At 34.2% G+C, this 61,319-nt stretch overlaps 5 protein-coding genes, 1 long non-coding RNA gene and 1 pseudogene across 6 annotated transcripts; 2 read left to right on the forward strand and 5 right to left on the reverse strand.

Moving 5' to 3' along the window:
- Nucleotides 1-732: 732 nt before the first annotated feature.
- Nucleotides 733-3,244, reverse strand: LOC133182068 (uncharacterized). Its single transcript, XM_061316783.1, has 2 exons — nt 3,143-3,244; nt 733-2,785 (listed from the first exon to the last, which is right to left on the reverse strand). The coding sequence occupies exon 2, from the start codon at nt 2,777-2,779 to the stop codon at nt 1,304-1,306; it is 1,476 nt and encodes a 491-aa protein (XP_061172767.1). The 5' UTR covers nt 2,780-2,785; nt 3,143-3,244; the 3' UTR covers nt 733-1,303.
- A 9,158-nt stretch (nt 3,245-12,402) lies between these two features.
- On the forward strand, nt 12,403-13,919 carry LOC133183481 (uncharacterized). Its single transcript, XR_009720652.1, has 3 exons — nt 12,403-12,552; nt 13,458-13,545; nt 13,811-13,919. It is a non-coding gene; the product is annotated as an uncharacterized LOC133183481 (long non-coding RNA).
- A 6,488-nt stretch (nt 13,920-20,407) lies between these two features.
- Nucleotides 20,408-33,688, reverse strand: LOC133182556 (uncharacterized). Its single transcript, XM_061317404.1, has 4 exons — nt 33,177-33,688; nt 32,795-32,925; nt 32,448-32,678; nt 20,408-20,604 (listed from the first exon to the last, which is right to left on the reverse strand). The coding sequence occupies exons 1-4, from the start codon at nt 33,686-33,688 to the stop codon at nt 20,408-20,410; spliced, it is 1,071 nt and encodes a 356-aa protein (XP_061173388.1).
- A 1,388-nt stretch (nt 33,689-35,076) lies between these two features.
- LOC133182557 (uncharacterized) lies at nt 35,077-38,124 on the forward strand (annotated as a pseudogene).
- Nucleotides 38,125-38,643: 519 nt separating this feature from the next.
- Nucleotides 38,644-40,945, reverse strand: LOC133182558 (putative nuclease HARBI1). The gene is made up of 5 exons (XM_061317405.1): nt 40,531-40,945; nt 39,652-39,764; nt 39,250-39,361; nt 38,928-39,117; nt 38,644-38,839 (listed from the first exon to the last, which is right to left on the reverse strand). Exons 1-5 carry the CDS (start codon nt 40,943-40,945, stop codon nt 38,644-38,646), a joined length of 1,026 nt encoding a protein of 341 aa, XP_061173389.1.
- Nucleotides 40,946-40,995: 50 nt separating this feature from the next.
- Nucleotides 40,996-43,010, reverse strand: LOC133182560 (uncharacterized). The gene is made up of 6 exons (XM_061317406.1): nt 42,999-43,010; nt 42,784-42,961; nt 42,488-42,639; nt 42,186-42,371; nt 41,925-42,029; nt 40,996-41,148 (listed from the first exon to the last, which is right to left on the reverse strand). Exons 1-6 carry the CDS (start codon nt 43,008-43,010, stop codon nt 40,996-40,998), a joined length of 786 nt encoding a protein of 261 aa, XP_061173390.1.
- A 59-nt stretch (nt 43,011-43,069) lies between these two features.
- Nucleotides 43,070-44,691, reverse strand: LOC133182561 (uncharacterized). The gene is made up of 6 exons (XM_061317407.1): nt 44,667-44,691; nt 44,414-44,503; nt 44,067-44,316; nt 43,708-43,935; nt 43,333-43,615; nt 43,070-43,213 (listed from the first exon to the last, which is right to left on the reverse strand). Exons 1-6 carry the CDS (start codon nt 44,689-44,691, stop codon nt 43,070-43,072), a joined length of 1,020 nt encoding a protein of 339 aa, XP_061173391.1.
- Nucleotides 44,692-61,319: the final 16,628 nt, after the last annotated feature.

Consider the following 61,319-nt stretch of genomic DNA (forward strand, 5'->3'; position numbering starts at 1 on the left):
CAGCATCCAAAAAAAAGTTTTTCCTTAGGCCATCTTTAAAAAATTGTTTGGTTGCCCTCTCCCACCTGACTGGCTGAAAAAGGCCCGACTCAAAACTTTTTGTAACCTCCAGGAAGCAATTATTTTTTTTATGCATTCCGGAAAATATATTTTGAAAATTCAGGATTGATGTTGAAATTTTCTTAGAAAAAAAATTCCCCACCTACTTACCGACCCAAATTTTTCATCCTGGGTTGGGAGAGGGCAAGCAAACATTATTTTAAAGTTAGCCTTAAATATAATTACATTTTTACCTGATCCTTGATTCCCAAATTAAAATGAGATACATATACATATATGTAGGTTATTCAGTATTAAATTAGATATCTTAGACTGCAAGCCCAGCCAAGTTTATAACTGAGCCACACACGAGAAGGTGGTTCTGTAATGTGATGAGTATAAAGATGTTAACATTTCCTTATCTGGAGTTTTATCTTTTAATTGACAAAGACCTTTGAAAATGTAATTTAAAATATTCAGAAGTAAATTTATTAAATTCAACTTCCATTATCAAATAACAATCACATAAGTGTGTTTGATCTGCATGTCACCATGGTCACTGCAGAAGAATTTGGTACATTTTTTTTTTTTTTTTTTTTTTTTTTTTAACATAGGAATAAATGCACAGAAAATCTTTTGATGTGCTAATGTCACAATATACAATGCATTTGAACATATTGAATACTTATACAGGTATATATAAAAAAAAGTCTAATTATCTAAATGAACCAGAGGCCCATGGGATTTGGTAGTCACCTATCATTATTTCACACAGTTCTTATTAAAGTAAGGTTTGACATAAAAAACAAAATCAATGAAATATTTTTTTGTTTTTTTATCCATTTCCACACATTATTATATTTACATTTGCATGTTGGTGGGGGTACAGCACTTGTGTCACACACACACACATCTAGTTTACAATAATGCAAACAATAACATGAATAAGACATACTGCTTAATGTTACTAGCAAAATGAATACTATTGAATATTGCATTAATCTTCTTTTTTTTTACCAAACATGCTATAATTTACCAAAACTGGTTGAAATTGGTTCAATAAATCAGAGGAGAAGCTGAAAATATATTAAGGTTTATGACCAACAACAGTCAGATGACGGGCAAAAAGAGGTAGCAAAGGGTCGACTGAGTCACTCAGGTGACCTAATAAAAATGCACAGCTACATATCTCACAACTGACTAGAACAGATTTCTCTGTTACAATCTTAAATTCTACAAAACATTACAGATTCAATCATCCTGTTTATTTCAGCAAAGGGGGGTATAAATTAGTTATAGCAGTACATATAACAATCATTTGTTCTACAAGGTGTGCCTCAGTCAAAGGAAGTACGTTCTGTAAAATTTTAAAGTTTTTAATTTGTTCCATTTTCATTTCTACAACAATTCTAGGGGCTGCAATTTGTTGTGTCTTGAAAAATTCTTTCTGAGTCATTTGTGCATTTGAAGCAATAAAAGGGGGCATATTTAAACCAATGTGACCTGGTAGTAAGTCACCTATTGTGAAACCTTTATCAGCTAATATAATATCGCCACTCTCAAGAAGTGGTAAAAAGAGGTGACCATCTTTCTGAACAATATGTCTGTCTGATGCACGACCTCCCCAAACACGTGATATAAATGAAACAAGACCATTTGGTGCAACACCAATCAAAACCTTAAAAGTATTGTGATTTTTATATTCGCTCCAAGTCAAGTATTGTGCAGTAAGACTACTAGGTTTTTCGCAAAAAAATTCTGTAGCATCAATTACTATTCTGACATCTGGCATATCAACAAAACTTGAAGGCAAATTTGCTAATATTTGTTCTCTAGACGGCCAAGGAATAAGCCCTTTCATATGATCATACATAAAATTAATCCATGTGTTAAGAGTTCTTGATACTGACATTATTGAAATTCCAAAAAGATCTGCCAAAATTTCTAGTAATAAACCTAAACGAAGTCTTAAACAAACTAAATAAAACTCATCAATTGGACGTAATTTTCTTTTCCTTCCTGGTTTGGAAGTAAATTCATTAATATATCTTCTGTCCTCTATTTCTGTAGTTCTCTTTTGACCTTCCCAGTATGTCAATTTATCTGCCCCATGTTGTAATAACAAGTTAAAAATTAATGAAAATGTTGCAAAATTTGGAAATCCTGTGTAATAACGAGTCTTGTCGTCATTGTTCTCCAAATCTTCAGGCACAAGTTTTGGTAAATGTGTTTGAGTTCCACTTTCTTCCTGTTCACAGGTATTTGTACTGTTAGTCTGTGTAGAGATATCTGTATGAACAACAGAAGACTGGGTTGAAACATCCTGAGTTTTACTTGGAATGCTCTGAATAATAGTACTCACATCAAAATTAGCATTGGAACTTTTATCGGAGTTTTCACTGTTATTATTTTCATCCAAATTTTTCCGAAATAGGGGACGACGTGAAGAGATTTCCTTTTTTGCTTTGGAAAGATCCATATGAACAGGAACTGCACTTTTTGTACAGGAGTTTCCCTCAAAATGAAGGTTACAAAGTCTTGTATTCGAGGTAATCGGAGCATTTGGCCGAACGAGTTTTATTCTCTGAATCCAAATCGAGCGTCGCTTTATATCCTCTTTACTAGAACCTCCTGGCAAACAATGAAGTGAAATTTTGGTGCCATTTTCAAGAATTTGTCCTTGACTGTTTGAACAAAGAACACAGTATCTCTTCCCTCCACTACATATTTTGTTTTCCATGATGACCTGCAAAATTTTAAAAACCTGTAACTTTGGAAACTTAGTACTTATACCCCCCCCCCCCCCCCCCCGTTCACGAGAATGGACTTGTAATGTAACTCATTAAATAATCACACCCTTAAAAAGTCTCATTGCCAAAGAAAACAGTGTCGAAAGTTTGATAATATCTTTAAACACTTTATTGCTGACATTTATAGATACAATTTTGCCAGATCATCTCGAGATATATATATCGATGCAATTTGCAATGTCATTCTGAAAATGAATACCGTTTGTATGCTGTTAAAATAAGTAAGCGTACATTTTTGGAATGGAATGAAAAGTTTAAGTAATAAAAATTACAAGAATATAGATAACACTTACCTGTGCGTTAGGGAAAAGTCGGAAAACTAGCAGAGATCGCCAACGTTTTGTTTTTGTTATGATCAGAAGTGAAACCGGAACTACCTAACTAGAAATCGACGGTATCGCCATCTGGTGATTCAAGGGCATTCACTCGGGATAGCGGTAGTGAGCGATTACTTAGCACTTTTTGATTCTAACAGTTCATTAAAAGTTATCTTTTTCAAAACTTGTATTGTCAATATCATCATGATCATCTTTTACACATTTGCTTCCCTTATTTTATTGCATACCTTATTGATAAATAATTTGTTTTTCACATATGTTTTAAGGTATGAGATAAGGAAATTAATCTTCACATATGATTCCAACTCTCTCCAGATATCACATGTACACCACAAAGTCTTCTTATTGATGTATGTAAGTGTAAATTAAATGAATGAGTTAGTTTTAATCAATTTTTTGTTGTTGATATATCCGTCTTATTTTAAACAAATAGAAATAAGTGGTTACTATTAATATAATTTTAGCTGAGCCGATGTCGATAAAGCGTCCAAAAAAAAGATTTGTTTTTAGCTGGTTTGATCTGGGAAGGGGGGATTTCCACACAAGCCCATGGGGGTGCAGAAAAAGTTCCTGGATGAGAACTTGTCTTTGTCCAATTATTTTGCATTGCATATGTAAGGAAGAATGCTTCAAAAATTCCTCCATGTAATTAGTTTATTTTTAAGTGTACTTGTTGTTTTTATGAAATTGAACTCATCCACGATGCGCAGTAGAATGTTTGTAAGTATTTTTTCCACATTTTTAGAGACCGATGTCTGGGTCATAGGTTTGAACTATACCATCCGCCAGATCTACTCATCCCATATACTTGTACAGGATTACAACATTGGGCAATCGTTTAGTTACACCTCTACTATTTTGATTTTCCTCCAAACTATAATTACGTTACAAAATATAAAAAAAAGTAAAGGTTGAAAAAAGAAACAAAATCTTTTCAAATTTACCAAAATTATTAATCTAAATTCAAAAAGAACAAAAGCAAATTTTATATAAGAAATTGCCTAGATATATACAATATTAATTTATTTACATTGGGGTTCCGTAGGAGATTTCATAGTTATGTTGTGTCTGTTGCCGTATTTCACTGCCTTCTATTCTTCCTTCTGAACCTTTGTCTGGCGAAATGATCTATGCATACCTTATCTTGATACAAATTTTGAAACATTATTAGATTTTGTTTTAATAATTACTAGTAAAATTTATTCTATAATAATTAATATAACTAATCATGTAATTACAGTAATAATTACTTGTAAAATTAATTCAAGTTTTATTTTTCAAGGATCAATTTTTGGCGCATGAATTTAATCAGACTATTTCCGATTGTTTTCTTTTAAAAATCTTTAGATTGACATGGCCACATTTTTTTGGGAGGGGGGGGAGGGGTCAAAAGCTGATTCAGATTCATATATTTTCATTTTTACATATTTATTAAAGACTTAAATTTTGCACCTTGCATTTATTACGGCGTAGAATTGCTAACGCCTGGGGAAAAGCTCTACGGCGTGCGCCTTACGCCCAGCAACACATATGTCCTTTGGATGATCCTTATCGACCTTAAAATATGACAAGGTTTAGGCTTAACAAAGTTTATTGTCTCGTGTCCCGAGCATAAGTGAGTATATTACAACATGATAAAGATTGATTAATTTACAAAGTATTATAATTAATTAATAGTAAAATACAAAATATAAAATATTAATTTGTATTAAATTACCAAGTAACTTAAAGTGATAATAAAGGAACAATACAGTCGTCCGCCATTAAACATTGACGGCCATGTTGAAAACTTACTTCCGGTTACATTTCTGGTACTAAAATATTACAAAGCGTTATGGCGTCCGATACATTCAACATAAGTGAAATAGAATAAAATGTTACAGAAGGAAAATAAAGCACAATTTTAATCGTATACTTAACTTTAATAATGCGGTGAAGTATGATATTTATTTTCCGACTTAATTTATTTAACTTTTAAAGGAATGAATACCTAATAATATGATGTTCTTTAATTATTCTTTTTTCAACAAATAATTAGATCCTAACTTTAATTTCACAATTAATAAATCAACTGTTAATTTAGAATAAAACTGAATTCTTAATTGAAATGCTAAATATTAGTTATAAATATAAAATAAGTAAATGTTTCAATACTGACGTTAAAATTTGACAAGGTTGAGGCTTAACAAAGTTTATTGTCTCGTGTCCCGAGCGTAAGTGACGGGAGAGAGACGGGAGAACAAACTTAAACCTCGCACCTGTCCTTTGAGAGGTCACTCAAGGGGGCTAATTATATTTAATTACAATTGTCATTAATGAAATTTAATTGATATCTCTAACGGAGCCTCACAAGGATAGCGTCCCTTATTACCTAGAGTTTGATTCAACTTGCCGAAGAGTTTCTCACTTTTTCTGGCATCTATTGTTAAGAGTTAATCCCGAAGTGATAGTAAATTATATTTTCCTGATCTTGTTTCTTGACTTATTTCAGGAATCAAAGTTTTAATTTCCTCAATTGTAGCATTGCTTCTAGCTTGCCATCTAACTCGTATATTGTTCATGGTTTGAATAACCTTGTTAAAATTTGAACAGTTCACACAATCACTTGTCGAATCTAGCTGAACTGTTTTTGGCAGATCAACTGCAAACGTATGTAACCAGACATCATTGGAAAACTGTACCTTGGATTTCTGTTGAAAAATGACACCATAGTTCAGTCTGACTTTGTTTGCAACATCCACAGGTATGACCAAATGAGCAAGGATGATGCAGAAGAATAAGAACAACCGCATTCTGATCATATGACTGATTCTAAAATACAAAATAAAGGATTCTAAGTTGTACGTTTTAATTTGTGTGTTGGCCACCACACTTAGCACTATTAAACGAGAATTTTCTCAAGAACAAACATCAGAGAAGCCTAAATTGAGAGGATAAATTTGGATCTTATTCCCAGAATGCAATTGTTGTACTCTTACTTGCATTAATTTTGCTTCTTAGAGTAGGTCGTTTTGCGCTTACGCTTTTTACCTGACTTTGTTTTTGTTGCATGGTACTCACGTACAAGTCCAGGTCCAACGTCGTCTTCCGGTAACCAACTTGTTGGATAATTACCTTCCCATTTGACTAAATACTGACGCTTACCTTGTACATACCTTGATTTGATAATCTTTTCAATCGGAAACCAATTATTGCTAGGATCATTCGACACCGCGGATTGATTATCGCGCGCATTTTGAATGTTTTGAGGTGCATCGGTATCCGATATTTCTGTGTTTTGAGTTTGGTTTCGTACTTGCGTGTCTTTTTCAGTGTTTGCATTTTTAGACCTACCTGTTTCTTGATTTGGGTTTTCTATAGGTTGTAATCGCCGATCTTGTGGATCGTGATACGGCTTCAGTCGGTTTGCATGTATAGAAGCTTTCAGAAGTTTGTCGAACAGTGTCGTAAGCAGTATGTGTTTTTTCCGTTGATTTTGACGATGTAGTAAGGTCCTTCCCACTTTGCATGGAGCTTTTTGGAATACCCAACTGGCGTCTTTTCAACTTTGACAAGTACTTGTTGATATATACGAAATGATGGGTCTTTGGATTTTGCGTTGTTTGCAGCTGTTGTCTGCTCTCGTTTTTGAGAAACGTTGTGCTTTGCTGTTTTCTCAACCACCTTTAGTTCTCCGATAAGTTCATCAAAATGTTGTTTTCCCTCATTACCCATGATTTCAGTAGGAATGACTTGTGTGTCGAAAGGAAGATTCATTTCCCTACCAAATAAGAGCTTAAAGGGCGAGAACTGCGTTGATTCTGTACATGGAGAACTTCTAAGAGACATTAACACACTTGGTAAAAGCTTTAGCCAGTTATTTTGATCTTTGTCGATGTAAGCACGAAGACATTGTGAGATGACTGAGTTGTACTCTCTACTGGTGAGTTGGACTGCGGATAGTATGGACTAGTGGCTATCTTTTTGATTTTGAAAAATTCGCATAAAGCACTTACCAGTTTTGACATGAAGTTCTTCCCTCTATCGGACACAAGGGTCATTGGCGCTCCGTATCTGGCAAAAACTTCAGAATAAAGGAGTCTGGCTACCTCGGAGGCTTCTTGCGTCTTGGTCGGAAAGACTTCAATCCATTTGGAAAGACTGTCTATGACCACTAGTGCATGCTGGTACCCTTCAGTTGTTTTGTTAAAGGACATGAAATCAATGTGCCATGTCTCCAATCTGTCCGAAATCGGTAGTGTTTGAAGAGGTGCGTTTGGTTGGTTGATTGGCCTTTTGATTCGTTGACAGACATCGCATGAGGAAATGTAATCAGAAATGTCTCGATACATACCATTCCAAAAGTATTTTTGCTGTAAAGCCCGATGAGTTCTAGTTATTCCTAAGTGACATCCTCCTGCTAAGTTGTCATGGTAGGCTCTCAGGGCAGCAGTGCGTAGTGTCTCGGGTAACCAGAGTTGTTTTATTGCTTTTTCATTTTCAGTCTTACCTTTTGTCCGTGATTCATAAAGGTGATAGAGAACTTTATTTTCTAAGACAAAATAGTTTTCCATATATAGGATAGATTTTGATAGTTTTTCGTCATCGGGTAACTTTTGAGTTTCCAAGTATTTAATAAGATGTTGCATTTTTGTCTCACCTTCTCGTTGTAGTTGACCAATATCATCTATGTCGGGTACATTTGGGTCTGGTTCTGTCTCTAGTAGGTTTACAGATGGATTGTCGTCGTATGTAAACACGGCTCGGTAAGTGTCATTGAAAGTTGGCGCTTTTCTTTCGGCAATACTTACAAGTGGTTACGGGTCCTTATTCCCGGTTTTCTCCTCAGAATCTTGGTATGGTCGTCTGGACATAGCATCAGCATTTCCATTAGTGTCTCCAGGTCGATATAGGACTTCGAAATCGTACTCCTGTAGTCTCAATGCCCAACGTCCAAGTCTTCCCGTGAGATCTTTCTGAGTTTGCAGCCATTTGAGAGCTCTGTGGTCTGTTATGACCTTGAAATGATTATTCGCTAGATAGACGCGGAAATGTCTGATACCTTCTATGACAGGTAAGCATTCTCTATCTGTTATCCACCATTTCCGTTCGTCTTTGTTTAGCGATCGTCCACCATATGCTACTGGGTGTTCCTTACCATTCTGTACGTGTGCAAGAATAAATCCTAAAGCTGAGGATGAAGCATCACAAGTCAAGATGAACGGTTCGGACATGTTTGGGTACGCTAGGAACAGTGCCGTAGACAGTGAAGTTTTCAGAGTGTCAAATGCTTTCTGGCATTCAGTTGTCCAGTCAAAGGTAACATTTTTTCTGTAGAAGCTGATTAAGAGGGGTCGCAATAATCGAGTAAGAATGAACAAACTTACGGTAGTAATTACAGAGTCCCATAAAACTTTTAATTTCATTTTGATTTTTGGGAACGGGATAATTCTGCACTAATGAAACTTTTGAAGGATCTGCCATGATACCGTCTTTGGAAAACCTGTGTCCAAGGTAAGATACCTGTTCAACGGCGAATTGGCACTTGGATGGCTTGCGTGTAAGTCCGGCGTCCATCAATCTCTGAAAAGCTTGCTTTAGGTGATGCAAATGAGCTTCAAAGTTCTTACTGTAAATCAGGATGTCATCCACATACACTAATGCATGTTTCCAATGAAGACCTCTTAGTACTTGCATCATGACCATTTGGAACGTAATAGGGGCGTTGCGAAGTCCGAAAGGCATGCGTGTCTACTCGTATATTCCTGTGTGCGTGATAAAAGCGGCTTTATGTTTTGACGACGGGTCCATCGGAATCTGCCAAAATCCACTGGCAAAATCAAGTACAGAGAAAATTTTTGCATCTGCTTCTCCAATAGCATCTACAACATCGTCTAATCTCGGAAGCGGAAATGAAGTCGGTCTTGTAACTTTATTTAACCTCCGATAATCTATCGCAAAGCGATACTCACCATTTTTCTTCGGAACTAAAACAACGCGAGAATACCAATCGGAATCTGAGTGCTCAATAATATTATTTTGAAGCATTTCATCTATTTGACGCTCAATTTCTTTCTTCATCGCGGGTGATGTGCGATAATTGGGTCCGCGAACCGGAAGTGCATCTCCTGTGTCAATATGATGTGGATAAGTTGTACTTTTGCCTATCTGTGAGAGAGAGATCAGATGAGAAAACTGATTTGTTTTGATTTAGAAATTCTTTTGGTTGTTCTTTTTGATTAGATGTAAAGTCGCAGTTTGCCAAATCAAAATCAATGTTTTCAGAATTATCAGTACTAATGTTCGCGACCATAGGTTTTTCAGCAAGAGTTTTTGAGTCTAAGCCTATAACTGATTCTTGATGCACTTCTGAAACCGTAGCGATGACTGATGTCGACGGCAGAGAGCGTTTGCTTTTAGTTGGGTTCATTATTTCCATAACTGCGCGACCGTTGCGAACTTTACCTAAAGAACGCGCTCCAAGCAATTGTCGATTTGAAAGGGCAGATGTAGGTTCTAATAGAACTGGCTTACCTGAAGTTTGTCTTGAGACTGATACATCCAAGCGTATTGAACTTTCTGACTGAATAACAATAGCATTAGTCTAACTAACCCTAAATTTGTATGTAACATACACACTAAAGGTTTGTTACCTAGAATTGTCATGGTCTCTGATGCAAAATCTATTTCTACCTTGTTCTTAACAAGAAAATCTCTACCAATAATAAGTGAATGGTGCAGATTGTCAAAAATTAGGAAGGTGTTAGTAAAGGTTGTATCACTAAATGTTAATGGAAGAGTGATTTCCCCTTTCACACTATGACATTAACATCCGAAATTTCTAACTTGGTAAGCAACTTCGAGTGAATACAACTAACGTCAGCACCTGTGTCTACCAAAGCATTTGTCTTAACATTCCCTACATGAACACTGACTGTACTCTTATGTAAAAATGTTTTGAGACTAAGAACTGTTGGATTTTCCTTTTTTGACAATTTAGCACTTTTTTGAGAATTAGACTTGTTTTTGAATAATTTGGATTTTGGAATAGAAAGCGTTTGCTTAATTTCAGAAAGAGTCTTATCCCTAGCACTTACAGCAGCCTTTATCAATTCTTTGTCTCTGTATCCACCTATAGATGATCTATAGACAGGCTCGAATCCCTATTTACGATTACCTGATCTACACATTCTCTGAAAATGACCTAGCCTGGAACATTTTCTACACCTTTGATTTAGAGCTGGACAGTTCCTCCTACCCCTACAATCCATTCCACATCTAGAACACTGATAGTATGACCTAGATTGATTGGGGTTTGAGGCTCTAACCAGAATTGGTCTAGATTGAGAAAAAGTTCTTTGATTTTGACCCAAAGTCCTTTCTACGTGGGTAACATTCGCGGAAGCTAAAGCTGACTGATGTAATTTTTCAGACATTTCATCAAATTTTGCATGCAAGGATTCTACTTGAATACTGTCATTGGAAAAACAATTTTTCTCTGCTAAAACTGCAAGCCTACGAACCTGATCAACTGTCTCAGACTCTCGCATGGTTACATTTTGTTTAATGTTACTCGATAACCCATTTAACAAAGCACCTACTTGTAGATTTTCAGGCCAATTGACCTTCTGAGCCTGTTTTTGAAACCTGGTAATATACCGCTCAGCTGATTCAGCTGGCAGTTGTTGTATTTTAAACAGTGAAACGTCATATGCATTGTTCTGAACTCTAAATCTGTTTAAAAATGCTGTTGCTACATCTTCAAACTCTCTATTCTTAATTCTAGCATCTCAATTATCGTACCACAGTGAAGCGGCGCCTGACAAGTGCAATGGAAAGCCAGCCGCTTGTCTATCTTCGTTTAAATTCATGAAGATAGAGTACTGGCGATATTTTGCCAGCCAGGCGACAGCATCTTCGTCGCCACCTCCAATCTTTTCAAATGAATATGAAGACTTACCTCGTCTTCAATCCGGTCTTCCAAGTTGAAGACTTCTTCGTCTTCCAAGAACGTTGTTCTTAACGAGGTTGGATTCTGATATTTAAAGTCTTAAACTTTTTTGTCAAGTATATTTTTAGTTTCTACACACATAGCTTAATTAAAAATCAAAACAAAAAATGGGGGTCAATATTCTTCTTTTAGCGCTACAGTACATTATATATGACCTTTTTGCACTGAAATTTATGTCTTAATCAAAAATCACATCTTCGACGTTTTTCCCCCAATGTTTTTATCCAAATAAATCATGGGGCAAAATAAACTATTAGTCCATTTAAAAAAAGACTCATTAAAATTGTGACTAAGTAAAAGTTTCAAATTGCTTCGCATAATCAATTATTTGACCTTTCTGCACTCTCAAAACGTGATTTTTCTGGCATAAAAAATTTAACAAGCAAGAAAATTATTTTAAAGTCTTAAACTTTTGCTGAATTTAAGCAGATTGATCAAAGTTATCTTATATATTAAGAAAAGAAAAACAAAAGTGGGGGTCTATGATATAAATTTTTAGATATTACTAAAAATGTGTTAATTTTATGTTAAAATTGGCTCAATTTTTTCCTGGACTTTCAGAATATATTTACTATATTTGTCACAAAATAATTAAAGAATTCAAAAGAAATAATTTGATAGATATTTCAGAACCAGAATAAAACATTTCACAGCAAAGAACAGCTCTGTTTGCAACCAGCATGGAAAAATAGGAATCTAAACTTAACAGTACTGAATATATTTCAAAAGGAAAAAATTGATCATTTTCTTCTAAAGAACCTTCCGCCACAAAATATAGTCCCTGACTTAATCCTATTTGAATGGCAATTAATCGCGGTTTTTTCTTTGAATATAGTTTAATTTGCATTGTAGAATCCAGATTTAATGTTAGAACTTAAAAATGATGCAGAATTTTAGAAATAAAGGTTCAGACCAAAATCTGCTCAAAAGCTCAGGATCGAACCTCCTTAAGGATATGTGAACCTGACGATTTTGAACCTACCGCGCAACTCGAACTGCTGAAGATCAGGTCAATGTCGTGATCATACGTAGAGCGTTTGGTTTTGCTATTAAACTATTCTAAAGGATCGTAAACACCGAATTCCTTGTGAAATAAAGTCAAATTAAATTAATATTGCATGTTTTTCATAAATTTTTGCTTTTTGCTTGTTCTTCCGACCTCGGAGCATTTACGACATACCCTTGCCGTTTTGCGACACCATGTCGGTAGAAAGGGACGCAACGATACATTTGCACGGAAAACACAGTATATATTCCAGTAAAGGGTTATATTTAGGCAAGAAATATAGAGATTGATGCTGTTAGGTTTCGTGCAACAACTTCCCAAGCGATGTCACCTCTGAATACAGTATCATGATGCACTACATGGTTTCAGGTTAGTAAAAATAAACAGCAGAATAAACATGCACCAAACACTGAAACAGAATGATAACTTCACACCTTATATACGTATTCTTTGGTTGTAATTAATATCATTATAGCACCATCGACATTCATTTTCTTACTAACTGGGATTTACATCATTCACGTCAGTTTAAACTTTTTAATTTAAGCTTTAATTTAAAATTGCAGAAAATCTGCCAAATTTTCCTATACAGTTACATATATATAGATATCTCGCTCATAAATTCAAAAAGATGGGAAAAATAAACATCTAGCATGACATCAGTGACCTCTGAGTATAATATTTGGTGCCAAATATTTTGTACCTGTGTTTTTCAGACTTGGAAATATACAAGTTGCATAAAATATTTAAAGTCTTTTAATTCTTAGTGGGGTCAAAATTTTCCTTCATTTATTAATATGGAATTATAATATAGTCTGAAGTGACATTTCTAAGATAAACATTGTAATTGCTTTTTGTTTACTAGAGTCAAACTATCAAATTACACTTCACTAGCCAAGTGACAAACTTAATGATAAACAATTCAGTATGATGTATGTCTGTGCAATACAAGATATTACTTATTAAAAAATGATGGGTTATGTACTTAGCCTAAGAAATGAAGTAATGTGGGGAAAAAAGACTTGATCAAAAAGTGTTCATAATTTTTTTTAAGACAACAAATTGACCAATTCTTATTCAAAAGAACAGGACTCCTTTTCTTGAGTGAGCTTGAACACTGTGGTGACTTTACACATTCATTCATTAGTCTTTGTTGTTGGTTATGGATGCTTATGTGCTGCATAATTCTTAATCTTTTAGAATTTTGGAATTGTATGAAAATTTTAATAAATAATAATTAGCACTTATTATTATTATATCAATTTCATATAAAGGAAGGAAGATGTTTTAGAGAGAGATAATTCCCAAAACAATGTGAGATTACAGATTATGGAAGATTGCTGGGCATTATGACAAACAAAGGTCTGATTAAACATTAAATATCCTTTTGCCATTCAATCATTTGCAAACAATTTAACTTCAAGACCTATATGGCTTTGGATCTCTACTAAAATAAATTTTAGCAAATGAATAATTATACTGCTTTAAATGATGTAACTGTTCTATGAAATTATTTACTTACTACCGGTAATAACTAATTGACATTGATTGTACATATTCAAAGAATATCTATAAAATTTACTTGTAAATTGAATATATATTTGTGACTGATTTGTAATTTGTACAGGTATCAAGGAGGAATATGAACAATGTAGGTCAGCAGTCAAAATCTCTCACCTTATTCAACTCTTAACAGCATGTTCCTATGGATCCAGATGCATTAAAAGATTTCTATTGTGTTGCAACCAATGGAATAGGTAGGAATGAATTAATTTTATTAAAATAAAAAAAAGGGTTCACTATGCATTCAATTCTGATGGGGGGGGGGGTTAATATATTTTGTGGCCTTCAATAAGGACAAAATATTTATTTCCCAGCTCACCAAAGACAAATTATGACAGCAAGATTATTATTTTATTTTCACTGGAATAAATTAGACAAAAGAAAAAAATATTCACAGTGGAGAAGAATTTTTTTATTTTATTAACATCTAGGTCAGATTATTTCCAAAATCTGCCCTCAAAATCAAAAGGTCCTCCTTTAACTTGCTAGCATGATAATAGAATTTTTAAAAATATAACTTTTTGAAGCCTCATTAGACTAGTCATACTTCATAAATAACTGGAAAGGTGTTAAATTATTAAAATGTTATATAGTAATGTAGTAAATTTTAAATAGGTATTATATACAGTTGAACTTTGATATCTCGAACACTGATATCTTGAATACCATGGATATGTCGAAGTGATTTGGAAGTCCCAACTACTTATCCTTAAAGTATTTACCCCTTATATCTTGAATGCTCGGATATTTCGAAGTTTTTTCTCAGTCCCATCTAGTTTGAGATAATGAGGTTTGACTGTATTTACAATTTTACTTGTATACTATATATTGTATATATATATATATATATACACCCATAAGATAAAAAACCTATGCTGTATCCACGGGTATGTGCTTTATCAATAATACGTCTTCCAGTTTCGACACAATCCCTAGGCCTCGCTTCAAGATGTAAACTTATCGAAACTTCTAATTGTTAAAGTTCTGTGTTATCAAATGAATGCTGATGAGCAAAAATGTTCATTAAATATGAGAAAAAAACTAATATCACTTCAATGAAATGTCAAAATTTATCAATGTACTGGCTACAGCGATAAAGGATGTTACACCCCCCCCCCCCCCACACCCACACACACACATAATTGCTCTCATAGGAAATGTTAGATCTAGCAGTTAAGTTGTAGTTGGAATATATTGGCAAGCCTCGCGAATATACACCATTCAACTCATTGGATAAAGCAAATATCAAATCACACAATATAGATATCCTCTATAGTCTATATATCCATGTCCACTTATCATTTGAAGGTTAACACTAAAATGGATTTTATTTTCCAGGCTAAGAATCACACTGTTTTGCCTCTGTCACCAAAGACTGAAATGTTTACTTCAAAAGACCTTCACCTGCAGTTATTAATAATTCAACAAAGTTCGTGGCCCAAAAAAGCTTGCAGTTGAAAAGGAAAGGAAAGATAAAAAAGATTCACTATGTCATAGAAGCTAGCTTTACTAGAACTGTGTAGAAACTTTTGTCAAGGTTAAAGAAATCATTTTGTATAAACAGAACTAACAGTTATTGCTCGAACTTTTTAACAGGGATAATTTAAACTGGTGATTGTTATCTTTATATGTTGTACATTTTGATACTATTTCCAATTAGATTATGCAAAAATATGTCATTTGTATCAGATAATGCTTATAAGTGTTAATGTGAGTTTAAACAGAGGAAATTCGGACTGCAATTTTTGGGGAATTAGATTATGAAAATACACTACTTTTATATAGGATTTAGATCCTTTTGTCCTATATTCTAATACATTGTACATTCAATGGTTAAAAGTTCCTTGTATAGATATTTAATGGGAATTTATTGTTCATTTTTTCTGCCATCATTCAGAATAAAAAAAGTAATGTTTAAAGGAAAATAGGAAATCGGGATGATAATTATCTTAATTATTAAAGACCGATTCATAATTTTCTTTATATGCATGATTTTTAGTTTTATTTCAAGATAGTAATATATTTAAAATCAAATAAAATAATTTTTTTGTTTGATTTTTCATACATCAGCACAGATAAATGTGCTTTAGGAATCAGTTTTTAAGAAAAGTTAGAGAAAATTCAGGTTACCATATTTTTTTTTCCGATTCATGTACATACCAATTTTTTTCCTCTGTTACATAGCATTATATCACTTCTTTAAAATGAAGTTGAAAAATAAAATATTCATTTATACCAAGTGTGATTTTATAACCTTTTTTGTAGTCAAGGGCAAGGAAATATAGTCAAATTTAAAGAGGGCAGAGGAAATTCAGACTGTGATAGTGAGCTATATAAATATGATAGCTATGAAAAAAAAAGCTTAGATCACTAAAGTTGTCCACAGACCTTTTAAATATTTGTAAAAATCTACTTCTGCTTATATTTTGTTTCCATTTTATAGCCTTTTTCACAGATAATCGTGTATCAGAAGTAATTTTTTGAAAGTGATCAGAGAAAATTTGGATTACCATATCTTTTTTTCTGACTCATGTACATACCATTTTTTCCCCTTTATTACTTAGTTCTATAACACTACTTCAAAATGGAATTTAGAAATTAAGATTTTATTTATAGCCAATGTGATTTTATATCCTTTTTTATAGTCAAGGTCAAGGAAAAATAGTCAAATTTTAAGAGTGCAGAGGAAATTCAGACTGTGATTGTGAGCTATTTAAATATGATAGCTATGAAAAAAAGCTTAGATCAATAAAAGGTGTCCACAGACCTTTTATATATTTGCAAATAACTACTTCTTCTTATATTTTGTTTCCATTTTATTGCCTTTATTACAGATAATCATGCATCAGAAGTAATTTTTTAAAAGAGGTCAGAGAAAATTCAGATTACCATATCTTTTTTTCTGACTCATGTAAATACCAATTTTTTTCCTCTGTTACATAGCTCTATAACACTACTTTAAAATGGAATTTAGAAATTAAGTTTTTAATTATAGCCAATGTGATTTTATATCCTTTTTTGAAGTCAAGGTCAAGGAAAAATAGTCAATTTTTAAGAGGACAGAGGAAATTCAGACTGTGATTGTCTGCTCTCTGAATATGACACCTATAAAAAAAGCTTTACTACATTATGCTCATTCATAAGTCTTTAAGATAACTGCAAAAAATTAAATTCTAATCATAATTTATGAGATTTTTTTAATCTTTAATTAATTACAGTAGACCTTTCTTCATAGCTTTAATCTTTTTAAACAAGGGCAAGTTCAGAGGCTGTTGCCATGGAAACCAACTCATGTACATATATCAGAATTGCTGTTATTTGAACAAGGGACTTGTCCTCTATGCAACGGTACCTATTTTTTAACTTTCCAATTACTTTTATTTCAGGTTCACATATCCTTAAGTAATAATTGTGTGGTCTTGGCATGTGACTCCGAGTGAGAGGAGCCGGATCTTTTTCTCCACCACGTATTACGGCGTAGAATTGCTAACGCCTGGGGAAAAGCTCTACGGCGTGCGCCTTACGCCCAGCAACACCTATGTCCTTGGGTTTATTGTCTCGAGTCCCGAGCGCAAGTGAGTATATTACAACATGATAAAGATTGATTAATTTACAAAGTATTATAATTAATTAACAGTAAAATATAAAATATTAATTTGTATTAAATTACCAAGTAACTTAAAGTGATAATAAAGAAACAATACAGTGGTCCGCCATTAAACATTGACGGCCATGTTGAAAACTTACTTCCGGTTACATTTCCGGTACTAAAATATTACAAAGAGTTATGGCGTCCGATACATTCAACATAAGTGAAATAGAATAAAATGTTACAGAAGGAAAATAAAGCACAATTTTAATCGTATACTTAACTTTAATAATGCGATGAAGTATGATATTTATTTTCCGACTTAAATAACTTTTAAAGCAATGAATACCTAATAATATGATGTTCTTTAATTATTCTTTTTACAATAAATAATTAGATCCTAACTTTAATTTCACAATTAATAAATCAACTGTTAATTTAGAATAAAACTGAATTCTTAATTAAAATGCTAAATATTAGTTATAAATATGAAATAAGTAAATGTTTCAATACTGACGTTAAAATATGACAAGGTTGAGGCTTAACAAAGTTTATTGTCTCGTGTCTCGAGCGTAAGTGACGGGAGAGAGACGGGAGAACAAACTTAAACCTCGAACCTGTCCTTTGAGAGGTCACTCAAGGGGGCTAATTATATTTAATTACAATTGTCATTAATGAAATTAATTGATATCCCTAACGGAGCCTCACAAGGATAGCGTCCCTTATTACCTAGAGTTTGATTCAACTTGCCGAAGAGTTTCTCACTTTTTCTGGCATCTATTGTTAAGAGTTAATCCCGAAGTGATAGTAAATTAACTCAAATATCTACGTACTGAGAGATGAATAGATAGACAGGCAAATGTTTATATTAAAAATTAACTTTACCATTTGATAATTGCCGATATGTGATAATGTATTATTCTAAAATAAATTGTTACATATTTTTGGACAAGAAATAAAGGGAACCTGTGTGTGAATGTTAATCCGACATACTAATTTATTTATTTAAAAGGCACTCTTATAATTCTGAAAAATACCTATTCTCAAAATCATGAACTTTTAAATAAAACTTGCCTGTAATTTAGATAGAAAAATAAAATAATGAAGATAAAAATATTGATAATTATTGATTATATAAAATTATTTCAAATATAAAAACATTAAAATGTGCACCGTCACACATTTCTCAATCACAGTTGAGGTTAGGTATGTCTGATTTTGGTGAAGGTGGTCGCAGTGTTGGACTTTCAAATTAGTTGTCAACAAAAACATGGTGATTCTTTCCATATATTGGAGCTACAAGCTCATCAACGACCTCAAACCGTTGGGATGCGTCAAATCTCTTGTTTGTGCCTTTCCTATTTTTAAAACGAAATATCAGCATTTTTATCAAATATGGATACACAACATGGGCTTATGATAGTCATTTTAGAATATATGAACCCTGAATTAAGTTTTCGTTCATATTAATTTTTTAATACGATTATTTCTGCAGAGTATCTAATTTTAATTAACAATTCCATATACATGTACATGTCTGGTTTTATAAGATTTTGAAATCGGTAGTGACACTTACGACCTAATACTATTTGTTGTATCTTTCAGCGATACCTGATATGATAAATACTAAAATATCGTTATCTGCAAATTATCTGCTCGCATTGTTTATTTTAATGACTTAATTATACCGAAAGTGGTTTTTATCATGCATAAAAATTTTCCACAAAATAATTTGATTTGAATTATTTCGAACAAAATATTTATGTCTGTACATTCAATCCAAAGTGATAAGAAAAATGCAAATAAATAGATAAGTATTTTTGTCTACTCCCATATGTAATTTATATACATGTTTTATTTATGTTATTTGCAATAATATTTGAATGCAAGGGTGATACGGTTAAACAAGGATTTTTCCGGGAAATATTAAAACAGTTCGAATTTTAGTGTCACTTGGGCGCTTGAACTGAAAGCAACCCAGGCTGTTAAGTGATATTGACTATTGTATACAGTGTTATTTTCGCCCTTTCACACTTGCAGACAATTTTGCCCCGTTTTAAATTCGCTCAGTCACAATTCTGTTTAAGAAATTATAAAGTGTTTTTTTTAATTCGCCCCGTTTTAAATTCGCCTACCTCTGAGTAGGGCGAAAATAAAACGGGGGCGAAAATTTCCCTTTATATAGTAAATCATCTGAATATCCAAAAGGGGGGGGGGTAAGATTTTACTATTAACTAAACTATTTCTTACCATTTTTTTAAATTTATAATGATATAACAGCTGTAATTTTTCTACATACATCTTAAACGTGGATAACTAGCATTTCGTCTAACCCCCACCGTGCGGTACACAACACACACACACAGACCTTTATACGTGTATACTTAAACAGCTGTTAAATATAATGAGGCAAAAAAATGTACAAATTTTTCCAGAATGATATACAGGTGGAATTGAAAATTATTTCTTATATTTTTGAGTTACATTTTGGGAAATATATATGTGTGTACTTGTGGGGGGGGGGGGGAGGGGTATTGTATTTTCTTAAAAATGGAAGAGTCAAGAGGTCATTGAATGTCTTTGGTTTGTGTGACTAGCCATTATATCAGTGAATAAGAATATAGAAAAATGCATTCCACAGAAATAATTACCTGCATAAAGTTTTACATGATATGTGTAACCAGTATCAGACTCTGCAAGAACAAATAACTTGGCTTCCCATCGGTGTGTTTTTTTTTTGGCGGGAAGATACTGGATAATGTGATTGCGGCCTTTAAACCCCACCATACTCTCATCAACAGTAACTCTCTTTAAATGTACTGTTCACAAGGTCCAGGACAGGCCGAAATTTGTGGGAGGGATCATGATCTCTCCTTCCGCGTTGAACTGCTAGATTGTTGTCATTACAGTGGAGATACTGGAGAAGGAGCTGAAACCTGTTTCTTGTCATTATCGTTTTAAAATTTGGTGTTTGAAACAACCAAGAAGAAAAATTTTCATGCCAATATGATTCAATGGTGGGCCTCCGTATAATGCCCATACCCATATACAGACCTATAAATGCCGCTTACTTCATGTGGCCTTAGGTAGTCCTGAGGGTTGTCGATTGCTGACCATATCCTTGGGGATTGAAGAATTTAGTGCCTCTTTGACATCAGAGGATAGAAGAGGTTCTTCGCCATCATCAGAAAATGATAAATTCTCAAAATCTTCACTGTCGGAATTGTTGTCCATATTGGAGTTTTTTTCTGAGAGATCTAACTTAAAGACTGTGACGTCATTTTTACCCCAAATTGACGTTCACGTCATCGACAATTTCCCACCAAAAAGACCACCAAAACATCTATACAACAGATTCTTTTATTTCATATTTTTAATTGCATTGTACATTTAAAATATCGTTTATTATTTATATAAATAAAATTCAATTTTCGTTGGTAATTGCAGTTTAGTAACTTTTAATTCAAAGAGGGGGGGGGGTCTTTAGGTACGTATGGAACAACTTAAGTTAAAAGAAAGAGCACGACCAGTAGGAAAGGGGGAGGGGTTGTCATCAAACATTCTGGCAAAATAAAATAAGCGGGGTGGGGGGGGGGGCTTCGACACATCGGTCTTGTTTTCCTGCATTTTTCTTTTATAACTTAAGTTAATCTCTAGAGGTTGTAATTTATTAAAAATCTTTCTTTTTTTTTAAAAAATTGCAATCAATATATCTAGCCAAAATTTTCTTCCCTTATCGTGTTTGTGCAAGTAAACACAAGTAACATTTGTAGGTAAACTAAATCTAATATGTAAATGAAACATATTTAATTAAAAAGGGATATCGATTTTTAAAATTAAACGTTATACGAATACGTATTCATTTGAATATTACGTCTAGTTTTTGTAAATCATACATTTATTACTATTAAATTTATACAGTGCTTTATAAATTTCTTAAATTTGCCCTATCCAATGCATTTTACACGAATCATACTTAAATCCAGTAATATATATATATATATATATATATATATATATATATATATATATATATATATATATATATATATATATATATATATATATATATATATAAAAGATATGTGTCAAAAATTGTACAATTTGTTATATACCAGAGAGAGAGAGAGAGAGAGAGAGAGAGAGACCGTGCATAACTAAAACGATTTACAGGAAAAACAATTTTAATCAGAAATGTTTATTCATTATCTAATATTTCCAGTATATTTTCTGCCATTAAGATCATTTAGCAATTCTAGACTTAAATCAAAATCTCTGTCATTCATAGAACGAATATTTATTATAAACTGACCTTTGAAAACAAAAACTCTGACGGGTTTGTAGGGGAGTGTTCTCGGGTCAGATAATTCATATTTGATTTAATACCCTTGCAGGACAAAATATTTTTTCAGAGACAGATTTTAAAAAAATTATATTATTTCTTTCTTCCCGCAATAACTTGACACACTTTAAAAAAAAAGAAGAAAAATCTGCCTAAACTCGAAAACTTTGTAGAGGGAGGGTAAGTATGAACAGTCAATTTCAGATGATTATTTTTTTTTTCCAGTAGAGAAGAGATTATTTATTTGCAAAATCGTCAACGGCATATTGCTTCAATCCAGAATCTTATATTTACATTTGCTGTGTTTTTCCACTAAGCCAACTGTGCAATTGATCTGAAAGTCATTTTTGTGTATACTCACGCGTAGAAATATACACAGTGAAACTAGCGCAAAAGTGACGTCACAATGAGGATACGGAGACGTAAAAAATGTAACGATAAAGGGCAGCAAGAAATTCAAATATTGAGTATATTATTGGTGCTTTTAAACTTGTAAATTGTAAATATAAGGAAAGTTTTTAAATTTAGTGTGAATTATTGGTGTGTAAATCACACAGACTTGCACGTAGGCATATTTTTCATGAAGCGCTAGCGCGCTTCATGAAATATGCCTACGTGACAAGTCTGTGTGATTTACATACCAATAACTCGAACAAAACTTAAAAACATTCCTTAAATATCCCCCCAGGAATCAAATGATTGCCCCCTTAGTATCACGAAACGGAATCTTAAATTTCATGTGTTGTGTTAAATCTTTTTAAGGTGATGTACTGATCATAATTTGCAAGGTATAATTTTAAGTGCTTACAAAGAATCCGTGCCTTCTCTTTGAAAATATTCACTATGATATTCGTTTTTTTAAAGTCAGTTTGTGACTCTCTTCATTAATTTGTTTAAAGTGAATCTATAGTAAAAGTACAATGAATTTAACGTTATAATTTTCCACTGAAAAGTTTCTCCTATTGTGATGTTTTTGACGTCAGCATTGTGAGTTTGACGTCGTCTATGTATCATGGTTGTCCTTCAATGTTTGTCTGTCCACGGAAGATACAATTTTTTATCACTTAAAACAAGTAAATGCTTAAAATAAAAATTAATTAACTTAAACCTTATAGAGATCAAAACTTAATATTAACAAGAAATATATGGAGATAACGAACAGTATTCAAGCTCAAAAATCCATTAAACGATACAAAATAGGAGCAGAGCAAACACGGACCTCCAAAACATCAGAGGTGGGATCATTTGCCATGGAGGAGTGAACATCCCCTGCCGACCGGTCACATCCGCCGTGTGCCCCTTGTCATGATCGGGAAATAACGGAAAAATCCGCCGACAATTCAGTGTGTAAATAATGGCCTAACAATTAGTATGAAAAACGTCAGTCAGCATTTGACTGAATGATAACTTGTATTTGCTGACAAGGTCATTGTATCGACAATAGAACTTACGAAATGATGACTTTATACGAGCCTGCTGATATTCTTGTTTCATCAACTTGTTTGTCAATAATTTACCTCTTTTTAGAAATTGTACATACGGAGAGCATGCTCTTGCGTATCGAATCAACTGACCGTATGTAGGTGATGATTGATTGATTGGTTGTATGTTGTTTTACGTCCCATTCGAGAATTTTTCACTCATATAGAAACATCACCATATACCGGTGAAGGGCTTCAAATTTTGACCTTTACTCGGCACTCAGGGCCATTGAGCAGTGAGGGATCTTTATCGTGCCAAACGCCTGCCGTGACACGGGGCCTCGGTTTTTAAGGTCTCGTCCGAAGGACCCGCAACTTTCACTTCAAAGTGCCGAGCGCATGGCGAAGAAACAGTTGCTACCCATTTTATCGACTTGGGTCTGTCGCGGCCGAGATTCGAACTCACGACCTCCCGATCACGGAGCGAGCGCTCTACCGACTGAGCTACCGTGAACGGTTGTAGGTGATGAAGGTATATTGCTGCATAAGAAAAGGAAGTTGACGATTGAAAAGTTAGTCATCACGTTTATCATAAAGCTTGGTTGTTAGATTACCATTAAGTCTTTTTCAAGTAAAATATCCAAATATGAAACAGATGTGTCAGACTCTGTGGTATCTTTTATCTCAAGCTCACCGGGATATATCGTATCGACATAAGAATGGAAATAACCATATCCTCAGGGATATTTAAACACATGTCATATGTACAGTCTTCAGATACCCAGTTTTGGTATAAAACCAATAGTTCATACAAAAAATTGAAAGAATGTAAGGATTCTGTTACAGATATTTTTGAAGATTCCTTTTCCGATCATATGTCTTCTATTTCAAAATGTTCTGTGAAAAACTGTAAAACCTTTGACATTTCGATAACTAACACTTCTTTCACCAGTAATCTTACTGGAAAGAGCTTCTATACCAAAACTTGGGAAAACCTGAACTGCAAATCTTCTAATGTTGTCTACGGAATAGAATGTTATCTTTCTTGACTTGTTTATGATGGTGAAACCAAGGGATTACTTAATAAAAGAATATCAGGTCATAGATTTCAAATAAATTATGGGGGTCAGCAGCTTTTATACAAGCATTTTAATTTACCTGATCATTCTATTTTGTCAATGAAAGTTAGAATTCTAGAAAAGATTTACCATCACACAAATAGTCCATCATTGAGTACACCTTTCCGTAGACAACGATAAGAATTTTGGATTAGAAAACTAGGGACAGCCTTTCCCTAAGGATGTTATGACAATGTCGATAGTGTTGGAAAACTTTCCAGTCCACAGTGTAACAATGTAAATGTGATGGGACTTTTTAACCATAAACAGAGACGTTATCGTGGTCATGGGAATCGGTCTTACAATAAACCTTTAATACACGATGTCTCTTTTGATTCATTACTACCTTACGTAAATCAACAGTTAGGTCTACATCATATTCGCACAGGCACTTGGGGTCTGGACCCCCCCCCCTTTTCCATTTTTTTTTTCTTTTTAAATATGGAGTCGATTCACCTTTTTCCTATTTTTGTATTCTAATATGCACTATATGTTATCAATAATGTAACTCTTTTGTCTCTATATGCTGTTTTTAAATATACCGTTTTCGACTGATACATAAGAAGAGAGAAGGCTTGCAACTCTTTTCTCATCGTCTGCCTCACCTCGCTTAAACTTCGCCTGATTTTTTATCGAAAGAATAAGAAAACATGGAATATGCATACATCAATAAATTCGTTATACATTCTTCTTTCTTTTCAATTTTCCATTTAATTTTTATGTGCCCCCGATTTGTAAATATTTCGATTAAATCATCCGCATCTAGGGTAAATTTTGTTGATGTGCACCAGCTGGGACGGAAGTGCAATAACGGTAACTCTAACTTTATAAATGTTCTGCATTAAAAAAAATTCCAGGCTTTGTAATAACAATATTGTGGAATTTGGTTGTCTAGGTCGTCTATTTAAAGTATAATCTTCATCCATTAAAATTTGCTAGTTAAAGTTATCTTGTTATTCACAGAACTTACCGTTACATGTTATATGAAGAGAAAATTCGGGATGTATTCCTTCTCGCATTTAATGTTCCGAATTACATTACATGTAATGATGATACCCGAAAATACCGGGCACTTCCGTCCCAGCTGGTGCACATCAACAAAATTTACCCTAGATGCGGATGATTTAATCGAAATATTTACAAATCGGGGGCACATAAAAATTAAATGGAAAATTGAAAAGAAAGAAGAATGTATAACGAATTTATTGATGTATGCATATTCCATGTTTTCTTATTCTTTCGATAAAAAATCAGGCGAAGTTTAAGCGAGGTGAGGCAGACGATGAGAAAAGAGTTGCAAGCCTTCTCTCTTCTTATGTATCAGTCGAAAACGGTATATTTAAAAACAGCATATAGAGACAAAAGAGTTACATTATTGATAACATATAGTGCATATTAGAATACAAAAATAGGAAAAAGGTGAATCGACTCCATATTTAAAAAGAAAAAAAAAATGGAAAAGGGAGGGGGGTCCAGACCCCAAGTGCCTGTGCATATTCGCACCAAACTTTGTCCCTTTGAAACTTTTAAATAGTCTTCTTGAAAAGGTCAAGGAAAGTCCATTTTTTGATTCCTCGACACCAGAATATAGGCTCGGATCTGTGATTATGGATATTGCAAATCATAGGCCTTTTAAACCCCCACGTTTTACTGAAGAAATTACAGCTAAAACAATCCGTTTTTTCCTTAAACTTCAATATGCCAACAAAGGAATTGACGCGGTTAATATAAGTAATATTCTTAATCACAAAAGGGTCCAGTCTTGTATTCCACCATATTTCAAGTTAAAGGCTACACCTTGTATTTCCTACAAATATACATCGACAATTGCTTAATTCCAAACTTTTTAATTACAAGAAAACTTTAAAGGGCCTGGATATGGAATATCTGAAACCTAATCCTCCGTCGTGGTCATGTTCTTCACCCTATAACTATAGTTCAGCTGGACACGTTATTACTGGTGACGTAAATATAGTTAATAATGAGGACCTTAGATCACTAATTTTAAAAGGTCCTAAATATAGGGAACCCCGATCCTTCAACTGGCGTCGGAATTTCATATTATAGATCTGTAGAGGATTACGCCAGGCGATGGGTCAGACATGAAAAACAAGACCTTGACACTTTGTCAGAATGGATTAAATGTATCAGATGTATGTTAAAATCGCGCATTAAAAGATTGAGGGGCAATATGAGAACCATCTATCCTTCTGTATTCAATAATCCAAAAGTAAAAAAAGAATAAGATAGATTACATGATCAGTCCGTACTGGTCCCTGCTGACAAAGCAGGTAACAACATTGTTTTTGTTTGTAAAGCTCATTATATTAAATGTATTTTAAATGAACTTCTTATATTTAATTCTACAAGTGGTAATCCAACTTATACTCATACATGTAGTTCCCTTTCTAAGGAATAAATTCTTCAAAATCATATGTCAGCTCTGAATATTTTTAATATTCCAAACAACCAAAATGAATTTGAATTACCATATCTATGGACTCCGAAACTTCATAAAAATCCTTACAAACAAAGATACATAGTGGGTTCCAGTAAATGTTCAACCAAGCCTCTTTCTTTACTCCTCACTAAGATATTAACAGTAGTGAAGGAGAAACTTCAAGAGTACTGTGCAACAATATATTCGAGAAGTGGTGTAAAACAGATGTGGATACTTAAAAATTCCAAGGAACTTTTCCAAATTTTTGAAAATTTGTCGGACTACCCCCCCCCCCCACCCCCGGATTTGTAGAATTAGTAAATGTATACATGTATATTGAAGCAGATTAAAATTCCAATATGGATATAAAGATTTGATTGCTTATACTTTAATATGTGTATAGAAAATTCTTTTATATAGAATATTTATCACACTATAATAATGATTTTATGAGTTTGTACACGCCAAACGTCATAACTTTTCACATAGTATCATTTAGTAAATCCCCCCCAACAAAATTAAAAAAAAAAAGGGATCGTCCGGGATTTGAACTCAGGACCTCTCACTTGCTAAGCAAGAATCATACCCCAAGACCACAGAGGCACTTGATTATACATAAAATTAAATGCAAACATTAGGTCACATGTAATGTTTATATTCACGTTCGATATTGTCAAAATTTTACACAATACATGGTGTCTAATTTAGCCTTTACTAAAAGTTCTAATAGATGTAATTAGAATATAAAATCCGTTGACAACCTGTATTATATGTAATAACTTTCCATATGCCCCTGTGCTAAAAATAGTGCCAAGCGACTTTTAATACAATTAAAAAAATGGGGCAGGACACGTAGAGAAGGGCCATAGGGAGTTATAGAATAAAATTTCATTGCAAAATCTTCTTGAGATATCGCCCGGAAACAAAAGTGTTACACACACACAGAATGTATGAATTTACGACCTTGAACTTTGATCTTTTGCCCTCAAAATCAATAGGGTTCTTCTTTAGGCCATAGGGAGTTGCTGTGCAAAATATCATTTCGAAAGCTCAAAGGGTTCTCGAGATATCGCGCGGAAACGAAAGTGTTACAGACAGACAGAAATACAGACGGACGGACGGACAGACAGACCCAAATTAATATCCCCCACTTTCAGTGAAAGCGGGGGACAAGTATTTTTGATGGGACATATATGACCCCTGTGGCAGTCAGTGGGCAGAGCCCATACCCCTCTGGCAGTAAGAAGGTTAACATACATGTAATTTATAATATATCTTCATTATATGCATCACGATTCGTGATCAGAAGGTCGTGTGTTCGAATCACGGCCGAGACTGACCCAAGTCGATAAAAAATAGGTAGCAACTGTTCCTTCGCCAGGCGCTCGGCACTTTGAAGTGAAATTTGCGGGTCTATTGGATAAGACTTAAAAACCGAGGCTTTGTGTCACGGTAGGCGTTGGCACGATAAAGAACCCTCACTGCTCAATGGCCCAGAGTGCCGAGTAAAGGTCTAAATCTGCAGCCTTTCACCGGTATATGGTGATGTCTCTATATGAGGGAAAAATTCTAGAAACGGGACGTAAATCAACATACAATCAATCAATCATTACATGCATCCTGCGAGATTTAATAAATGTAGCTATTGTGTCAGTTGGAACTTAGTCGGGGCCCCATCCCCGATAGCTGCCTTTTTTGTTGAGCTCTAGGAAAAATTCCCCTGCTATATATAGAATAATTTTGGGATTAAAATTATTTAAACATAAATACACACACACAAACACACTGAAAATGTTGTCAAATGTGTTGTCGAGAAATACACATATTGAAAACGGCAAAAACACGACATTATTGATATAAACTAATTGAATGATTAGATTAAACAAGATTTTATTAATGCGATTTTTCTTATCGATTTGATAAAATTCAATTGACTAGAATTTGTTGTAAAATGAGGATTTTTGAATAAAAGATAAAGCGAAAGCCATCGTGTTGATGACAGGATTTCGTGTTAATGTAATGAAATGTATTGTTCTACCGGTTTTATTTCAAGAAATTAAACTGGCTTCATTGACTTAAAAGAAAGGAAAAATGATAAAAAAGAAATAAAGCTGATCGTACCTGAACAAGAATAGATCACACTGGAATATGTATGTTATTTTAAGGAATTCTAAACAAATTAATTTGATAATTTAGAAAAAATAGATATAAGATTATAAAACTTGAAAGAAGATATTTGTCAATTATTTTATCGTCAACGTTTTCCCTGTAAATCTCTAAAATAATGATCAAAACACAAAGAGCAGCTTTTTTAGATTTTGAAAAGTTATATTTTTAAGAAGATATGTCGTCCCTAGAACCAATTCGTTAAATTAAGATCACCCTTAGTATCCAAAACATTAAATTTGAATCCACTCTAATAAGGGATGTTAAAATGAGCAAAAAATTTTTTTATAGTTTTTAAATTATTCAAAGATTTTCTTTGTTCAATGAACATAATGGTCAGTGTAACTTACATAATATTTACAAGCCGTACTAACGTTTAGATTCTTAAAATACAAGCTTTTTCAAAGCATGTTGAATTGAAATTAACTTGTTATAAATGTTTTTTAATGAAGAGAATCAACCATGTTAATCATTGTATGATAAACACCTTGAATGTATATAGGAGCCTACGCAGTGAATTACAAATCAATATGTACACGTACAAATGAAGAAGTCCTGATAGGTCTGTTGACAAGACCATTTATAACTACATTGTATCAATAAAGACAACTTGTATGTCATGCAACTTATATCAAATTAATAAGCCATCGCGTATTTGATGTTCATTTTCGCCTACTCTATAGTAGTGATTTTTTTAAATAGATTTTTACTCAAATTTTGTCATACAACCTTACTTTAAATATGCATAAACTCAAATTACACAATAATAATATTGAAATGCTAATAGTTCCCTTATATGCTAGATATGAAAATTGTCGAGTTTGCATGGAGTATATAGTAAATACTGAGGTATCCAGCTAAACGATGACAAACTGTTCCCAAAGACTACCTTGAACCAGTAAAATAACATTTGTTTAATTTTATTCGGACATTACTGAACTTCGTTACATTTAGATACTAATGGTTAAAGGTGGTGTTGTATATTCACTTCTTTCGCATAATACCTAAAGATTCAGCAATCTGTCATTGGTATGCAGTCGAAATAATGACGTCGTGGAGCAGTAGTATGATTGTTGGAATTTTAATGTGGAGATATTAAATAGTTCCATTTTAATTTTTTTTGTTTATCTTTTTCTACGTTTTCTTAAATATATTTTTACAATAAACACAATATCAAGAATTTATAATGTACATATTACACAATGAAAGTATCTTTAAAAAATTGACATTTTTAACCTATTTTCCTTAATTTTAAAAATTCATAGTTACTTGTTTAATTTCAACGGATTTTCTCAACCTTTTGTCTCGAAATTAGCGTAATGAACATGTAAATTGATTGTTATGACATGCTTGCATCTTGTTTGAAGATAATTTTTAACACGTAGAGTTTTCTTCAGGAGGAACAAAAAAAGTCAACTGTTGCTTTTAATTTACACGTAATAACATCGTGTAGAGTTTGTATTCAAAATAATTACATAGTAATGATCCATGCCATGGTCTTTTGTGAGAGACGGATGCACATATTCGATAGGATAGACATGCAGATGAAATGTGGACAATTCATTTTTAAAAAGAATTACTGGACCTTGGATGTTTGTTTTTCTTTTAATGGTTATTGCTGGTTGTTTTACGAAACATTGTATTCGCTTGCAATGAATTTAACAAATTTGTTATCTAAATCGCGCTTGGAAATTGAATTTGCGTACTAAGATTAACTCTAAGTTGGAGAAAGAGATAACACTTTCTTGGTAAGTAATTGATATGTGCAACTTTTTTTTCCCGACTGTTCAAATTAAAAGAACTTAGTTGAACGTCGATGTTATTGATTATTATTCGCATAATCATACAATGTATATAGTCGATCACTCGTTGACATCTCTAATTTTGATCAAAATTTTTGAAGCTATACTATAGTCCAGTAGCCCTTTTCACAAAAAACTAGATGAAATCCCTCGCAAGCGCGGGGAATTGAATTTATACCACTAACGACATAAATTATATAATTGTAATTTTACTGACAGCCTACAGGCTTATAGCAGGAAGAATCCCGCATGAAATAGACGAATGTGTCCACCCCCCCATCCCGCCCCTACCCCACCCCTTTCTGTAAAAACTTGAAAAATAACAATTTCGTTATTTGGCGTTTATTGTGAAACCTTTTATACTATGTTATGGATATTGTACTTCAGATGCCCTTATTTCATTTACGTCAAGGATAAAAGCAGCGAATATGCACATTTTACTGATAAACTGCATGATTTTTTTTTTTTCGGGGGGGTGGGGGGGTGGACAACTCACAAATACTTGGGTCTTGGTTTATAAATATGTATGTACCTTATAGACATGTAAAAAAAAATGTAGTTTACTTTTTTTTACATATCAATTAGGTACATACATATTTATAAGCCAAGACCCAAGTACGGGGTCTGTGTAAAAATTAGTTTTTAACGCCCTATGAATAGGCCGAGTATACTATTTGATACAAATGACTGTATTCAGAAATAAACTGAAATGTATTGATTAAAGCACAACATTTTACACAGCTTTAATTGTATTTGAACAATACCTTATTCATTAATTTTCTCTTTTCATGTTAGCAAGTTTATTACGAAGTACAAATTCGTTGCCACGATGCTCTCAGTAAGGAATGCATGTATATACAAATTTTACCGATAAATTTATTAAGAAAACCTACTAAATACATGAAATAGTCTTTCGATATATAAATATATTCAAAACGTATAGTGTTATCAATGATTTACCATTATTTCAATAACCATTCTTACAAAGCTTTTTTTTTAAACGATCGCCTCGTTTTTCTTTTTAACATCGGGCTCGATGCTATATGATGTTCAAAAAGCTTCCGTCAATATTAAGATCGGTGAATGACGAAAATAATTTGCATATTTCCCTCTTTCATCGGTTATCACAGCTTATTTCTTTTACATCATTTAAATCAAGTTTTGCTTGAATAATTCAGTGATGACGTTTAATAAAATAAATAAATGATTGCTTGTTGTCAGTTTCATTAAAAATTGCCAGTATCTTAGATCCGCCATCCGGAAACGCCACCGCTATTTCATGGCTGTTTATAGAAAATAAAAGTAGACTTTTAATTTAATGCACGATACTGATTATGCAAGTGAAATCTAAATATAGTTTACGGACATCATCTTGTATACAGTGTATTGTTAGAGGAGTAAGTAAGAACTCTGGTGCACCCGTTTTGGAGTTTACTTGCAAAATTTATTAATATATAAGTATAGATGTTGCGGCTAAGATTAAAATGCGACAACTCTGTAATTTCTTTGTTAATATGAAATTATTTTTAAAAGTAGTATTCACAATAATGTTGTGACCGACTATTATTTTATTATTTGGAGAATTTTGCAAATAGTTGTCTTAGTCTTAAGAAATTGTGTAAAAAGGTTCCATTGTATATGTTAGTACATGTATGAATTTAACCAGGAAACCAACAATAGCATCTACAATATAGGTTGGGTTATGATCGATGTAACGAAGAATTTAAGACAAGGTAAATGTAAACTAATTTCTGAATCAAAATACACTTGTCTTCCCTTTATGACTCGCAATTCTTACGTCGTCGGATTCGGATACAACTTACGTTTTTTACTTTTATACATGTACAAATAAACGAACCCATTCAGAACACCTCCCGTATTAGCGAACATCATGGCAATAATAAAGATTTCTACAGGAACATCATCGACAGCAATTTTCCAGGTTCCGTAAATAGCCACTGCCCACCACTGGATGAGAAACGCAAAGACAAAGAGAGACATTGTTTTGGCAGCCTGTGTGGCCTTACTGTCTGGATTTGTGTTACCAATGGTGCCTTAATGAAAAAAATCATTTAAACTAAGAATGAGTAATCATGTAAAATAAATACGTTCAATTTAAATGACAGTTGTTTCTTGTGTATTTTTGGATATAAGAGTAATGATAACTCACTATTTATTCTGTTTGTTTCCATTCGAATCTTGTACCATGTAAGTGTGTAAAGAGCCGTGTTTAGTGTCATTACAATCAGTACCGGTATTGTAGAAAAAAACAGAAAAGAAATATTTCCGGCCACTCCACACCTAAAAGGTTGAAAATCAAATGAACTAAAAAAAGAAGGTAAAATTAAGTGATGTTTTTAAAATGATCTTTGACCCAATTCAATTTTCATTGGAAGATCTTTTTTAACTGATCTTGAAATTTTCATTATGAATAATTATTTTATTTTTTATGCTTATTAAACTACAATAAATATGGATTCTGTGAATGTAATATAAATAACATCTTTGAAACAATCTTTTAATTTAATACAGTTAAAAATATCTGTACTCACATAGCTCCCATGGGTCCGATTTCGTCAGTAAAAGTTGCACCAAGGCATTCAAAAAGCGGGATTCCAAACATAAGCAAATAAAGCTTCCAATCATACTTTCCAAGAAAAATATTTTTACTGAATTTCATCAGAGCAAATGCATTAATTGCAATGAGCGATACAAGGAACATTTGGGCGGCGCAAAATAGGAATGTGACGAAACCATAAAATTCGCACAGCTCAATTGGATGGACATGGTCTTTAGCTATGGCCATTTGAAAGTGATCCATAAACTGTCCTAGGCTAAGGAAACCATCACAAAAAGCCAAATAAACGGCAAAACGTTCGCACTTTGACCATGATTTGAAGAAAGTGCGAGCAGTTTTAGACCGAAAGGATATCACAAGAATAGCAAGTACCGATGTAATGCTACAGATTGTACAAATAAGAGTCAAACAGTGAATAAGATAGAAATATGGTGTTCCCAGTCCTAGTACTGGAATGTTGTACCGTGAATCTTCTACAGAATTCATTTTGGCTCTTTCTTCAGTCTATTCTTGAAGTTTATGGGCATGGCTTAAGTTCCTTGTTTTTATAGCGTCACATAATGCTGCCTCTTCTTTTTATTCCTTAATCCGATGATCTATAGTTAATCGAATAATGTTGTCTATTTATAATACTTAATACATCATATAAAAAGAAAAAAAGTTGTTGATATCCCGATTTTAAAGATTTGGAAGTGGACATGGAGACAGTCTACTAGTATTTTTCAAAGTTTGAATTTCAACAAGGGAGAGAAAGTTGACAAATGGAAAGTGGAGGGTGGAATGCCTTTAGTCTTCCAACAAATGAGCAATTTCTATCAATATTTTGAAGAATTATCTGCACAATGTATACGTAAAACCTCAAAAATATATTATCATATGAAAAAAAAAAAAGATTTTCGAATATAATTCAAAGAAGATTTAGACAAAAATGTATTTTAAACTCTGACTTATTCCCTTGTAATTTAATAGCCAGTCAGAATTATTCATGTGGTTTCTTAGAAGATACATGCCTTTTTTTTTGCTTGTAAAAAGTATGCAAAAGCACGACATTCCTTATTCAATAAGCTATTATCATTTAATAATCTCCACAATGTAGATGTGCATTTGATGCTAGGGGGATGATTCTTAAGGTAGAATAACACACCTAGTGATATTTTTGATATCAGTACCTCTCAAATGTATAGAACCATTAACAACATTCCAAGAATGCAGATATTTTTCCTTTATTTTTTAAGAATTTTTTTTATATTATTGAAACAAATTTCAATTTCTTCAATTTTCAATTTGTTTTCTTTCATTTCATTTTCTTTTCACTTGACATTCCCGTTTATTATTTAAGAGTTGAAATACAACAAAATAATTTTTATTTTCATCACACATTTTTTATAATTTCTGAAAAAAAGTGATTTTCTAACATTCAAGTTCAATTTCCTGAAAACCGGTGGTTAAAACTGTACCAAAATCTATAAATAGGAAATACATGATTATCAATGACATGCAAATGAAAAATTGAAAGAAATTTTGATAAAGAAAAGTATAAAAAAAATTTCATCAAAAATGTTGGTTCAGAAGATCTTGTTTGAAGAGTTATCTTTCTTGATATGGTAGGGCCTAAATAAACTGGCCCCGCCGTCACCAAACTTTTATTTACCTCAACCTCAAATCTCAACTCAAGTCACTGAGGTAGCCTCAACTGAGATTTTCCTCAATTCGCCGTCACCAAACGGTTTGAGGAATACCTCAGTTGAGGCTGAAAATTTACACTTAACTCAGCTGAGTACTTACACGGAAAATTTCGTGCGATTTCGCGGATTTTTTTTACGTAATGATTTTACGCAATAAAATTTTGTCGTCTGTGGTTGTGTTTCTTTACAATGGCTGAAAAAGAGATAGAAAATTTAATATCTTCGGCAAAAAGAAAGAGGGGGGCTAACTGGTCCTCCGAGGAGGAGATTGCATTAATAGAAGAGGTGTTGAAGTTTGAGGAGCAGTTATTTGGCAAAATAAAAGGGGCAGGTGTAAAGGGGAAACATAGCAAAATAAAGGAAGAGACGTGGCAGTCAATTACGGACACACCCAATCTGTAAGTAAGGTATATCAACATTCAACTTACCCGAGTAGCTCTTGGGTAGCCAGACGACTCGCAGTATTATCTCCCTTAGTAGCAGGTGTATACACAAAATTTATCCTCGTTTAATTCAGTCCTACACCAAAATTTAACGCTTACCTTATCTATTTTTTTACATGAAGTTTTTACTTTCTTTTGTGAACCCGATTGAGACCTAAACTGAAATCAACATATATAATAAATTTAACATATACATTGTACTTAGTGAATACATTTTTCCTGCGTAATATTGCTCTTTCATCAGTTATTTTAATATCATTGTTTACATGTGCATGCAATATTAATGTTTCAACGAAAGTTACTTTGTGTTATAGGCCTATGACTGATTGAAAATGATCAATATCTCTAGTCTGTTAGACCAAACCGCCAGTTTTTTAATTCTTCGAACTCAATTCTGAAAGTTAAAACTTGAAAGGGGGATGTCGTTGTAACACACTTCTCATAATTTTATATGTTTCTTTAAATCGATTTTACAGTATGTCATTTACATAATTAGTAAACAGAATTAACTCTAATTTGAATTTTAAAAAAATCAAACTTGCAACGACTTTTAAGAGTTTAAAACACCAAACAAGCATCACATTAATTCCATGTAATTTTTAAAATTATATTTCTATTTAGTATTTCAAAGGAACCTTGCTGGTATAAATATATTAGAATGCTAAAATATCTCTGTCAGAGAAGGATCAATGAATTTTTCACTTTTTAAGTAAGTAAGCGCTGATCCAAGCGACCTCCCCCCCCCCCTCCCCGACTAAATCAAAACAAAGGTTTTAACTGCCAAACATCGAAATAATTCAGGTTACATTACATTCATTTATGTGTCAAAATGTGGTCCGAGAATGACAAATTCTCATAAACTTATGATGGGCTTCTATCGCCTCTGGGCCCCAATGGGCACCTACACCTCTTACCATCTAATAGCGTCCTCTATCGCAAAACCCTGGATCCACGCCTGCAATGGATTCGATTTCATTTGTCCCATATCGGTGTATGCTGAATTACACCGGCATTAACTACATGTATATTAGACAACAACACTGAACACTATACAATTCCTATTGTGTGATATTTTCATGCCATTAGAATGATCTGCCCTTGGATCTAAAATTTAAATTATCGTAAATCTATATTGTTTACTCATTTTTAATCCTTCAAACGTTCTTAATATTTTATTAGGCCAAGGTAAATGATTTTAAAAACTTTGCATATATTTGCCCCATTTTAGAAAGGAACATTGATTTTTGTACATCAATACCTTTTTGTCGCCAATGGTAAATGACTGGCATCCTAAATTGATAATGATATAGAAAAAAATGTATACTTGTAGTGTAAAGTGTCCTTAAACGGATTAGTAATTAACAAAATATAGAAAATGGGTGGGGAAAAATATTCCCCAATAATGATATCGATCAATTTACGTTGATCTACATGTATCGCTTGAATATTTAATTTTTTTTTAATTATTACAGACAATTCAGAAATGAAAGAATATCAGATTCAATTTCAAAAAAATATGACAACATAAAACAGAGAGGTAAATACTGCATTAACTATTCAACATTTAAGTCGATGATTTTGAGAGAAATAAAATTAAAAAAAAATAACTATTTTTAAAAATTGTAGCCAAAGATAAAATCGATGGAATTGTCGCCCGAAGACAGGAGGAGGTCCACCACCGGCACCAATGACCCAAGCTGAGGTGGTCCTTTACCAGGCCATGGATACGCGTCCGAACATTGTAGGGTTGATCGGTGGGATTGATTCAGATGGTAATAATTATGTTTTATCGCATCCCGCAAAACCGAGCTGTTCTGTACTTCAAATTAAGTAACTGTTGGTGTTGGTGTATGCGAAGTTTAGGTGAGAAGTTAATGAGAAGGCATAATGGACGATTATTTACGTCTCTGTCATATAGTTTTAAAAGAATGTATACATCAAAATAGTGTTTTATCTAATCTTTAATTTAATTAATTATGCAATATAATCAATTCTTCCATGTTCATTGTAAATATGCTTAAGTTTTAAATGACGGCTCCCATTTTTAAAAAGAACATTAGCCTATTTCATTATTTAAAATTAAAAAAAAAACTTACCTTATATGCGTATATCTTTAGTTTATAAAAGTTATAATGATATGTGATAGCTATCTGTTTCTTTTTTTTTTTGTGCACTTAAAGGAATGATAACGGCAAAAAGTAATGTCCACTTATTCTTCGTTTCTTATGACCTCATTTTTTTTCTTTTCAATTTGTTAAGAGAAAAATTTTCATAATTCTGATTTGACTTGTAGAACCATTTATATTTTCTAACCAACAAGAAGGGATTTGTCAAAGTTCCGCTTCAACAGCAGTGACAGGCGTCGTTTGTGATGAGGGAGCTGCGGGCGGCGATGCCTCAAGTTCATCTAATGGTAAATAAACTATCTAGAATGATGGGTTTATTAAAAAAAATGTAAAAACAAAAATAAAATAAATAGACAGTAAAGGAAAAAATATATGTAGGTTTTATAATATACATGTATTTATACACAGAGAGACATTCTACGGAAAAAAGGAAGAAAAAGAGGGCACATAGAGATATCCTTGAGGAGTTGGAAATTGAAAATCTGAAACTGGAAAATGAGAAATTGATGCAAGAAACGAAGAAGCTTGGAATAGAACAAAAGAAATTGGAAACAGAGGAAAAGAAATTGCAAATTGAAATTGAATTTCTTGAAATGAAGAAGTCTTATTTAATATGCAAACTTAATTCTGAATTTCCGGAATGTCTGTTGAATCCAGCATGCATATAGTTATTCAAATCTCTAGTCTCCTTTCAACGAGTTGTTGGCGATCGTAAACTTTTGATTCAAGATTATCTGTCCAGCATACCAACAAATACAATAATGCATGTAGCAGTAAAATTATCAAACGATTTATTTTCGTTCAACCAATTATTATTTCACGTGACAAGTGTTGGTTTTTATCGTATTTTCAAATTAAGCTGGTATTCTTTGGATGACTTGCTAACCTGAAAAAGAAGTTTAATCTTATTGTCATCGTTTTTCATAATTTATGTCAAACACACTACATCAACTCTTAAATGCATTGAGATCTGCGCATAGTCCCGCATCAACCGGGAAAAGGGGTGAAGGGATGGAATGCATCCCCCCTTCAATAATTTTGCCAATATATATTTCTACAGAACAAACCCAGTTGCTAATTAACAATTGTGCTCCCTCATGATTGTCAAGGGGTTTCTGTTTCTTTGCCCCCCCCCCCCGCCCCCCCGTCTCAGAAACTGAACATCTTTCTTATGTACCTGCGTACCTCTACGCAAAATATGTGTGTGCAATGTAATCCCTCATCTGACTGCCCTCTTGAGAGTTGCATGCAACATGATGAGCGTGGGGGTTGAATGCTTCTGCTGGCTGGTCTTTACCGTCCATCACATCCCCAGTCTGGATTCCCAAGTTGTGAAGAATGACACAGGCAACCACATAAGACACAGCCTGTTCCGGGGTCGCTCTATTTGGTGTAATTTAGATATTAAATTTCAGGTACTTTTACAATTAAATAGCATTATATTTATGAAGAATTATGCAAACTTTCTTGCCTCAGAGTTCCTTGCAGACACGAAAACCGTCGTTTAAGAATACCAAAACTCTGTTCGATGAGCACTCTCGTTCGGCATAAGGAGGCGTTGAATCTTTGTTGTGCATCGGTTTGTGGGTTAAAGTATGGTGTCATCAAAAACCGCCTGCAGGGGTATCCAGAATCACCCAGTAAAAATCCATTATGTTCACCTGCATGTGAAAGCTTTTTTTAATTAATTACAGCGCTAATTCAAAATGCCCGTTTTCGGATTTTTTACATGTTGAAAACTTATCTATACCAAACTATTATTGAAACAACGAACAACAAAAATGTTTTTAAACCTCTCTCAAATTGTTGGCAAAGTGCAGATTCCCGCCAGACCCGACTGTCGTGTACGCTTCCAGGCCAGCTGGCACAAATGCTTGTAAAGCGGAACTTGGCATCACAAACCATCTAATCATAGCAAATAAATGAATAAAAAAAAAGTAAGCATAAAAAGAGGACGGGGGCTGGGTCAAAGAATTGTAAGCCCCAACTAAGTTGCAATTCAAGGCCTTTTACAAGCAAAAAAGGCCATAGCATACAGATATTCCAGACTTTGGAATGTATTTTAGTATTCAAACCATGACCGTGCTATAACTATGATGAAGGGGACACTTTTCACTTTAAGTTATAATTGAGAATTAAATGTCTCAAAAATAAAATTATCGCTTAATTAATTAATTAACCTTAAAAATACTGACCTGTACATTCAGCGAGTGATAGCCTTTTCTGTTAACGAAATCCTGTTCATTATTAGAGGGAGCTATAATTCTAACGAAAGTGCCATCTACACACCCAAGGGCATTTGGGAAACCTATATATAGAAAAAAGAAATATTAATAATAAATAATCTTGCATCAGTTGTCATTGCAGTTTTACTATCATTGGTCAAATAAAATACAAATATTATCGATAATCATCTATTAGAAATAAAATGTATTATATATAATAATATATGATATATTTATGCAAGCTATTGAAAAAATATCCACATACAAATTCTTAACTTTGTTCCAATATTTTTCTAATTAACTGGTTTTTAATTTGACAGACCCCCACCCATCCTCCTCCCGCAAAAGAGGAGAGAAAAGAGAACAAAAATGTAACTTTTTTCTTATGACTGTCAGATGCAAAAAAAAAATGGTTTTAATACAGCTGTTTTGTTTATATAGAATACATTCAAGTCTGAATTTATTTCTTGTTGATGACATTGGCATTAACTTTTCTTGATCTTAGCAAAGATATGGACTCTATGGGTATAACTTTTTTTGATTATGTGCATAATAATTTATTGCCTCTTGTCAGACAATCTTATTAGGAAAATTAATACTTGTAAACAAGCATATTTTTTTAAAAGTGGGGGGGGGGGGGGTTCAACCGAATAATACTCTGCATGATACAATCTCTCACCAAAGGGTGTATTATGCTTCGCTACAACAATATTAGTGAAGCGCAGCAGGAACGATAACTCTGGGTAGAGATTGTGCATGATATAGACGACCATTCCGGTGTACGAGTTACTCATTGTGGATGCTAAAAAGAAAGTAGAAAAGAAAAACAAGCAGAAGTAACGACCATACCAGCTATTTTGATGAATTCTTGTTTTGTTTGCCGTGCCTTTTCATCTCTGGGGAAGCTGATAAAGTGCCATCGAATACCAAGGATTGCATCTGTCACAGAACGACAGCATCTCCCAACAGTGGACTCAGATACATGCATACTGTCGCCTATAAGCTTGTGATATGCCCCAGTGGCCAAAAATCTTAGGCATGCAAGGAGCTGCAACAGCGGAGGTAAGGCATTGTTTTTGGTACTTTGGAGCAGATTTCTGCCGATCATATCTAGCAGATAGAGAACTGTTGCCCGACGAAACCGATATCTTTCGAAAATCTCGTCGTCATTATATATCTCTAAGGGATTAAGGTGGTCACGGATGACTCTTTTTGAGGGCCTGTTTCGAAGCAAGTTGTATCTCCGGCGTCTTCGTCCCGCCATATTTAATTTGCTTGAGTGTAGGTTTAAGGTAGAGTCTAAGTTACACTTAATTATTTGAGTATTTCCTCAAGATTGTCACTTGAGGAAAACTCAAATTTATGTGGTGATGGTGACTTGAGGGTGAGGTAAGAGGTTTGAGGAAAAAACTCACACTTGAGGCTGAGTTTTGACTTGAGGAAAGTTGGTGACGGCGGGGCCTGGTACTTTTATATGAAAATTTTACATATAAATCATTCTTTATGAACTTAAACTATTTTTTGCCCAAGAAGATGAAGTTATTAGTAGATATATACTTAAAAAAAGTATGTAGTGCTACATATTTGGCAAATGGATTAGAAAATAAGCTTACAGGTTTTAGTGCAAAAAGAAGCAATTGTAGTACATGTATTTAAACGAAGCAGTAAAATGAGGAAAAAATGCACATAATGATATAATGCAATACACAGTGAACATCATGTAAAACACACAACAGCAGTAGCAAGGGTTTGAGAGATTGAGGAAAAGAAAGATGCACAACCAACAGGTAGACAAACATATACAAAACAAAATAAACATATAAAACTAAAATGAAAGAAAACGTACAAAAACAAAAAAGAGAATGTCACAAAAAAAATTATGCACTAAAATAATAGATAAAAAGCGTAGCAAACACACACTCAAAACATGCAGATGGCATCAATAAAGCGACTAAAAATAAAATATAATAATAGAGTACTTACACACTTCATCGGAGTTTCACAAAAAACACTTTGGCATCTTTAAATTAATAAAATATCAATACTTACAGTTGAAGCCATTCCTAATGTTAAATGCAAGGAAAAAAAAGTCAAAATATTCAGGTTATTTTCATGAGATCAAATTTCAATCATATTGCAGATTTTATATCAAATACAAAAGTTATACTTGTAATTGATAAGCTTTATGTACTGAAGTGGGTGATATTTTTTGAAACAATTGATTTATTTTTTGTAACTCTAACATTTCCATCTGACTGCTTCTCTGAAAGAATATTTTCAAGGCCCTCTGCTCCTCCCCTGTCAAAAGCAAGTTTCAGATGACTGAATGCTAAACCAGACTGTGCAATCTTTTTAATCATATAATTCGAAAGACATGAAACCAAAGGCTGCAAAGTATTCAAACATTCAGTGGTCTTTGATTTGTATTCAATTGATGAAGAAATAAAATCAACACTGAAACTATGTTTCAACAATATTTCAGATGATAAGGCATGATGCTTTACCAATGATTGTAAAATCTTGACATCTTCAACAGCTGAATGTGCATTGTATGACACAGACATTGTATCCAGCACCAGTAATTCTAGTCTGTATGTGTCCCTCTTTGGAAGAACTTCTCTAAATACATGTAGAATATCTACAAAACCCTCAATGGGTAATGATCCACATGCTGGGTGATTTGATAATGTCTTAATATCACAGAATCAAATGCCTTTCCATTGTGGCACACAAGGATGGGCCTATGATATTTATTCAACCACAATTTAAATTCATTAAGGCAAGTCTCGATTTCAACACTCTGTACCTTCTCTTTGTGGCAAAAAAGTTCTCCTCCTACAACATGAAGGCCTGTTACTGCTGTTGCAGATGTTGTGATGGCACAGCTTGGTAGGACATATCTGTTAAAGATGTTGTCACCAGAAACACAGGCTAGCTGCACAATCTCTACAGAGGTACCTAACATGAACACAATATCAACATTTATTGTAATGAAATGGAGTACATGATATAAAAAAATATTATAAAGTGAACATGATACAATGTAATGTGAACACACTGTAGAGTAATAGTGTGTTTGCATTGTTTTCATAATATACTTACCTAAACCTGTAGTCTCTAGATCAAAAAATAAAAAAGTATTCTCATCATTTGATAAAGAAGATGAAGCAGGTGGCAATGTCCTGTCTGGTATTTCCTGCAGGTGATCAGGTTGTAAAGTGCCAGCCAGATCTATTGCTGACTCGTATGTTGTCCCCTCCTTAATCTCAGAAGTTGATACCTGTTGAATAGTAAACACATACAGAATTGTACAAAACTTTCAAAATCATAAATTATTAAAGGGTAGTTTAAATTATCAAAATATGTGCAATCCAATTCAAGTACCTGTTTATTTGTTTGATATGAGTTCCCTTCTACGTTTCTTACACTCCACACTGCTTTTCACAATCTTCTGATAATCTCTTTTCCTGGAAGCTTTACTTATGTAAGAATTGGTGTGCTTTCCTGGAGAAAGAAGCGAGTTTTCATACACCTGAAAGTGTTTATGAGATTATATAATAGATAATAAAATGTGTATTTCTTTTATAGATAATTATATATATACAACAAAATGAGTTGGAAATGTTAATTACCAGTTAAATAAATACAAACCCTTGTGAATGTTTGAAGACCTATGTTTTTATGAGCCACAGCTGCAGCAACTCTAAATGATGTTGACTCGGATGCACTGTAAAAGTTTGTCTTTGGGTTTTTGGTGGCTACAGTGTGGTTAAAACTTTCATTGGTCTGGGTGCTACCCACTTTTAACAGTTTCTCAGAATTTGCAGCATATTCTTCAAACATTGTCGTCAGATCTAACTGTAGATCTTCTTCTGCCATATATTTACCATATGGCAAACTCGTTGGTTTATACGTGGACGGACTTTTCACGAATCTGCAAGAGGAAAACAACTAAACTGAAAAAATGACTTATTTTTTAAAAAAATATTGTGCATCATTCTTTAGAAATTTTACTAAAACACTTACCCACACCATTCAGAACATCTTGAATGATCACCAAAAACATGTCGAGGAATGGCCTCCAAGTTTTTCTTCATGCTGGCAGCATCTTCACTTCCCTTAACAGCATAGGCAAAGCATTTTGTAAGGTGATTAATTGCTTTTGGTCCAAGATTATTATATTTTTCTTCCTTTCTGAGTGAATAAAGCTTGTTTGTGACATTTTTTTGGTATGGTTGAAATTTGAGAATTTTTCTAGTGATTCATCAAATGATGCCCGAGCCCTACAAGTATATTACAAAATCATTTAGCAATTAATAAACCGTAAATACAGTAATTCTCAATTCAGTATGAAATGTACAATTTTTATAACATAAAATTATTACCTTGAGATAGTAGTAGTATCATTATCCATGATTAGTTTTTTCACATGGAATCCCTTGGATTTTAATTCACTGAGCATTTCCACTGCCATATCTGACTCCATTGCCTTGGAGGATTTTGTCCAATTTTTCCTACAGTCATGTTCATTAGGATTTTCCTTGTCCACAGCCCTGTCGCGAAATCTACATTTCTTACAACGTACAGCGTAACTTAAGACTTTTCCTGTGTTAACGCCTATCATACTTCCATGACCTGAAATTTAAAAACAATGTGTTCAACTAAATTTATATAAACATGTATAACATCAATATTGTAGTAAATATTGGAATAAAATAAGTATTTTAAATACACACCAGATAAGCTAGCATAGTTCCTTCCACTTCCTCTGGTTTGCCAGCCAGCATCGAAGGAAACAGCCTGGTCATCTTGACTTTGACAGCTGCGAATGCAAATAAACAAGAATAACTTACTCTCAAATAAAACAGAAAATGAAATAATATACATGTTGGTTCATTACAAAGTATAAAATGATGTAAATTATGCTATAATTATACATGTTCTTACTTTGGTACCAAAATACTATTGATATAAATTCTCTTCACCTTCTACTTTCAGCTCCAATTGCATGACTACATGTTTCACTGGCAACTGCTTCAAATGCAGATCCTGCCTCCCGTTCCCTTCTGGTTGGGGATATGCTAGGAAGGTTCAATGCAGCCAGTAAATTGTTGACAACACTCTCCCCAATACCACAGAATATCATTGCTGAAGTTTATTTATAAATTATTAAACTATGTCAATATATAAACATGTATTATTAGTCAGTTCAGAGTGAACTGTTATGTTTCATAGAGAAGCTAAAATCAATCTAATTGCAATTTATTCAAAAAGATTAATTATTTATGAACTGACTTGCACCTAATTTTGAGTTAACATCCCATATGTTGTTGGCATGACGTTTTCCAGTGGGCACATAGTTTATTTTGTGACAATTACAACATTTTACGTGGAGAAGACTCCCTGAAATTCAGTATAAAGAATTACAAGATATTCAGTCTAATCAAATGTTTACACAAAACACAGTAATAAGTCAAGAGTTACATACACCAAGGCCATATCTACTTTCTCCAATGTATGATGACAAATGTAATGCCTGTCCACAGTTTGAGCACCTTTAATAATAAAAATAATATATGTGTGATAAAATTTTAAGATGTACTTCATTTTGACATACCGTTCACGGTAGCTCAGTCGGTAGAGCGCTCGCTCCGTGATCGGGAGGTCGTGAGTTCGAATCTCGGCCGCGACAGACCTAAATCGATAAAAAATAGGTAGCAACTGTTCCTTCGCCATGCTCTCGGCACTTTGAAGTGAAAGTTGCGGGTCCTTCGGATGAGACCTTAAAAACCGAGGCCCCGTGTCACGGCAGGCGTTGGCACGATAAAGATCCCTCACTGCTCAATGACCCTGAGTGCCGAGTAAAGGTCAAAATTTGAAGCCCTTCACCGGTATATGGTGACGTCTCTATATGAGTGAAAAATTCTCGAATGGGACGTAAAACAATATACAATCAATCAATCAATCATTTTGACATTTTTTAATTGTAAAACCAAACTTATATAAAACTGTTCGAATATAAATGTACATACCCTTTCTCCAGTCCTTCTGCTAAAACATCGAGTTCAACAATATGTCTCCCTTGTACCGACTGTTCTGCGTTGTATATACAGGAGTCTTCATCTTCACACTCATCTGACTCGGAATCTTTTTCATCTATGTTTTCATCTATGCACATCTCACAATCATCTTAAAGTTTAAATATTAATTTCATTACACAATTCCCAGATTGAGTACAACTCTGCAATATTCAGATTACTTCAAAAGCTCATTTTAATATACTTTATATACCTGAAGTAGATGAAGATGTCAATAAATTTGAGTAGGAATGGTCATGTCCTATGGGCCTATATGTATCTTCATGTTGGGACGGTTTCCTCAATTTTCCTTCAAACTGGCCATGCCAATTTCTTTTTCGTTGTATGAAAGAAGTCAAGTTGAATTGACAAGTTTGTCTGAACAATAAGTATATTAAAACATCTATTAATGGTGACAGAAAGCTTGCACCGTGATGAAGTGATATGCTGGGCATACCAGAAATTGAAAACGTATAAAAATTATCTTACCTTCATTACTTTCATGCGTGTAGAAATGGTCATGTTCAATGACTTCAACCAAAGACAAAGCATGTCGGCGATCACTTCATTTTCTCTCCTATCCGCTATCGCATAACATTTACACTGAACATTAATTCATTATGCCGGTTTCTAACCGGTTATTTACATACTAGTTATTTCAGCGCTTAATTCTTGGTCGACATTATCGTCACATAAAGCGTTTAAAAGACCTGTATATTAAAATTATCTTTCTTACAAAAGAGTTCCATTTTCGGGTTCCTGTTTAATTCGCTACATGGAAAATTCTCGTTTTCGCCGGAAGAAGCTAGAGTTTCACCGGAAATGCAGCCATTATGACGTTGTAGCATTCGTCCTTAAATTTAGGTACAAAATGCTGAACTTTTCAAGATTATTCTAACTTTTATAGATAAATGTCGTCGTTTTTAATTTTTTCAATGAAAATTTATGTTCAGTTCGAATGGAAACCTAAAATATTACTACACTGTAGTTGGCATCTAATCTGCAGACATAAAAATACTGATAGTTTGCTCAACCTCCTTTTCAGCTTTGCATACAAAGATGAACACGAATATTTAATTTTTATTTGAAACACGCAAAGGTAGTTGTAAAAGGGTTGTTTTGTTCTCCCTTAGTGATCTGTTATTTATATGAAGGCATCTCAAACATTTATTTTTAGAGAAAGAAATGCACGATGATCGTAATGTATTTTTGTAAATGTCCTTACAACAGATTTTCAATACCACTTTACTTTCTACATGTTCAGGAAATCGAGAAAGCATAGGAAAACTGTGCAATCACTTATTTTCGTGGGGGTTTAATTTTGCTGTTTTCGTGGTTTTGAGGGCCAAGGAACTCATTCCCAACAAATTGTAAAAGTTCCATACTGCAGTATGATGTTTCTCCTTAAGGTATTCAATGTATAATGAAGGGATTTTGAAAATTTTTATTCATTTTAAACTAGTTAAAATTCATTTCTAGATAACGATGAAAGTGAAATGAACCAAATTCACATGTCTGATAACAAATAAGAAACTGATCATTTTGCACCTTTAAAAGTTTTTGAAGAGCTATCTGCCCCTTATGAAAAGAAGAAAATTTTAATTTTGTCAAAATATCTGTGGTAAATGATTGATTTTATTTAATATTTTAATAAAGAGAGAAATTATGCATATTTTCACCAAGAGATTGGTATGAAATTCAAGTTACTTTTTACAATATCTTAATAAAACATGCACAGCGCATAGACTTCAATGTAAAATTCAAGGTGCAATTCATTGCACAGTACTTAAAATTTTGTAAATTCCTTTGGTGGAGTATTTTTATTTCAAAACACCTTCAAAATGCTACCACGATTAATCATTCCAGACTATTCATTTATGGGGTACAAAATATTGTTGTTATACATTGAATACCTTAAACCACGAAATCAAATCCCCTCAAACCAGTACTTTTTCCTTAAACCTCGAAAATTTGACATCACAAAATAAGTGACTTAAAAGTAAGCAGAGACTTTTAGTTTAAATGTACAGGAAAAAATAAAGAAATTATATTACACAACAAGTTTAATTTTATATACCTATTTATCTGACAGTTGTTTCAAATTTTGATTTTTAATATCGTGCAAATGGCAGCAGACAATGCGTTTGGTAATGACTGGATCGATATTTAGCCTTTCCTGACTAAGAACTCGGTGTTTGGCACCGTTTAAAGAATCTGTTTTAGGTTTATCACTGAGTAAACATGTGCCAACACTTTTCTTTGTACTGCCCTATCTAGAAACCAATGAAAGCCCTCCCTCTTTCTATCTTTAGTCATGTTTTTTAAGTAAATTCTTGTTAAAATGTCTTTTTAAATAATGCTACTCCTTTGGTAGCTCCACTGATCATTTGTTAATCTAAAAATGCTTCTGTTGACTCGCCGGTAAACTTTCTGCCCAATTTGGTGTTAAAAGTCAGTAATTTCAACTTTGTACATCACACTGTATTAGTACTCTGTTAGATTCCTTTGATCAAGTTAATTACAGCAAACATCCTTTATAACGTATCTCAAGGAACTGTGTTGAATCCTACGTTATAACCGGTGTACGTTATAAACGGAGACCGGAAGTACTCAGTACAGCACACCTTTACCGTAATAACTTTTCAAACCGCTAGTGTGTTATTAATATTGTCGTGTAACCAAGTTAATATTGGTTACTAACTCAATAGAGTAATAAAGGCTGGTGCCTTACTTTAAACAGGCGACAGCAAACATGGTACAGTAAACATACTTAGGATGGGTGAGTCCAGGCATGCATCAAGGATAACAACACAGGTAACAATAATGTAGACAGGAAAACAGGTATATAAACGGGGTAAACGTGTTCTTAGTAAGGCATCAGGACCAGGACTGAAGCTTAATACGGAGCATCACGTGACATGCCCAGTATGCGGATAAACCAGGGTCTGAGGTCATGTACACAGAGAGTTGGGAGAATTTAAAACCTAATTTTACCACATTCCTCCCCGTTTTGTTTAAAAGGACTTGATCATAGTAAAATATATATATATATGATTCAGGGAATTAAACAATGTTAACTGGTCGAAACAATATTCAGACCTATGATAACAATGAATAATTATAAACATTCTACAAAAACTTGGTCGGAAAATATCCAGACCTAAAATTCTGCAGAAACCGTCATATGTATAGAACAGCTAACAGTTTTTAACATTTATACAGTCGACGACTATTCTAGACTGTCTGTTTAAGTAATTGCTGTATGGGAACTTGTAGCTTTGCAGCAACGAGGCTAGCAACATAACCAATGAATGCCGGAGTGTTGATATCTCCACCTTCTGGTTTCATATATGGAGAATCTGTTTCCAGAAGAATCAAGTTCAAAGGGAAGGACTGAAGGCCTGCAATTTTGTCAGCACTAGAGTTCTCAACAGCACCAGTGAAACCAAAATGAACATTGGAGTAGCTGTTCATCCATTCCTGGACCAACTCCGAGTCTCCAATAAAGCAATGGACACGAATAGGCAGATCGTACTCGCAAAACCTCTGTAGAATCTTCATGCAACATGCGTGCACATTCATGCCAATCCTGTCTGAAAGGGTTCCTCTCAGATGTAAAATCAACACCTTGTCCTTACGTACAAGGGAAAGTGCTTTCCGAAAAATATCTTCCTGGCGTCTCCACAGCTTTAAGGGAACTGTTCGATCCAAACCAATTTCCCCTAAACCAACAATATATGTTGAATCCAGTAAATTCTTCATGTGGTGATATCTCTCCTCTGTGAGTTCGTCTGCATGTTTTGGATGCACACTCAGGGCTATACCAAAGGGTCCACCAGGATGCAAGTATTCTGGATGTGTTGAGGGCTCACTATATATAATCACACTTCCTACAGTGTCACATCTAGATTAGGCTGACAATCACTCTGATTGGAGTAGGTAAGAATATCTTCCACCGACTTTCCAGAAGAAAAGGGGCGTCTCCAGATTCGAGAACAGGTCCTGTCCAGATGGAAATGACTATCAAAGGCCTCGTCTACAGTCGAATCCACGGTAGGGACCTGAACATCCTCAGTGTTTGGAGCAAATGATGTGTCGCTTGTAACACGTCCATGTGCACGAAATTCTTCGCGCTGCATGGGCTTCAAAAGTGACAATAGGGCAACCAAACATCTCCAGTGAAAGAGAGCAGCTGGAGAATTGATTGGTGACAGCTTGAATCCCTCAGATGATTCTGTCCATCCCTGATAAGAACAAAGTCTCTTCATGAATGTAACAGTGTCCGGATGTACGACTGCATTGAAGGAATCATCTTCGTGGAGTTCAAGTAGTCTACTGCTGCAAATAAATCTGCATGATGTCCTATTGCACTCTTCACCAGAGACTCTAACTCAGGAATCTGGAGTTGACACAAGGCGGACTCACCTAACGAACGTAGGGGCCTAATGTCGTTGAAAATCTTAGGAAGATGGGTCCTCTGTACGTGACGCTTGATCTTCCTCTCCCTCCTCTCACATCCTGGAAATGGGCACTTTTGAAGAAGTAGTGGAGGGTGGAGAGTGACTTGAAGGTCTCGTAGTGGACTGTCACTGTCAAGGCGCACTCGCTTCGAAGGGGTTCAGTGTTCGATTCCTTAGTAACAACCACGCGAACACTGCTGGTCTTCTTCTGGTTGGCTGGAGTAGGTGTCTTGACAGGAAGAGTCTTTTTCCTGGACCGTCGAGCTTCTTGGTCGATGAAGGACAATCTTTATACGCCGTATCACGGAGAACGGAAATAACTGGGAACATGCACATCGGAAGAATCCTGTTCAGGCATGGAACATTCTTTATCCGCCGTGTCATGAACCAGAGAGGTTTCCGCCATACCATGTACTTCGGAAGAATCTTGTCTCTGTGGCATGGGTGAGAGTGAAGATGAATGTATACGCACATCCCCTCTGAAGTAGCAGATGAAAACGTAACTGATGGACGCATTTGCTTCCTAGATCGAGGTTTCTTGCTCAGTGACGGCAAGTGGTCATCAACCCATCTCTCTGGACAGAAGATCGTACTACATTCCCTTCTAGTCGTATCGATCCATTTTGAATCTTTCAAGTCCTTAGCCTGTTGGTACTGTCGAACGATTATGTCACAAATAGTGTTGTGAGACGTTCCATCGTTGAGAAGAGCGTACACTAGTCTCTATGGATCGACTAAACTTCTCGATGATGTACTCCTTCTCACAAAGTCGACATAATGTTCACCTCTTTCCTGGCGAATAGTTCTGCTGGACCTATCTGTCTTCCATGATCTCTTATAAGATGCAATTGTATCAATAATAATTTTATATATATATATATATATATATATATATATATATATATATATATATATATATATATACTAGTATATAAAACAAATACTAAGGGACTTGATCCTGGTCTATATGGTCCACTTTTTGATCAACTGAAAAAAATCATAACATAAGTATACTGGAACTTATCAGTAGTGCAAATGTCAAGCATATAACATTCTACTGATGTGATCAGAACCATATGTTATTTAAAATATACATATAAATTTTATTATTGACATACTGGTTTGTTAACTACTACGGTCACATTTCGGACAAAGGTAGTAAGCTAATTTATCAGAGGCTTCTTTTGAAATGCTTACACAGGAACCATATTACATTTCACGGCATTCATCACACTGAATCATAAACGAACTCGTATAAGGACCACGACAAATACAAAACTGATTAGTTTTAGCCCTAGTATTCGATGGTGTTTGATCAAGGATATTACGGATCCATTCCGGAACTTCGCGATCTTTACACAATTTAATCCGGTCATGATTCATGATTAAAGTTTTCCCACGAAGCTTGACTCTGTACAAGTACGCAGATAATTTCCTTACTGCTACTCCAGGTCCTTTCCAAGGAGGGGTTAGTTTACGACACTTACCCTGTACTGTCGCCGTATCAAGAACATAGACTACATCTCCAATTTATAAGATCTTTCTAATACTTTTAGATCATAGTCACGTTTCAAGATCGTTTCAAGATACTTTTCGTAGTTTTCAGGGTATTCCTAGCTGTTTTATGAGCAACTGTTATGTTCCTGATCAGGTTAGCTAGGTATTGGTCCACATCTGGGTATTGCTGTCCTCCTGGTAATGGGTAAACTAGGTCCACAGGTTGTGCGATTTTAGGACCAAGCATCAGCATGTTGGGTATAAAACCCCTACTACGATTCACACAGGATCTCAGTACACCTGCTATTTGGGGTATACTGTTATCCCAGTCCACTGGTGTTTTGGATACAAAGTATCTTACAGCATCCATTAAAGTCCTATTGAATCGTTCCACTTGCCCATTTGCAGATGCTCGATAGGGAGTTGTCTTAGTTTTATGAATTTTGAGTACTTCACAAAGGTCGGGAAATAGTTTATTGTTAAAACTGGTTCCCTGGTCTGTAAATATTTGCACGGGGTAACCAAATCGTGTGAAGAACCCATTCACTGCAATTCGTGCTGTTACTTCTGTTGTTTGTGATGGCAGGTTCGTTTGACGGTTCGGTATTTCCAATTGCTAGGCCATCAGTATGGATAAGGGATTGGTCTATAGCCCCGATCCCTTCTCGTTTCCCTCTTTTTTTGGGACTCCCGAAGGTAACGTTCTTTGTGGTGCGGTTGGTCTTTTTGAGGTTCGGACACTCACTTTTGCAATGTCCCACTCCACCACAAAAGAAGCATTTCCGCGCAGGAGAGGGATATCTTGATGTTGCTGGTGACTGCAATTCCGAGGTCTTCTGCTGTCTGAACGTCCTCTGGCAAGGGCCTCCATTTATTTGATGATGGTTTGCATGTCAGACTTTAAAGAGCCAAGATGACTTTCAAGCCTTGAACATGCGCTCTCGCATCCCATCTTCTGATGCCACTGCCCTCACCTGCAGCTCCTTATCAACCTGTTCTTCTCTAAATGAGATCTCCCTTTTCTTCCCATAGATCGCAGTATGGTTATACTGGAAACTTTTCAGATGATGTATAGTTTCCTCAATTGTCAAAGGATGCTGGTTAATGGCATATTGGCCAGCTTCCTTATCCAAGCCTGTTTGAGCATGTACTCTTCAGGTAAACTTTCGTAAGCACAGAGGGCTAACTGAAAAAAGTCTATCAGCCCACTCCTCCAAACTTTCTCCGGTCCCCTGAATTAGTGAGTTTATTTTTAATTAAGCCGTTTCAAGTATTTCTTTGTACCCGGAACGTTTCTCCAATTTTTGCATTAACTACAAAAATTCAATATCCACATTTTGAGTAATAATTTTGGCGTAGTACTCACTAGCCTTTCCTTCCAGGCACCACCCAAAATAATCCTTAGATTCCTGAGGCCTCCAGTTTTTAACTTCAGCTAATCTCATGATTTTTTGCTGGAAGGCCTTCCAGGAATCAGAGCCATCATACCTCAATGTTTTTGGTAAGGGGTCGATACGATCTGGCCTCCAATTTCGTATTGGTTGGGGTGGTGGCTGCTGAAGTTGCAATTGTTGCGGATGCTGCTGTACAGGTTGTGCTAATTCTTGTTGAACCTGTGGATGCATATTTTGAGGTAATTGTTGTGCTAATTGTTGTTGTGGTATTGGCTGTTGCACTTGTGCAATGTTTTGTTGCACCGGCTGTGGATTTTGTGTTGCACTAAATGATGCACTCACTGGCATATTTGAGGGAGCCTGTGCACTAATTCCACCTACCCTAGGATACACTGAGTTTTGTAAGTTCAACTTATTTGAACTATATGAATCCTCCAAGGGAGTTGGCAAGATGTAATTCTTTGTCTTTAATTTTGCACCCCCTGCTGCCCATTTGTTTTCAATTTCCTTATTTTTCAAGTCAATTAATGACTGAACATTGTTCATAAATCCATCTGCTGTGGTGGTGGTAACAGCTTTTGCCGGTGAATTCATGATGGAATTGTCAGGGCTTTGATGAGTAGAAGACTGAGACTGCTGGACTTGATCAGTGCTCGCGGTTGCACCTGATTCCTGACATCATTCTCATATGCATCTACGGAATTAGTTCATTATCCCATAGTTGAGAATGACAATTTAATTCTGGGTTTTCCTCGAAACTGATGGAACTTAGCGTTTCTTGGTTCAGATTTAAATATGGAATGGACTGGAGGTTATACGAGCTTATGAAGTTACCCATTACTGCGCGAGCTTGGAGAATTTTTTCAGCTGTAGCAGGGCCAACGCCTCTTATAGTAGTTAATTCTTCTTTTCCAGCGAAATTGATTCTCAACATTGTAACTAATAGTTAAGGTCTAACTTTAATAAATAAAAGCCTGAACTAACTTTTCAAAGTAGTAACAAACCAATTAAATATACAATATTAAACAATGTTCTTTACTTTGAGTAAAGCCAGAACACTGTAAATAAGAAAAACTTTTTTTTCCAACTGTACTTCACTCGATTGTTCTTTACTTTATTTAAAGCCAGAACAACAAGTGTAGAAATAAATTACAAAAAATGAAAAATTTCTAGTGCTCTCTCATTTGTTCAAGAACAATTGCTTGAAAAGTGTCTATAAATAGTCAAAAATGAAAAAAAAAATCACATATGCAATGCCTACATGAAATAGAAAGAAATAAAAATCAATTGAAATTCTGAATTTAAAAAAAATTAATGTACAATTTGTTTTTTTTTAAATACTATACTCCTTACAACCAGTAAACAATTTATTTATTTATTAATGTTGCAACTAGTACTTTAATAAATAAATTGGAATTATAAAGGAACAGTTACCAATATATACAAGTACTAATGTGTTCCAGTTTATTGAGGAAAATATTTAAGTTCAATTTCAATTGTAAATAGTTCAGACAATTACTAAGGTATTGTAGGATTTACAGTATTAAATACTGTCAGCAGTAATAGAGCAAATAAACTTTAAAAATAAACTTCACTTTGTTTAATAAAGTTTTACTTTTCTTTGAAAATCTTTTAGAAAGCAAAACCGGATGTTGACTTCTATTTAACAGGAAGTTACAAATATTGCGCCAAAACGTCACTGTCAGATTGGCGCCGAAGCGTGAAAAAATGGCGTCCGACAAGACGAGTGACAAGTAAACAAAATGCCAAAAAAAATGTCAAAAAACTATTCTAAGGGACAAAATTAATACAAAAAATATGCATTATATCTATTAAATATATGAAAAGCGTAATGCAGAAGATATTACTCACGTGCTTATTGAAAACACGAGTGACAAGGAAAAAATATTAATTTGATACACAAAAAATATGTAGGCTTGCAAAAAATATCACACACAACGTTTATTGAAACGCACGTGTATGAAAATATAGTTTCAAAATATATACATGTATAAGTTTCAAAAATATGCGAAAGTACACAACGTTTATTTAAACGCTCGTATACAAAAAAAAATGTAATAGTAAAAATGTAGCACACTACGTTTATTAAAACGCACGTGTACTAGTTAAAAAAAAAACAAAACAAATAGTTTATTTACAAAATTTCACGACCAAAAGTTAAATGGACATGGCCTAATTGTTGGAACCTCGTGCTTCCAACGTTTAAACAACGCCCGTGCACGACGAGTTTCCGTAAAAAGTGTCACAAAATGACCGGGAATAATTTAACAGAATTTGGTAAATACTGAGTTTACCCGTGACGCCAAAATTATCGTGTAAGTGTAGTCTACAGCAGTCGTACTAACGTTAAAATAACGCCCGTGCGACAAATTTATCTACACAGTAGTTTGCAGAAAAGTAGGACCATTCTAATTAATATTGTCGTGTAACCGAGTTAATATTGGTTACTAACTCAATAGAGTAATAAACAGGTTGGAGAGAATACTCGCAATCGGGTATTATCCGTGAAATCGCGTATAGACCCTGAAATCAGGGTATCGTTGTATCCGCGAAATCGAGTGAAGGCGTCATAATCACCTTATAAAACTTAAACAATGCGATGGCGCATTTTGCCGACTCAACTTTCACCTAGAGAAAAATGTTATCTAAAGGTATCACTAGCCAAGTAACAATCTGGAAGTCTGAATTAATGCGCATATGGCAACAAATACCCATGGAGCTTACCACAATTCATGATCTGCACCCAAACAGGCGTTCGTTCTGCTTTTTATATTTTATAATGTTAAAAGTATTTGCAACTTCTTCAAGTTCATACCCAACACAACAGAACTGAAAAATATCGCAAGTCGGGATTATTTTGTATTTTCACATCAATGCGACAAACATGAACAATTTGTAAATATCTCAAATTATATGGAAACACATTTCAAACACAAAATAATGTCACTTGTAAACAGACTGTCTATAGTATCCAATTATGCGTCATTAACTGCTTTCATATTCATCTTGTGCCTAAAATCAAATTTATTATAAACTATTTAATGGTTAAAGTGTTTCAAATTACAGCTTAAAGGTGCTTGGACACAGAATTGGAGTGAATATTTTCTTAAATTTTCTGTATAATTTCATGACTTATATGTTGCTATAGCATTTCATACTAAAATATACTAAAAACCTTATTTCATCTCGAAATTTTTAAAAATTCAAATTTCTGGACGCGTTGGATTAACACATCCTTGCGCTTTCACATATTTTAATTTTATTCTTAATACTTAAGAAAAGTGGCAATTTTGTGGTGTATTAATGAAAAATATTAAAATTATAACCCAGAAAATTTAGAGTAGAAATGTTCGAAAGCAAAACCCACTCACAGTATTGTATGTCCGTACTTAGTGGTGTGTGCAGAGTTTAACAATTGAACACACCCGGTGAATCGTAATCATTAACAATAACAGAGCTCGTGCCCTGTTTACAAAAACAGTTTACGTTTCACGGGTGTGTTCAATTTGTTAAACTTTGTACACATCACAGAGCATGGACTGACAATACTGCTGAGTTGGTTTTGCTTTCATACATATCTACTCTGAATTTTCTGGATTATAGATGTAATATTTTTCATTAAAACATCACAAAATCGCTTCTTTTCTTAAATATTAAGAATAAAGTTAAAATTTGTGTAAGTGCAAAGATGTGTTAATCAAACGCGTCCCGGAATTCGTAGTTCCAATAATTTCCAGATAAAATTAGTTTTTAATCATATTTTTGTGTGAAATGCTATTGCAATATATAAGTCCTGATATTATACAGAAAATTTGAGAAAATACTAAGTTCAAATCTGTGTCTAAGCACCTTTAAAGCCAATATAATGCGTACATACGTATAGTTTTTGGGGTTGGGGGTGTCGAGAGTTGATTTTTTTTTTTTTTGGCCATTTACACATATTTGCAGAATAGCATTCTTTACATATATCTTGTATCAGTACATATGCTTTACAAACATAGAATGACAAATAAAGCTTATTTCCAGAAATTATGAAAATGCGACATAATATGTCTTCTTCTTTTTTTAAATTATCAAAATTTCCTCTGGATACAACATGCCTCCAACGTTTTAGCAAAGACAATGATGTTCTCAGCAACACAGATTGTGAGAGAAAATAACTGTTGATCGTTTAATTTCGCTGAGTCGTCAATAATTTACCATTTTCGGCGACTTATTAGGAAAAAAATCAATCATAAATTATTCCTTGTCCGATGGCAACTTCTTGGACCATCTCGGACAAGCGAAAAACAACCTCCAATGTGTTATGCACGTGTCCAAGAGGCACCCCCTTTCAAAATAATTAAAATAAAATGTGCAATGTTATGGTAGAGTTTGGTGCTTATATATTCATTGCGTGATAAAGGGGAAAGATCTATTCACCTGATAAAATCATATTCCCTATATTGCCCTCTTGAGTGAATAGAATTCTTCATATCTCCAAAACATTCACGTAATAATTGTTTATATACCGAAACAATACGAGGTTAAAGTAGCAACCTGTTATTTCCTACCACATACAACAAGTATTAAAAAATAAATAAATAAAATGATTAAAAGAAAGAAAAAGACAGGGAATTATGAAGTTTTATTATTATGAAGTTGTATTTCCCTGTCGCGTGACGTACTCTCTAGAACCAATCAGATAACGTGTTGCATAGCATATTATAATGAGGTATAATAAAGCGATATAATCTAAATAGACTATCCCACACTATAATTTAAAAAATCATAATAAATAATTTAAGAGAAAAATAATTATAATAAAAAAAGGAAGTGGCTTCAACTTTTTTGAAATTTTAATATCCGACGAGGAATTACACTCAAGGTGTTTTACGAGCTCTGCCGGCAGCCCAAGAATTAAGCCAAGAAGCGACTGAAAACTCCATTTCAGTTTGTTCATAATTATGTACAAAACGCGAAAACAGTTAGATATGTGAAAACTTAAATATATAATTCATATTTAAATATTAGCTCTATATTGGGAATGTATCATTAACACAAGAAAAGACGTGCGAAATGATTTTTTATTTATATGACACCCCCCTTCCGCCAAGCCAAACGAAAAATCCTTTTAACATGATTTCTCGCTCTCAATTTCCACACATACAGGTAAATACTAGTAGTCGCTTGCATCGATCAAAATGCAACCCAAACATTGGCAGTTTCTTTGAATGTAAATTTCCATGCTATCAAATTTTTTCTTAAAAAAAAACACGGGCCTCCTCCTTTCTCCGCGGGAAGTGCAGAACTGCGCTGCATACATACATCATAGGAAGAACCGATGATTTTATTATAGAATCTTTACCTATATATCAATACATAACACAGCCTTAGTCGTTAAATTTCTTCAAAGTTTTACATTTTGTGAATAATGCACTAGTTTGGAAATTTATTGGGAAATAAAGGCAAACGATTTCTTTTTGGAAATTATACACTGAATATATTTTTAAAAACGTATTTAAGTATATGTACATATTAAATTTGATTTCATATTAATTTTTTAATTTGCTTTCCCATATTTTTTTTATTTAATTTTATTTTACCCTTACGATGACGTCGGTCCTCTCTATCGATGAGAAATGCTTACCGAGGAATAATTTAAATTTAACGTGAAAGGGATATATGCGACGCCATACATTTTGAGGTAAAAATACATAACACAGCGTTAGTCTTTAAATTTCTTCAAAGTTTTATATTTGGTGAACAATACATGAGTTAGGAAATTAAGCTTGAGGAATAATCTATTGGGAAATAAACACAAACGACATGTAGTTATTTGTTTTTAGAAATTGTATTGAAAAATAATGACGCCACCGTGTCTTCTTTGCTACCCCAACAGTGTTTGTCGTGTGATTTTAAAAGTGTCAGACAACCATATAAATTGGGTTCAATGAAAATAAACCCCAAGATACTGATGTACATGTAACATTAACTGACATAATGCGCCTTTAATTGCTTTATTTTTCTGTTTTTACAGAAAGTTGCACGGGATACCCGATTTCGCGGGTCCAACGATACCCTCATATCGGGGACTATACGCGATTTCAAGGATAATGCCCGATTTCGAGTATTCTCTCCAACCTGATAAAGCTCGCGCCTTACCTTAAACAGGCGACAGCAAACATGGTACAGTAAACATACATAGGATGGGTGAGTCCAGGCATGCATCAAGGATAACAACACAGGTAACAATACCGTAGACAGGAAAACAGGTAAATAAACGGATAAACGTTTTCTTAGTAAGACATCAGGGCCAGGACTGAAGCTTCAGTACGCCTAATACGGAGCATTACGTGACTTGTCCAGTATGTGGGTAGACCAGGGTCAGAGGTCATATACACAGAGAGTTAGGAGAATACAATAACATGTAAAACCTAATTTTATTACAATAATTTTAAGTATGTATAGTATGTAAATAAATGATTTACAGGTATATTTGGTTTCATTTCTTATATCAAGAAAGATTAATATTCAATAACATTTTATTTTCACAAACTATAAATTATTTCAAAATCACTAAGTGCTGTATAATCTTGATGATCATCAGATCATTTAAACAAGAGGCCCATGGGCCACAGCGCTCACCTGAGTAACTTTGGCCTTGCTGTTTTTCATCTGATCCCCCCCCTTCCGTAGTACTTATTGTGCCCCCTACCCCCAGGGGTCATGATTTGAACAATTAGAATCTATACTACCCCAGGATGCTTCCACATAAGTTCCAGCTTTTCTGGCCCAGTGGTTCTTGAGAAGAAGATTTTTAAAGACTTTTTCTGCATATTTCAATGTAAAACTTGGATTCCCTAATGTGGCCAGCCCTACCCCCGGGGGTCAAGATTTAAACAATTTAGAATCTACACTACCCCAGGATGCTTCCACATAAGTTTCAGCTTTTCTGGCCCAGTGGTTTTTGAGAAGAAGATTTTTAAAGATTTTTCCTACATATTTCAATGTAAAACTTGTATTTTCCTAATGTGGCCCCGCCTTACCTCCGGGGGTCATGATTTTAACAATTTAGAATCTACACTACCCCAGGATGCTTGCACGTAAGTTTCAGCTTTTCTGGCCCAGTGGTTCTTGAGAAGAAGATTTTTCGTATACTGTATATTTCAATGTAAAACTTGGATTCCTTATTGTTGCCCCGCCCTACCCCCGGGGATCATGATTTGAACAATTTAGAATCTACACTACCCCAGGATGCTTGCACGTAAGTTTCAGCTTTTCTGGCCCAGTGGTTCTTGAGAAGAAGATTTTTAAAGATTTTTTCTATATATTTCAATGTAAAATTTGGATTCCCTATTGTGGCCCCGCCCTACCCCTGGGGGTCATGATTTGAACAATTTAGAATTTACCCCAGGATGCTTCCACATAAATTTCAGCTTTTTTGGTACAGTTGTTCTTGAGAAGAAGATATTTTAATGACCCCACCCAATTTTTGTATTTTCTTAATTATCTCCCCTTTGAAGGAGACTTGGACCTTCATTTTAACAATTTAAACTCCCCTTCACCCAAGGATGCTTTATACCAAGTTTGGTTAAAATTGGCGCACTGGTTCTTGAGAAGAAGTCGAAAATGTGAAAAGTTTACAGACAGACGGACGACGGACAACGGGTGATCAGAAAAGCTCACTTGAGCTTTCAGCTCAGGTGAGCTAAAAAGTCCGTAATGTTTCTCTGTTTGGCTTGACGACATTTATTTACAAAGGTCTCCACAGTTGCCAGACCGGAGAAACTCTGTCTTTCACAACTTCAAACGACTATAGCTTTACGAACATTGCAATTTCGGACAAATGCCCTTTGATCGTCTGGGTAGATGGTACACACTTGTCAGGCACTGGCTCCTCGTCCTCGCTGTTGTGGCGGGGTACTAATTTGGAATCGCTGTATTTTACTTTCACTTGTTCAATTATATGATTTTCGGTTATATTGCTTGCAACTATTAAATTTCCATCTGCAGCGATGTGATCATTTAGAGTACATTCAATTTCAATTCAATTAGCCGGAGACTCCATTTTAAATTAATTTTACTGATTCAAAGATGAATTTCATTCAAACAATTTATTACGAATACATCTACCGGATTAACTTTATTCAAACAATTTATTAAAAGTATATCTACCTGAAACAACAAAGAAACCTTTTTAGATTGAT

Source organism: Saccostrea echinata, unplaced genomic scaffold (genome assembly GCF_033153115.1).
Source record: "Saccostrea echinata isolate AGI-Se365-2 ecotype Australia unplaced genomic scaffold, CSIRO_AGI_Sech_v1 ptg000009l, whole genome shotgun sequence".
NCBI classification, from domain to species: Eukaryota; Metazoa; Mollusca; class Bivalvia; order Ostreida; family Ostreidae; genus Saccostrea; species Saccostrea echinata.

Bases quoted from the DNA above. Each gene is read 5' to 3' on its own strand.
- LOC133182068 (XM_061316783.1), bottom strand. From the start codon at position 2,779: ATGGAAAACAAAATATGTAGTGGAGGGAAGAGATACTGTGTTCTTTGT.
- LOC133182556 (XM_061317404.1), bottom strand. From the start codon at position 33,688: ATGAATTCTGTAGAAGATTCACGGTACAACATTCCAGTACTAGGACTG. The intron at 32,679-32,794 runs GTGAGTTATCAT...TTTTTCATTAAG, and splicing joins GGAAACAAACAGAATAAATA to GCACCATTGGTAACACAAAT. The intron at 20,605-32,447 runs GTAAGTTGTATC...ATGACGTCACAG, and splicing joins CATGTATAAAAGTAAAAAAC to TCTTTAAGTTAGATCTCTCA.
- LOC133182558 (XM_061317405.1), bottom strand. From the start codon at position 40,945: ATGGCGGGACGAAGACGCCGGAGATACAACTTGCTTCGAAACAGGCCC. The intron at 39,362-39,651 runs GTCAGTATTTTT...TGCTATGATTAG, and splicing joins ATCACTCGCTGAATGTACAG to ATGGTTTGTGATGCCAAGTT. The intron at 39,118-39,249 runs GTTTAAAAACAT...TTTCACATGCAG, and splicing joins TTGCCAACAATTTGAGAGAG to GTGAACATAATGGATTTTTA.
- LOC133182560 (XM_061317406.1), bottom strand. The intron at 42,372-42,487 runs GTACAGAGTGTT...TGTGATATTAAG, and splicing joins TTTTTTGCCACAAAGAGAAG to ACATTATCAAATCACCCAGC. The intron at 42,030-42,185 runs GTAAAGCATCAT...ATGATTAAAAAG, and splicing joins TCAAGATTTTACAATCATTG to ATTGCACAGTCTGGTTTAGC.
- LOC133182561 (XM_061317407.1), bottom strand. From the start codon at position 44,691: ATGCAATTGGAGCTGAAAGTAGAAG. The intron at 43,936-44,066 runs GTAATAATTTTA...ATGAATCACTAG, and splicing joins GATACTACTACTATCTCAAG to AAAAATTCTCAAATTTCAAC. The intron at 43,214-43,332 runs GTTTGTATTTAT...AAACACTTTCAG, and splicing joins GTCTTCAAACATTCACAAGG to GTGTATGAAAACTCGCTTCT.